Raw genomic sequence first — 72,089 nt, 5'->3', positions numbered from 1 at the left:
GGGACAAAGAGCTTCTGCTGTGGTTCCTCCTGTGGCTGCTGTACCAGGGCATGCCAACCCAACTCAAATCTGGAACCCTGTTCCGAGACAAAGGGTAAGGCCTGCTGTGCGCCTCCTGCCAAAATGCAGTTTCTGGTGGCTGGACCTTGGTTGTGGCCTACTAAGGAGCTGTCTGCATGGGTTATGCCTAGGCCACAGTTCTCGTGAGCTGCAGCCAATCATTGCTGTTCTGCCCTCAATGAGCTACCAAAGTGGCAACCGTCACACATAGTAGCACAGCTGTGTGCCAGTTATAGCCGCAGCAACCGTGCCACCCCTGCCCTCGCTAACCTCCATAACCACACCAAGCAACATCAAGGAAGATGAGAAGCCATTAGGCAAACTTTGATATGATGTTTTAGATGCGAAGTATCTTAAGGCGGAGCTCAATCCGGTGGTGGTGTGCGGCGTAACCACCCTTACTGCGCATGCGCATACCCTCTCCACACACCTCCTCTCCACTCCCCCTCACCATTCCCCCTGTCATCTACCCTCTCCCATCTCCCCTCTCCACTCACCCTCTCCCCTTCCTCTCTCCACTTTCCCTCTCCCCTCTCCCATACCCATCTCCACTTCCCCTCTCCCCTCCCCCTTTCCACTCTTCCTCTGAAACGCGTGCTAGACATGCCGAAATTCTCTCCTGCGCAACGCCGCGATGAGCTCGAGCGCATGCGCGTCCCCTCCCCTTCTCTGTCCTCTCCTACGCTGCCCCCTCTCGCCCGCCTGTCGACCGCGTTCCCCGCTCGCCCTGTGAGAATTAACGGCCAGGCTAGATGGAAGATACGACGCGCGTAGCGTCGCTCTTCGCGTTCCACGACGCGAGCTCGGTAGCATGCCCAACGAACGCCAACGGAACGCGATCGTGCAAGTACTCAGGCTTCGCATCTACTCATGGTCCCCTTTAGCGGGAGATGGTGTAATTTTTTAGTATTTCTGAACTCTAGGGACTCGGAACTTCAGTGTGCTATTGTAACCGGTATCTGTTTTCATTCTTTCTGTCGACTAAAGCATCACGTTTATATGCCGTGCAAAGCTTGTCACTTAGCTTAGTGTTTTCGTTTCTGCCTTGACTCAGTGGCAGCGTAAAAGATACACTAAGATTTTTTCCCTCCTTTTTCCTAGCATCTGTCACATCTTTTCTCAAGCTGCATTACACAACATCACGACAAATAGCTATTTACAATCACTTTTGGTGTGTCTTAGCGGAACACTGGCTTCAGCAACATCCCTTGTTCGTCAATTTCTCACTGCATTGACCCATCATCAAAAATTTGGCCTTGTTTGAAAAAAAACATCTAGTAGCGCCCTATAAAGTTGTGCATATTTGCGCTGAAACTCAAATGACAAAGGCTGGTTGCTTTTAATGGAGCTTGATATGTCGGTACCAAAGGCTACAAATTAGAAGTAATAACAACAATTGCAATAAATCTTTAACCCCCTTAGATAGATAGTCATAATTCTTTATGATAAGTGGGAAGCAGTACTTGTCATTCTATAGTTGCAAATCTGCAATGAAATGGCATTCACTGGACACTATAATTGATTACTTATATATTGTTTACATTATATGCACAATGCGCCATATGGGAAGAACTGCAAGCAGTGCAACGATGGGTTAGTCTTTGAAGTAGATAGCAGTGAGGTTGTGCGTGAGACCAATAGGCCAGTAGATTTTCTATGGGAATTATCGCTAGGTGCCAAATTAGGAAATAACCGATTGGGATACCTTTGCTCGGCGACGCAAACGTAGGGACGAAGCTCGAATGGTCAGAAGCATCGGTTTGTTCCGAGTAGGAGCGGCAAGAGTCCTGCGAGCGATATTAGACAAAGTGATACAGTTGAACACAAGTACGCGCGCCGCGTACAACGCGGCCAGTAATCGATACGAACCTCGGGATCTCTTCGCAAACGCTTCTTGATCGAGGCCTCCATGTCGTGCCGTTCCGCATCGCGACACGTTGCGGCAGAGACCTCCGCTGGAGCACGCACCTCGGGATCGCCAACACGCTTCAAGTTGTTGTCCCTGCAGTCCCTTTTACCACGGCCTTGGAAAGCATCGTGACGCGCAGTTACAGCAGGGTGACACAACGCTGGGACGGCATCACTTTTAAGGCGCACATTCCTCGTCGATAATCCGAAATCGGCCATCCACTGTATGCTGCACGTGTACGCGTCTGGAGTGAAGTGGCGTGAGCAAACTCCGCTTGGTGGGAGTCTAGTCTCCGCCTCTACCGCGGCGCAAGAAGTCGACCCACGTTTCTCTCAGCGCCGGATCGGACGGGAATCGGTGGAATTTGCACCCATTGTCCCCCGTTTCACTACTACACGACTTCACAGATCGAGATGACACAGATCGAGATGGCGACAGATCGAGATGACACTAATCTCTTGCCCTCTGATCAGTGTATATTGTGTATTCACGCGCACGCACAATACTCTAAGCTCCGCTCGCTCGCTTCACAGGTACGCTGGATGATAGTGACCGCACGACCGTACGCCGCGAGTAGACGATCGAGAAGGCGACGCGCAAGCTGCCATTGTTGTTTTTCCGGTGCCTGACGTCATCACAACCAGCCAGACTGCCGCGTGAAGTCACCGAAATTAGTACTGTAGCCTGACGTAAAGCTAGTGTTGATGTCAGTGGGTGCGCACTGAAAAAATTCACTTTAATATGAAAATAAAATATCATATCCGCATTTGCTGAGCTTCACGCTTCCTCAGAGCGATCTCTGTATACAGGAGATTTGTATGGCAGAGAAAACTCGTCTCCGAGAAAAGGTGTCAGTACCCCTTTAAGGCACTTCCCCAACTAGGGATACCAACTGAATTTAACGAGCCGCCGAGCTCCCGCTCGAGACATTGTTCCGTCGTCTTAAAACATGTAAATAGATTTTGGCAAAGTTTCTTCATCACGAGTCGCTCTCTGCCTCGGCTCTCTGCTGCGGACGTCCATGGGCCTGCTGTTCGACACCGCTCAGCACAACGCTACCCGCTGATTGGCTCTTGCAGCAGAGCAGGCCAGTCGCAAGGGGTGTGTTCGTATACGTGCGCCCGTGTAGAATGTCCGCGCGTAGTGGCAGCCGGCTGAATCTCAGTATCCGATATCCCTGAGAAAGAATGCCACCGTCCCTTGCTTTGCAAAGGCTGTACAACTGACTTCGGCGTCGTAAGGATGGTCCGTAGACCAGATGGACGAAATCTTTGGCATGGCTGTTGAACTCCGAGCCATGCATCGGCTGGCGTCCGCCTCGGGGCGAGGAAAAATGCTCGTCTGAGCTACAAGCTGCTGACGGAGTCAGGTCGACGTTGTAGCAGCATCGCTGACATAGAAGAGAACGGTGTCCACCTGAGAAACGAGGCGGGCGCGCGACGCAGGAAGTCTCGAGCGGGCAGTGCCGACCATTTTCGTGTCTACTCCGTTTCATACGTCAGGTGCTTGAACTGGTATAGCGCATTACGGGGAAAGTAGAAACGGCCGACTCGTAAAGCTCAGTTGGAAGTTAGCTTGTGTCGGTCTGCTCGGCTGTTTCTTCTTCAAGTACGACAAACCGACTCGCCCAATCTTCAACACTTGTGGACTGTATAGGCTAGCGAGACTTGGAGTAAACAAGTAGTTCAACTTTCTACGGCCCCGAATGCGATTTCTTTTTTTTTTTCATTTTTAGGCTGAGAATGCATGCAGGTAAGCCGGTCGCGACGCCTCAAGCGCAGGCTCGTGCTACACCCGCACGAGCATTCACAACCTCGAAATTCGACGAAAACTGACGCGTGGAGTTATACATTTTGCTGACCGAACTTCTCTCACAGCTTCAACAGCGTTGCACTTGACACGTGAAACGGAGTACATTCAGCTCCGCCGAGGCTTCACCACGACTGGGATGCCAGCCTCGTCCTTCTGTTCGGCAAAATATATTTGTTACAGTAGCTTGGCGCCATTACTGCTCTACCGCTTCATCAACATGTCCTTACACCGCCGACTGCAGCACATGTATTTGTGTGGATTGGCAATTTTCAAATGTCCGCGGCTTACTTTTTTGTTCTCGTCGCCGTAGCCTCGTTGGGGACACAACACATCTTTCGAATTATCTTTAGCAACACGTTTCAGGCATGATTCACAACACGCGAGCTGGCTGCCGCGCTAGCGAAACGTCACGTACCAGCATTTGGAATCTCGCAGAGTGTCGTCTGCTGCGGTGACCTAAACATAGCGGCTTGTGGTATTTCGCGTGAAGGGCGCTTGGGGCGCCCTTTTACGAAAAGGGTCGATTAACTTCGATAAAAGGCTTGGTCATGAGGTGGGCTGGCGACTGGAAGGACACGCAGTAGCTTTTCTGAGGGGGACCCAGGCCCTTTGGAGTGCGGGGTCGCTAGTAACAAAGAGAACAGCCAGGGGGACTCTTTGACTGCTAGTACTGCGAAAAAACAGAACAAAAAGGTAAAAGAAAAAGGGAGAAGGCACGTGTTGCAATTAGTTGCATACACATGCAGGGTGGCAGAAAAAAAGGCAAAATGGTTAGAAATTCAGGAGCAGTTAAACAAATAACAGGGAGGCGTTTATGCGGCTACGGAAACACACCTTAGAGACTTGGAAGAGCCACCACACATTGACAGTTATGTTCAGCAAGGGTGCAACAGGATCATATCAGAAAGGAAAGGTGGGGGTGTAGGAATGCTAATTCACCGCGGCGCCAAATGCGTAGAGTGAAACAGACGTGTTCAGTGCACCTCTGGGTTTTGGGCACAGTAGGTGGAAAGAAAACGTGTCTAGGGGTTGCCCACTTGTGGACGGGACATAACTGCGGAGAAAAAATTGAGGAGATAGTGGATTGCGTGAGTGCGGATAATATTTAAGGAATTTGGTAATGGGGCCGAAATCACCCTTCTAGGTGACATGAGTGCCCGTATACATGACCTTGACGGATATTCAGGCATCAATGGGAAGTTATTGCTAGATCTCTGCGAGCAACATAGTCTTGAGAGAGTTAACAGCGAGCCTAAATGTGGTGGGTAGATTACGTGGGAAGTCGGAAACAGGCAATCGAATATTGATTATTGTCTCATGACTGACGGAATTTACCGCACACTCAGTCACATGAGAATAGATGAGGAAGGGATTGACAGCTTAGGTAGCGATCAAAAACGAATAGCATTACAAATGAGATGTGAAACTAGAAACCCGAGCATATATAATCAAAGTTCGACAGCCCGTATTTAAATGACAAAAAAATGACAAATACATCCGCAAGAGTCGAGGAAGAAGTAGGCAAAATACCAGGAAAGGTCTGGGGGTGTATTGAGCTGTTGCATGTAATGACGAAGGAGATAGGCAAAGAGAAGAAAACAATTTGCTGGAAATGAAAGAGAAAGCCAAAAAGTGGGTGGGACAAGGAAATCCGGGAAGCGATCGAGAAGCAACGTGAAGCATCACGGGAGTATAGAAAGGCAAAAAAAGGAGAAGCGGCCGCAGGACAAAGTCAACAAAATATGGGAAATATACTGAAGCAAAACTGCAATTCGTCCTAGTGGAACAAATTCCCCTGTTCCTCGTAAGTCTCTTCTTGTCCCTGTGTGTTTTGCGCGAGTAAGTGAAGGATGGGAAATATATTTAGAGAAAAAATTCATTGTACAGAATTTGGTCGAGGCAAAAATTAAAGTTGAAAGTGAACACTGGGTGACAGAGATTCACGAAAAAAAAAGAAGGCCGCGCCTAGAATATTTTGAAGCCACATAAAGGCGCTAGGTAGGAAGTCTCTCACAACGCAACAACATATCGTAGATGAAGGGGGAAATCAATTGGAAGGGTACGAAGCGCTAGGTTGCATCCGAAAGGTAACAGCCGATTCGTTTAAAAAAGAGCGTCCAGGGGATTTCCCCGGTGAATAAAAGTATGAAGAGCGCAACCGAGGAAGAGCTAGTACTTGAGAATTTCAACTGGAAGAAGGCCGAAGGAAAAAACGCCAGGCCTGCGCTGAAACCGCAGCACAGTCACAGCGAAAGCTGGAAGAGCGGCGTTTCTAGAGCCCGTTAAGCTCTCTTGGGGCTACAATACAAGTACACTAGAAAGGTACCCACTACGCCATAAATCACAATTTTTGTGAAGTTGGGAAGCATCTACTAAGCCATTATTCGTCATTCTGCGGAGAAGCGAGGCACCAACTACACGCCTGTAAGGCATTATGTGCACTTTGTTGACGCGACGACTGATGACGATGAAGAATTATGCCTCAGCCCTTTGTAATGGGTTGGAATCTTTAAACGGCCCACCAGTTATATAATTTGCATTGGGTGACGCCAGCTCGCTATTTCCCTCTCCCGTCATGCTGTATAACATACGTTGACGTGGGAGAGAGACGGGGGGGGGGGGGGGGGGGCGAAGAATTTTACTGAGACCCCGAGGAAATGAATCATGCGCTTATGGGCTTCCTTGGCAACCAATACAAGTGCACTTCCGAGGAACCCACTACGCTATAAATCATTGTAATTTTTGAGAAGTAGGGCAGCAGGCACTGTGCCATTTTTCGTCATTCTACGGAGAGCGTTGGTACCTGCTAAACGCATGTAAGGCATTATGCGCACTTTGTTGATGTTGTGCCTCATGGCGATGAAGAATTATGGCAGAGCCCTTTGTAATGGGTTGGAAGCATTCAACAACCTACTCGTTGCGCAATTCGCATTGTGTGACGCCTGGTTACAGAATTCGCGTTGTGCGACGCTTGGTGCTTATTTTACTCTTCTACCACGCTTTATTGCATATGCTAATGTGGTTCCTTCCCGACATGAAGCCTGTACAGGACCTTTTTGCACAGCAGTTTCAAGCACCGGCATGGCTCAGAGGTTGAATACTGGGCTCCCACGCAGAGGGCCTAGGTTCGAACCTCGTTCCATCCTGGAATTTTTTTCTTATTTCGTTTTTTTTTTCTTATTTCGAGCGATACTGGTTACGGACACCGGCGGCGGCAGCGGACAACTACGGCGCCAAAAACGGCCGGTGAAATGATCTCATAACAGCTTTCGCTGTAAAATTCCAAAGCGCACTGCCCCAGATTTAGATGGGGTTCCCGCCAGCCTCACTGACGAACTAGGACGTAACACTACAGAAGCACTGTTGAATGCCGTAGAAAAATGCTTACAGGACGGGCAAATACCGGACAGTTGGCGCAAAAGTAGAATGAGCCTAATCTATAAAGGCAAGGGAGAAAAGGGTAAGGTTCGCTCGTATAGACCACTAAGACTACATCGGTACCATACAGGCCCAGGCAGTAAAGTTAGAAACGTGGGCAGAACTTAACGATATTTTGGGAGAACTTCAAAATGGATTTCGAATCGGCAGGCGGTTAGACGATAAGCTATTTGTTCTTACTCAGTGTACAGAAATATCTAAAATAGAGAACAGGCCCTTGTAAGTAGCTTAATTCTGGACATCACTGGGGCGTATGACAACGTTAATAAGGAACGTTTGTGGGATATATTGAAAGAAGTGGGTTTAAGCGACGTCTGTATGCAGCTTTTGAAAGAGATATACCGAGAAAGTACAGTTTGCGTAGAATGGGAAGGAATAGGTAGCAAAGAGAACGTTGATATTTGCAAGGGGCTGAGACAGGGATGTCCTCTTTCCCCGCTCGCCGCTGGGGCGTCTGCACGAGCAGACGTTTGGTGAGCGGCGTCACCCCGGACCCGAGCCAACGGAAGGGGTGGGGGGGAGGTTCGAGCCCCTCCCACGCCTAGCCGTGAGGAAAAGGGGATCATCGGGCGCTTGGACCTTTAATGCCCACCGGCAGAGGCAACACGCCCCTTTGTCCCCGGCTTCAGGTAGACGGCATCCCTGGGCTGACTCACTCAGGGGACATCGGCGGTCGCCTTTTACTATCTCTCTCTCCCCACATCTTCCTCTTTCTATCTCACCTTAAATCTTTCCCGTCTTCTCCCCTCTTAAATTTACTTCTGTTTTTCATGGCGACAAGGGATAATCTTGAGCAGGTACCCAACCTTGGATAGTTTATTGGCTTATAGTGGCAGCGTACGGCTGGCGTCGAGCAGGCCTGTTGACAAGTCCAGTCGGGTCCCCTTGTTGGGCTCCGTGGTGGGCGGTCGGCGCTGTTGCCGAACACATTCATCTTCTTTATGGCTTCTCAAGCTTCAGTCGTTTTTGTAGGTAGCATATGTAATACCCTGAAGAGGGCCTTTAAGGGCCAATAAATGATGGTCATGGTGATGATGACAGGTCTCGTAAGAGAGGCCGCACCGAGGCAACTTTCTATTTCTCCACGAAGAGCAAAGTTTTATTCCCCAAGTATTATGTGATCTACAGCGAAACCACACGAGCAAGAAAACTATTTCCATTTTTGGTGGCCCAGTGCCTTAAAGAAAAAATTTGACCGACGTTCAAATCCTCTAAAGGTGACCTACTCCTTGAACTAGCCGAAAAATACTGACAAAACTATCAGAACTCATCCGTATTGGTGACGCTACCGTCGTGATTTCTGCCCACTGATCTCTAAACACGAGCAGGGGAGTAATATCCGAGGAAGATTTCTTTGGTCCAAGCAACGAAGAGCTCCTCAGGGGCTTTCAGGACCAAAGTGTCATAAAATGTCATAGAAGTACAGAGAATAGTCACCTGCCGCAACGATCACGAAATCCAAAAAAAAAGCACGTCATATTAACCTCTTTTGAGGCAGGGTACATGAAAATTCCCAACCCCAGACGGCGCTTCAAATGCCAAAGATTCGGTCACGCATCCAACTCATCCAGAGTAAAGGAAACATGCGTCAAATGCAGCGCAAACGACCACACTTCCGAAAATTGCACCCCATCGCCATTTTGCGTCAACTGTAAAGGGGATCACCCAGCGTATTCCCGGTCATGCCCATTATGAAAGAAAGAAAAACAAGTTGTTGCTCTGACAATGAAAGAAAATATCTTGTTTTACGAAGCGCGAAACGGCTGTCGTACCTATTCCGCAGAAGTTACGCCGATGTGACGCAGTCGGGGCAGCGTCACATCTTCAATGCTTCCTCCGGGTCCACACAGAGTGGTCCCGTGGTGACTCCAAGCGCCCCCTTGATGGAAGCAGCGGCTGCTGCTCCATCCACCTCAAAGGGCCCGAAGACTCGGTCTCGCTGGGACAAAAATCAATCGAACACCAAGGCCCTGTACCCGTGTCTCAGCGCCAAATTCTCAATCCTCCAGTGCCTCCGAGAAGACAATGGAGGTCGAACCGAATACTTCGGTGCCATCGACACCGAAGGCCAAGCGCACCAAGCAGGGCAAAATCCCGATCACTATGTTCAGCAAGAAGCGATAACCTAGGTGGCTATCGTTCCTGTATGCAGCCAAAATGTTCAACATATGTCGCCATTATTTTTTAAGTAAGGAAACGCTTTATACCTGTACATTTGCCCAGTTTTACCCCATCGTGGCCCTTATTGCTCATTGGAATTGCAGAGAGCTACTACATTATCAACAAGTTTTCCCCAGTAGCATTCTGTCACCATTAAACTAGCTTAGGCGCAGAACACGACTCCTTAAAGGCTTTACAGTTGGACCGCGAATGTTGCAGCCGTCTGAAGGGAGGAGCAACCATAGTCGTGCAGTGTCGGGCACTCCGACCCGAGATGTCCAACTGAGTACACCTTCGGAGGCTGTATCCGGCACCATTCTATCATACCATTTGTTCCCTTGTTCACTGTATATTCGACCCCACACCCATTTTACTACTAAGCACCTAGAAAATGTAATAGAACAATTACCAAAACTATTTAGTTTAGTAGGGGATTTTAACGCTCATTCCACTCTTTGGGGTAGCGACAAACTGATCAAAGAGGGCAGATCGTTGAAGATTTTGTTTTTTCAAACGATATCTTCCTTTTAAACTCCGGAGGTTTTACTTACTGTCCACCAACTTCACGCACTTTTAGTTGTTTACATTGTAGCGGACGCTGACGCCGGTGATCGTGATAATTTTTATTTGTGTGCGCATACCAATTCTTACACAGAGGCACATGGCGCATACGCGGCCAACATGCCTCACGTTATCTCCGGCGTGCCGCGGGAGATACGCAGCCACGCTCCTTTTGTGTTGTCGCTTTCGAAGCCTGCTTTTCTTAGGAAAAAGTAGTTCTTGCCCAAACTTCAAGGAGTGTATGTTTGCTTTTCGCTCCTCCTTGAGGCGAGTACGCTACAAAGTGGTGACCCGCGACGTTTGGAAAAACAGCAGCCACGTCAGACGAGGAAGGCACTTCAAGCTCATCCACAACCAACGCCTCGGAGTTAAAGCTTCCTCATTTCTGGCCCAAAAACCCCAGGGTGTGGTTCAGCCAAGTCGAGGCCCGCTTCCAGCTTCGACGCATCACATCGCAGGAGTCGAAATACCTCCACGTCGTTGCAGCACTGCCACCTGACATCGCTCACGCCATAGACGATGTGCTCGCCTCCCCTCCATCGGAGAAGGCCTAAACGACGAACTAAAAAGCACCGTCCTGAAACGTCTTGAGGTGTCCGAACAGAGCAGGCTGCTACAACTCCTGTCTCATGAAGAGCTCGGTCACGAGCGTCCCTCGCAACTTCTCCACCGAATGCGTCAGCTGTTGGGCCAACAAGCGTCAGAGGAGGGTCAACAGCCATTGCTTCGCGAGTTGTTTTTGCAGAGACTGCCGCAGTCAACACGGATGATACTCGCTGGCTCGGACGACGTGACTCTCGAGCGTATGGCTCAACTCGCCGGCCGCATCACCGACTGCACCGAGCCATCAAAAATGCCTATTGCTGCAGCGGGAATGTCCGAACATGCAGGCCGGTTAGGTCGCTTAGAGGACAGAGTTGACCGACTGGCTGCACCAGTGGAAAACCTCGCCCTGTCCAACAAACACCGTCCTGCACGGCATCGTTCGTCGTCCCGTGCTCGAAGCCCGCAGCACCACGGCCTCTCAAGCGAGGCAGAGGGAGCGTCTGCTGGTACCACCGCCATTTCAGAGAGCAAGCCACTCGCTGCACCCAACCATGCTCGTGGACGGGAAACGCACCGGCCAGTCGCTAACGGCGGAATGCGACACGGGCCATCGCTCAAGCCGCCTCTTCTTCGTTGTCAACCGCATCACCGGCACACGCCTCCTCGTCGATACCGGAGCTGAGCTATCTATCCTACCAGCAACAGCTCAACATCGCCGACGCGGCAAGTCCATTTCCAGCCTAATTGCAGTCAATAATACTGCTATTGCATCATATGGAGTTCAGTCAATGACGATAGACATCGGACTCAGGCGCACATATCGATGGCTCTTCGTTGTGGCCGACGTCAGAATTGCCATCCTGGGAGCGGACTTTCTGAGCCACTTCAATCTTGACGTTAGCGTTCGCGATCGTCGTCTCAAGGACAACGTCACTTCGCTCGCTGTTGTCGGACTGAAGTCTGGCCTGTCCTCATGCGGCATTTGCACTTTCAACCCAGAGTCAAACTTTCAAAAGATTCTGGCTGAATTTCCTGAAATCACAAAACCTCGGAAGACCGAACTGCCAATCAAGCACAAGGTGACGCATCACATTGTCACCACCGCACCGCCCGTCACCGCTAGACCTAGGAGGCTCGCTGGACAAAAACACGAAGTCGCCCGTCGGGAGTTCGACCACATGCTCCAGCTTGGCATTATTCGACCTTCTTCCAGCAACTGGTCTTCTGCACTGCACGCCAAAACAAGAGCCTGGTGACTGGCGGCCTTGCGGTGATTATCGCGCACTCAATGCTGCGACAACGGCAGACCAATATCCTCTCCCTCACATCCATGATTTCAGCGCTCGCCTCGCAGGAACTACAATCTTCACTACGCTGGATCTGATGGCCGCTTATCACCAGATTCCAGTAGAACCAAGCGACATCCCAAAGACGGCCGTGACAACACCTTTCGGCCTCTTTGAATTTGTTCGTATGCCGTACAGACTGAAGAACACGGCACAAACGTTCCAGCGTTTCATGAATGGGGTCACTCGCGGACTGCTCTTTGTCTTCGTCTACTTAGACGACATTTTGGTCGCCAGCAAAACGCCGGAAGAGCACGAAAATCACCTGCGGCTCCTCATCATGCGTCTTGACGAGCATGGTCTGGTTTTCAAGCCCCAAAAGTGCATATTTGGTGTTGAAGCACTAGATTTCCTAGGTCATCGAATCATCCCGCAAGGCATCTTGCCACTCGAATCACGGGTGCAAGCGGTTAGGGAATTTCCCACGCCTACCTCTTTCCGCAAGTTGCGCGAGTTCCTCGGGCTGATCAACTTCCATAGGCGCTTCATCCCATCCTGTGCACACATTCTACAGCCGCTAACTGACTTGCTGCGCCAGGACACCAAAAAAACACCCGAGTTTCACTGGTCAGCGGAGCACGAAAAAGCCTTCCAGGACGCCAAAACTCAGCTTGCCTCCGCAACACTTCTTATGCACCCGCTTTCCGACTCGCGAACGCGGCTCATGGTTGACGCTTCAACGACGGCAGTGGGAGCGGTGTTGCAACAATACGACGGCAAGGACTGGAAACCGATAGGTTTCTTTTCGAAACGGCTGAAACAGGCGGAAGTGCGCTACAGCACCTTTGGAAGAGAGATGTTGGCCATGTATTGCTCCGTAAAGCATTTCCGTTTCTTCCTCGAAGGTCGCACTTTCCACATTTTAACTGACCACAAGCCGCTGACATATGCGTTCAAGAACAACAGTTCCTCATATTCGGAAAGAGAACTGCGCCAACTTTCTTTCATTTCCGAATTTTCGACGGACATCCGCTGCATAGCGGGGATCGAAAATCAAGCAGCCGACGCACTCTCCCGTATCGACACCGTTTCAGCGTCCGTCGACTTCGAGGCATTAGCCGCCGCCCAGCGGGAAGACCCAGAGCTAGCCGTGATGCGGCAGAATCCACTGTCACTGGTGTTCGCAGAGATCCAACTACCATACACAAGGACTACGGTCACATGCGACACATCGCAAAAAAATCACTGCATATCCACGGAGTGAATGATGATGAGTGGGCGAAGCTGCGGAGGTTCATCGGTAAACCGTGAATCTTCCGTGAATTCTGCCCAGTACATCATCACCGACGTGATATCTGGCGCGTTTATACTAAAGGTTTGATGATAGTTATGACGACTTGCAGCTCACTTTAATTTTACATGTACGCTGTGAATTTTCATTGTTTAGAAAACCATTGCTTTAGAAAATATCTGGCGTCTTTCGTTAAGCAGCTGGCGTCTTTTCGTTTTGCTTTAGAAACATCTGGCGTTCTTTCGTTTTGCTTTTAGAAAACATCTGGCGTCTTTCGTTGGTTTATTTCATCAATCAACGGCGTTTTGAACAAAATTTTTATTGTTTAATCACGCACAGAAGAAATCTCACCAGGCACTACCTTCGAGGTAAACAATGGCTGCTAATGGGAATGAGAGACAGAAGAAGTCGCCTTTTAGCTAACACTTACACTTCTACTAACGTTTCCTACTGGAACATGCCAATGGCTGCTAATGGGGAATGAGAGACAGAAGAATTCGGCTTTTAGTTAACGCGCACGCTGCGAATTTTTTATTGTTCAACAACGCACAGGAAAAATCTCCCACCGGCACCACCTTGGAGGTCAAGATCTGGTACTAGCGTTACGACTGGTTACGCACTACGACTACGAGGGACGAACGGGTGCCGCTTTAAGGAGCTTCACCCCTAAAATCTCCAAGACCCTTCGTCCCCGTCCAGTTTCGGCGTGCAGTCTTTGACAGCCTTCACGAACTCAGCCACCCAGGAATCCGCGCGACGCAGAGGCTCGTCACGGACCGCTTTGTGCGGCCAGGCATTAACGCCGACGTTCGACGCTGGGCCAGGGGGATGAAACTTCGCGGTTTTTCTGCCCCGTGACCGCAGCGATCCTAATGTTTGGGGGCTATACTACCTAGGAGCATTAATGAACGTTGTTGTTCCATTTTATGTTTATTACCAGGTTACTTATTAGCACCTGAGTTTTTAATACGCAAGTGAACCTAAAGGTTGCAGTTCGAGACTGCGAAAATACGAGCGCCACCCGGAGGGGAAAACGGGAACTGCGCCGTCCTATCTCTCACGGCGAAAAAGGGGCGTTTTTTGTCGCGCGCTCATGTATGCTACGGCCTACGGTGTCTCAAAAGCCGCTTTTACCGCCGTAAAGTTTGTTTCAGCGAAACCCTTGCAAGATTCAGCAAAACGGACGCATGAATGGATTCGCGCCATCATCGCAAATCGTACTGTGCTGAGTGGTGTTGAAATTGTTCACGCCACACCGGCTTAAAATTATTTCGGATCCCGGGGGACGAAAGGTACGATCTGCATGCTGCTCGTTTTGTTTTTATACGCTTGCACGGCATATCAGGATGCGGTTGCAGCAGTAGCGTAATATATTCAAGTTGTGTTTTTACTGTATGAATGATACGTTTAGGCAATAAAACATTCAAACAAACTCTGCTCTTCATTCTTGTCTAATTTATGTGTACACGTAAACAAAAACAAAGTCTTACTTAGAATAAGTGGTGCAAAAATAGGTGGATGGGGGGGAGTGGTTTTTAAGTAAGAAAGAACTGAAGAGAAAAGTGCACCCCGCAACTGTCTCCATCAAGGTAGTGTACAGGGGGAGGGGTATGGGGTAGTGCACAGGGGGAGGGGTATTGCACAGGGGGAGGTAGTGCACAGGGGGAGGGGTATGGGGAGGTAAAAGAAGGGAGTGGAGGTACGAAAGGGAGAGGAAGGAACGAGAGTAGAGAAAAAAAAAGAGCGGGGTGGGGCTTCACTAGGCTGTCTACCGATAAGAAAAACACAACGAGAACTAATTAGAGGCGCTCACGCAGTCCGCTGCCGTCAACAAAGTCAAGCAGGGCAGAGAGAGCACGCTTGACGTGCTCGCGGCGGCACGCCGGAAAGAGAAGGTGCTGTGCTGTTGCCCGAGGAAGTCCAAGCTGGCTGTACACGGCGAGCATCACTTGCCTGCTCGCGTCACCAGCAGGGCATTCGAGCAGCAGGTGATCGAGTGTCTCCAAGTCGCCACAGTCGATGCAGTATGTATGGACTGCCACGCCCGGAGTGCCGATGCTTGCGCTCGGCGGTGTAGTTGTCCCCAGTGCGGAGACGGAGAAGGAACCCGCGGTCCCTTCGCGAGAGTCCCTTGAGAGGGAGCCGCAGCGGCGGCGTGCCGGCTGCCACGCGAAGATCTGGATGTCGCTCGCGCACGTAGCAGGCTATTAGGAGACGACCGACGTCCGAGAAGCTCACGCAGTCGGTGACCGCGGTGCTGGGGTCGTGCGCGTCCTTTGCAGCTCGGTCGGCTGCCTCGTTCCCTGGTATACCCACATGTGAAGGGACCCAGTGCAGCGAGAGGTCGCATCCGCATTGCTTCACGGCGTGCAGTTGCCTGGCTACCCTCTGCGACAGAAGACTACCATCCTCCTCGCGAGAGATGGCAGCCAAGGCCGCGCGGGAGTCGCAGATAATGGCTGCCGCACTGATCGATGACTGCTCCAGCAGGAAATCGGCTGCCAGGTTGATGGTGGCGAGCTCCGCCGCGGTGGAGGAGGCCAGGCAGGGCAGGCGGCACTTGCGAACCGCGCCAACCGATGGCGCAACACAGGCAGCGGCGGCAGAGCCGTCGGGGAGCACCGAGCCGTCGACGTAAACAAGCAGCCTCCCGGCCAGCTGAGTGTGCAAGAGGGCGGAACACTCCTGCTGCATTGCTGCTAGGGGGGTGCGCGCCTTTGCCTTGATGCCCGCGAGGGTCTTGTGTATGACCAGGGGGGTGTGGCGGTACGAAGGGATGGCCGGCCAGCTGCGGTAGGGCGTGTCCGGTACGATCGACATGTACTCCCTCACCCGCTGCCCCAGAGATGAGTGAGGGAGAGAGTGGAGCCGGTCGACCAGGCGAACCCCTTGCGCCGTGTTGTTCAGGCGCCACACGTGGTTGAGAGCTGTTTTGGTGATCCGCAGAGAGATGGGCGTTTCCCCTGCCTCAGCGAGGGTAGGGCCCACTTGGGAGTTGTGAGGGAGTGCGTAGTACTCCCGTACGGCGTTCCGATGATCGGTGTCCAAGGCAGCCAGCTGGCAGGCACTCAGCGAAGCCACCGGTACGCGGTATAGAACCCGGGCTGAAGCAACGGCGTTGTAGACGCGTAGGGCAAGAGCCGGGGTGCAGCCGCGGCCGCGCGCAAGGAGACTACGAGCTGCGATGAGTACCTTGCGGTTTCCCTTCCTCAGGTCGTCGACAGCGGGCCGCCAGCTGAGACGGTTGTTGATTGTCACTCCGAGGTAGCGCACCGTCTTGCTCCATTCGATAGGAAGTCCCCGGAGCGAGAGCCGTGGTGTGCTGAAGCGTGTCGACGCTCGCGGGTGTACGAGCAGAGCCTCCGTCTTGGAGGCGGCGAGCGTCAGTCCAATTCCACTGATAAATGCGTCGACCGCGTCGATGGCGACCTGGAGTGACCTGAGCAGAGCAGAACGATGGTAGCCGGGGCCGCAGGCAAACAGCGCAATGTCATCAGCGTAAATCGCCGAACGCACTTCACAGGGCGTGTCGCACGGGATAAAATCCGGCAGCTTGGCCAGCACCAGGTTAAACAGGAAGGGACTGAGTATGCTTCCCTGAGGGACGCCAGCAGTGACGGGACGAGGGCCGCTAAACACGGAACCCACACGAACACGAAGGGAACGGTCGCCCAAAAATCCCTCAACGTAGGATAGCATCTGCCCACCCACACCGAGGTCGCGAAGAGCGTCCAAAATCGATGCGTGGGGCAGGCTGTCGAAAGCGCTCTTCACATCGAGGAGCACTAGAATGCCGTATTCCCCGCGGAATTTGGCCTCCTCAAGGGTGGAAACCACGTCGGCGAGCGAGTCAAAAGTGCAGCGACTTGGGCGGAATCCACTCTGCTCGGGTGGAAAGGCGTTGGTCGTGGTGGTTATCCAACGAAGGCGCCGTAGTGCCATGGCCTCCATGGCTTTTCCTGCAGCCGAAGTGAGTGAAACCGGTCGGTAGGAAGAGAGTTCCGTCGCCGGCTTCCGCGGCTTCTGGATCGGCACCACGAGTGCTTCTTTCCAACCAGGAGGAATAGGTGGATGGGCAAACCTTCATCAATCAGAACGCAACGATTGCCCTTTTTATCATGTGGCGGGTTGCGCAACAGGAAGAAGGTCGTGCGCTCGCCATCTGAATACCTTCCACTAGCTCAATTTGGCTTGATGGTGCATCCCAATTGAATTTGGCGCTAAATCGCCCCCCCCCCCCGCCACTCGGAACCTCAGTCCTCATCAAGATGGCGTCCCCCAATGCGTGTCTGCAATGCGCCGCCATGTTTTAATACCGCCCCCAAACACCAGGTGTTCGTCCGGCGCTGCGGGCGAATATCGCGTTCCATGGATGGTATAGGAAGTTTCACTCCCCTGGCTGGGCGAAGACGTGCCGAACATGTCAAGCAGTCAAGGTGACTCGTCACACGCGCACAGCACTTCAAGCATTTCGGCCACCAGAGTGTCGTTTCGACCACGTCCACATGGGCTTGGTAGGGCCTCTTCCTCCTTCCCAGGGTTACAGATACCTGCTCACATGTGTCGACCGCTACTCACAGTGGCCTGAGGCGACGCCGATTCTGGACATCGCAGCCGGGACCGTCGCACAGGCCTTTGTGGCCACATGGGTTTCACGCTATAGCTGCCCACTGCGCATAACGACCGACCGTGGACGACAATTCCAGAGCAACCTATTCTCTGCGCTGGCAAGGCTTCTGGGAACACGGCTCCAACCACGGCTTACCACACAGCGAGCAATGGAATGGTGGAGCGTCTACACCGTCAACTGAAGGCATCTTTAACGGCCAAATTGGATAGAGAGCACTGGGTGGAGAAGCTCCCTCTCGTTCTTCTGGGTTAAAGTGGTTGCTTGGGCGAGTTGGTACGACATACTTCACATAAAAAACAGCGCTAAAAAACGGCGGACAAGAGCTTCTGGGCCTGCGTACCGCCATAAAAGAAGACCTCGGATTCAGTGCAGCAGAAATGCTGTACGGTTCTACCATCCGACTACCGGGAGAATTCTTTGGTGAGAAACCAAGCCCTACGCCGACACCTTCAGAACATATGGAAAGGTTACATTCCTGGTTGGAGCACCTGCAACCCAACACGCCACGCGCCAGCCGCAACCAAAGAGTGTTTTCGTTCCCAGACATGAATGCGGCAACCCATGTGTTCGTGCGACGGGACACAGTGAAAGCGCCGTTGACTCCTGCGTACGACGGGCCCTTCCGGGTGCTGTCGCGGTCGCACAAAACTGTGACCATTCGTGTTCGCGACAGAGAGGACGTCGTTTCTCTCGACCGCGTGAAACCGGCTCACCTCATGAACTAACTCGCACTTTTACTTGTTTTTTTTTTCCTTGCTCCGCGGTCTAGGGGGGGGGGGGGAGGCCTTGTAGCGGACGCTGACGCCGGTGATCGTGATAACTTTTATTTGTGTGCGCATACCAATTCTTACACAGAGGCGCACGGCGCATACGCGGCCAACATGCCTCACGTTATCTCCGGCGTGCCGCGGGAGATACGCAGCCACGCCGCTTTTGTGTTCTCGCTTTCGAAGCCTGTTTTTCTTAGGAAAAAGTACTTCTTTCCCAAACTTCAAGGAGTGTAGGTGTTTGCTTTTCGCTGCTCCTTGGGGCGAGTACGCTACAACATCTAGCCCATCTATTTTTAGCGATCTTAATTGGGAAGTCATCGAGACGGCATATGGTAGTACCATCATACCTACCATCATACCAAACTTAAGTTACTAAGCCATGTCGTTGGAAATTGCAGCTCGCTGACTGGCCGGTTTTCACAGAGAATGCAAAGCTCGAAGTAGTTTATTCGCCGGAACTTTCCGTTAACGAACTAAACGATACGTTCATTGAGGCTGTAATTTCAGCAGCAGAAAAGGCGCTACTACAGTCATCCGGCATTGTGCGCAAGGAAACGAAATCCTCGGTGGACAAATTTATTCTTTATTCAACGATTACCCCGCTTAGCCCGAAGGCGCTGCAGCAGGGGCTTACAATGTCGAGAAAAACACATGTAGTGGCAACCCACAAAGCTAGCAAGGAAGACGCGGCAGTCCACCTCTCTATAACCGGTTCTCCCCTCGCCCACTCAATTCCCTCACCACGTGGGGAAAGGAAAGGCGAAGGGAGCGAAGAGACGAGAATAAAGTAGGTGAGAGTAGGGATTCACGCCGTTCGGATGTCTTTCTCTACCCGGACGAGCCCAAGCAATCACACCGGATATCCGCTCAGTATCCATGCAAGAGTCCAATGTCCAGTGCCAGTATAGGACATTCAGTGGATGTACATTAGAGATACCATGGTGGATATCCATTTTTGGAGTTGTGACGTACATACGAGTTATAATCGATTATGGATCTTCACAGGATATTCATATATCTTTATAGAGGAGTCCACAAATGAACATGTATTTGCTACATAAGCTGAAACAGCAGCATTCTTACACATGGTAATGCTCATCGTCACAGGTCACAACCACAAAATTATTTACTAGGTTTAGAACCCAGAAACATCATTGAGGTACCACGTACAATAAAATATTTTCATGTATACCCTATACTGATCGAAATATAATGTTGACTTGTTCGCTTGACCGATACTTAAGCGCGCACAGACAAGGACAAAGGGAGGTGACGACAACACAAGCGCTTTGTCCTTGTCTGTGCGCGCTTAAGTATCGGTGATGGAAAACCAACTAGCCCAAAAATCAGTGCTCCTTGATCGCTTGATTGTTCTATTATATGAACTAATTGCCAGTAAACAGTTTAGTTGTGTAACTGATGCAGCAGCCCAAATGACTGAAATAAGATCTAGTATATGCATCTTCTGCTGGCCTTCTACTTCATTTAAAAGCGCTGCGCAACATTACTCAAGACCTATGAAAATGTTACTGCCTTGCATTTACACACAATGCCCGTGCTTTTCTGGTCTATAATTAGGATACAAAATTTAGTTTGTATAGTTTAATTTAGATCTCTAGAGTACTCAGTGTTATCTGGAAGAACGTACTTTATCAGCTGTCTTAACACCGTGCTGCGCAGGGTTCCCCTACAAGGAGGGAGGGGGGGGGGGGGGGGGGCGTGGGTTTATCGTAGCACCCTGCGCCCTATTACGTCAAAGTGTGAATGTACGGCACAAACTTCGCTCCTCCCCTCTTAGGCTTAGGTGAATCGGGTGAGGGGCGGCCGCCCTCCTTGTGCACACGCGTGTACATGCACCTAGCGTTCCTTCTTTTCACAACCTTTGAATGTTAAGAGGCTTTCGTTTTCACTGAAGCAAAACGAAAATCTTCAGTTCGTGTCGTATTGGTGTAAATTCAACTTTAACCCTCATATCAAAGGCAATATTCTCTAGTGCACATGTGTAACTGGTATCTATATGGTATGCAACTGGTTCCAGTTCAAATGGCTTAAGGAACACACTTCCGGTAGCTAACTGGTTCCAGTTGCCAAATGGTACCAGTTGCTTACTGGTCCCACTTGCCTTCTGGTTCCATTTGCCTTCTGGTTCCAGTAGCCTTCTGGTTCCAGTTGCCATTTGCAACCTGTTTCCACCTGTGCCAGGATGTCATAATACTCCAGCCAGCTCAAGTACACTTGAACTGGCGGATTATTGTGACATCAGCACTTGAGACATTTGAGAGAATTCTGTGAGGTTATAAAACACATTGAATACAATAAATCAAACGAAAAAAATAAGCTTGTGCAAAATCACAAAAAAAAAAGTTTACGAAGCAGGACTGCGCACAGGCTCCCTTGACCCCTTTCGGCGCTCAGCCTTATGCAATCCTGAATCTTCTCGGAAAGGACATGCGGCACGCTCTCCGCCATCTTGTCTAACGCTTAAGCGTTGTGTAAATATATTGTAAATACGCACTGCTTCCCTGTATGCCTTCACGTAATAATATATTGCACTGATAAAATGTCCTAAAAGATTAATTATATACACCAGTGTAAATTAATGATATAATTTTGGTATCGTGTTCGTGTTTGTTAAAAAATAAAATGCTCGTTATTTTTTGTTTTCGCAATTAAGCCAGTTATACAATCAGTGGAATCCACTCTGTGGCGAAAAAAAGAATGATCGGCGAGAGCGCATGCCGCTTGACGTTACTTGATTTTTGGTTTTAATTAATACAGTTTGGAATGTTCATCTTGCGCAGCCCTTCGCGCGTGATGTCTAAGCGGCACAAGCTCTATTTAGAGCCATCATTTGGTGGACATGAACTGCCGTGAACAACTCAGTACAGGGCATCTCGCGCCAACACGAGAGAAGTTCGCAGCGCTACATCGGACAGGGAACTTCTTGAGCCTTCAGACGAACACGCCGAGAATTCAACAATTCACGACGTGTCTGGTCGAATCAAGCAGTCGACGAGTGCGATGAGGCGAGCGCTGACGGGGAACTCCATGTACTGGACACGTCAGACGAAGAACTTGAAGGCGAAGATGATACCTCCGATTTCTCAGCAGAAGATATCATGACGCTAGTTATGGACTACGCGGTCAACTTTGGATTGTCGTGGACTCAGGTAGAGCACCTAATGAAATTGGTGGGCTTTATTCTGAAGAGGAGCGACCTCCCCGACATGAAATTCCTCTTTAAGAAGTTCGCGGGTATGTCGACGGAGAGCATGATGTTTTATATTTACTGCCCTGACTACATGTGTCTTCTTGCAGAATGCGACGGAGGACTCAAGAAAAGAAAGGAGCTTCAAGTGACGTGTACAGTGCAAGCAGCGCTATACCGGAGACACGCTTACCGCGCGCGGGAGCTTCTTTGTCAGCCTTCCTCTAGGACAGCAGCTTGCCTCAATCCTGTCGTCTCAGAAAATCTCCAGGTCGCTAAAAACAGCCTTGGACAAGCTGTCTCATCGTTCAGAAGCTGCTTCCATGCGCGATGTGACGGATGGTAGTCTGTACCGTCAGCAAAGGAAGGACCTCAACCTCGATGACATGGACTTAACCATAACAATAAGCGCGGACCAGTTTTCAACTCATCCAAGTTTTCGATATGGCCTCTTCAGGTAATAATAATGAGTTGCCTCCTGAACTGCGTTCCAAAAATGTTGCACTTTCTATGCTCTGGTATGGGCAGTGTCATCCAGAAATGTCACTGGTATTGGAGGCATTTGCCAAGCAAATTGAAACCCTTGCCGAGACCGGTGTGGATTGGACGTGCAATGGAGGGACATGTAACTCAAAAGTAAGTGACGTTCGTGTCTATTCGTGTGTGTACATGTGTAGCAATTTTATATTTTGCTTAAGTCATTCTTAATTGAGAGCATGTCGAACAAGGAATGCAAGGAAAGGTGTAAATAATAGCTGCTTGTTGTAACACAGCTTGCTCTTGTTCTTTTTTTCTTGTTTCAAGTGTGTTGTACCACCTGTGACAGCTGTATAACGCATCAAAAACTGCCCAAGTTGTGGGTCTCTCAAAAGGTTTTTTTCCTCTAAGGTTCATATCCAGATTGAATTGAAATTGGCATTTTGTCAGCTTTTCCTAATTGATAATGTTGTATTCGAAAGCTTGTTTGTCATCACACACGCTGAGCCATGCGTGACATGTTGTGCCCTTTTAAATGCGAAGCATTTCTTAGCGAACCTCTGGCACTTTGAGCGTTTCTATCTACGTATCTATCTATCTATCTAGCCGCCTACGTCTGGGTGCTCTCATGATCGCCTCCTTAACTTGGTGTAGACCAAAATTTGCATGGGAGGGTAAGGGGATTTAACGAATATGACTGCCGGGTCATGACATACATAACGTTAAAATCCTGTCGCGTGCGTCGCAAACCCTTTCCACTAGACACGTGCGGCACATACCCGTTTACCACGGGCCGCGTCGTACGGGTATGCGCCACAGGTGATTGACAGTTTATGTCTGCCTAGGAACAGCGAGAACAGACATTAGTAACTTAAATGCTAGAGAGTTAAGTAAGAACAACATCGGCAGCGGTGACTCAACGAATGGAAATAATGAATGTTAGGAACTCAGCAGGAATCAAACCCAAGCATTCTGCGTGGCAATCAGGTATTCTACCACTGAGCCATGCCAGGTCTATAAATGGGTTTGGAAAAACGGCCTACGCAGGCGTAATATCGGTGCAACGTCAATTGTGGTTGTGGTGCTGGCTATCTAATTTTACAAGAAAGCAATAAACACTTCATATGCACTCCTACAATATAGGCGTCATATGAGATTGACGTCTGTCGTTTCACTGTTTGCTCCGCTTTTACAGCAGTCTAGTATGTCCTCTAACATGAATCCTCCCGTTACGTCACACAATCAGTTACCCTTTAAACACCAGTGTTTTCGATGTGCCTGGTAAGCCTACGATGTGCACACAGCTACTGACGTCTGTAGTAGCTGTTGTAGTAGCGATGTGCAAACAGTTGACGTCTGTAGTTCCAGTGTTGGCTCAGATTTTATAGCAGTCTAAAAAACATTACGTTTGTATTCCTATGATTCCGCAAGCTATATTGAAGCATTGCTCGACCCCGGAGGAATATAAAAATTCGGCAGATCCCACGTACCGTGGGAGTCGATGTTATGCGAAGCATGCGGCGGGCAGGTGACTGTGGCGTAACTTTTTTTATTGAGCGACACGTTACAAAATGACGCTAAAGATTTGTATAAATTTTATACGCACACATTTATATGTTGAAGAGCCGCATATGTGTTATATAACCAGTTGTTTACGGTTGAGTAACGCTGCCAATGGCAACGTGGGTATTACCTACACCAGAAGCGGTAAGCTGATATGTAGTGCTTATACGTGTCCCGAGAACGCACACACGTTTCACGAACCCTTGTGCATGTGTGCAGGAAGTTCTTGACAGTCCTTGAACAAGGGCGTCATCACCGTGATCAGTGAGCACCAGCAGCTGGTCATGACTTGTTATAGGATCCGGTCGTGATCGTGATGACGAGGAGTCCATGTGTAGTGAAGTATGTGGTATAGTAGAGCTGTTGGAATTCGTGGATTCCTTGGTCATTTTGTCGACAAATTATCTGTCGACAGAGCCGGCGACATGTCGGAACCTGAAGCCACCCTTCGCGTTGGTGAGGTATAGGCCGTCGAGGCTGGTAGGCCTGGATAGTGCTACGTAGACCAACATCAGTGGATGGTGTTTGTCGTATTCGTAGACTACCTGAGCGCATATGGCCTAAGTAGCCTAGTCTACAAAGCGGCTGCCAATCAATCTGGCATCATCCTCGGTCAGCATGAGGCCACAGCCCAGCCTCGTAAGAAATGAAGAGGACACCGCGTCGTTCGGGTGGACGAAGTGCACTTTACGGTGCGATTATGTGGATATCATATGTAACTTTCGTTAATGTATTCCTCTGGGGTCGAACAATGCTTCAATATAGCTTGCTGAATCATAGGAATATAAACGTAATGTTTATTAGACTGCTATAAAAGCGGAGCCAACACTGGAACTACAGACACTAATCTGATATGACGCCTGTATCGTAGGAGTACACATGGTAGGAGTATCATGTAGTGTTTATTGCATTTCTTGTAAAATTAGATAGCCGGCACCACAACCACATTTGACGTTGCACCGATATTACGCCTGCGTAGGCTGTTTTTCCAAACCTGTTTATAGACCTGGCGTGGCTCAGTGGTAGAATACCTGATTGCCACGCAGAATGCTTGGGTTCGATTCTTGCTGGGATCCTAATTTTCATTCTTTCCATTCGTTGAGTCAATGCTGTCGATGTTGGTTTTCCTTAACGCTCTAGCATTTAAGTTCAGAATGTCTGTTCTTGCCGTTGCTGGGTAGATATAAACTGTCAATCACCTGTGGCGCATACCCGTACACCGCGGCCCGTGGTAAACGGGTATGTGCCACACGTGTCTAGTGGAAAGGGTTTGACGACGTTGTCCACTAGTCGACGATGTCGACGATGTCATGACCCGGCAGTCATATTCGTCAAATCCTCTTACCTTCCCATGCAAATTTTGGTTTACACCAAGTTAAGGAGGCGATCATGAGAGCACCCAGACGTAGGCGGCTAGATAGATAGATAGATAGATAGATAGATAGATAGATACGTAGATAGAAACGCTCAAAGGGCCAGAGGTTCGCTAAGAAATGCTTCGCATTTAATAACGAAAGTTACATATGATATCCACATCACCGCATCGTAAAGTGCACTTCGTCCACCAGAACGATGAAGTGTCCTCTTCACTTCCTAAGAGGCTGGGCGATGGCCTCATGCTGACCGAGGATGATGTCAGATTGATTGACAGCCATTTGTAGACTAGGCTACGTAGGCCACATACGCCCAGGTAGTCTACGAATAGGACAAACACCATCCACTGATGTTGGTCTACCTAGCACTATCCAGGCCTACCAGCCTCGACGGCCTATGCCTCACCAACGCGAAAGGTGGCTTCAGGTTCTGACATGTCGCCGGCTCTGTCGACAGACAATTTGCCGACGAAATGACCGAGGCATCCACGAATTCCAACAGCTGTACTATACCACATACTTCAATACACATGGACCCCTCTTCACCACGATCACGACCGGATCCTATAACAAGTCATGACCAGCTGCTGGTGCTCACTGATCACGGTAATAATGCCCTTGTTCAAGAACTGTCAAGAACTTCTTGCACATATGCACACGGCTTCGTGAAACGCGCTTGCGTTCTCGGGACACGTATAAGCACTATATATCAGCTTACCTCTTCTGGTGTTGGTAATACCCACGTTGTCATTGGCAGCGTTACCCAACCGTAAACAACTGCTTATATAACACATATGCAGCTCTTCAACATATATATGTGTGCGTATATAATATATAGAAATCTTTAGCGCCATTTTGTAACCTGTCGTCAGTAAAAAAAAATTACGCCACAGTCACCTACCCGCCGCATGCTTCGCAAAACATCGACTCCCACGGTACGTGGGATCTGCCGAATTTTTTACATCTGAAATCTTAGTTTTATTTTTGTCTCTTCACAGGTATATTGTTTCAATGGCACGGCTGATTCCCCAGCCAGGGCCATGATGCAGAATGTCGTCCAGTAAAATGGATACTTTGGGTGTGGCTGGTGTTTGCACCCTGGAAAGTGTATTGAAGGTAGGTAATGTCAGTACACAACTAAATTTTAAAAGGTTCTAGCTAAATACCTTCTATTTGGAGCTAATCTGTCAGTTTCACACAAATTTTGGTGTCTGCATTCTGAAAGGGACTGTTTCTTGCTCGCAAAATTTATAGTGAAAATGAGAAGATTGATTGTCAAATTGGTGGCAACAAGCATGCTTTTGTGAAATAAAAAAATATATTTTTAATATAGTTATAAAAATTATGAAAGTATGACTGGTAGCGTCGCCCAACAGTGACGTGGCTCAGCCTATCAGTAGAAGGGAAAAAACTCTCGCAGGTAGATTTATTTTGGTTGAAAATAAATATCCATAATTTTAAATTGTATTTGTATTTTATGCACGTTTGGCAGCTCTCTTTGGCATCGGAGAGTAATTTATGCTTTTTTTTCCTCACATGTTCAAGGTGCCCAGTGGCGCTGCTGATATTTCATTACCCTGCTTGTTTATGACACAAAATCGCGAGCCTAGCGTCTGGTGCTACTCAAACAAAAAAACATGTTTTGGATGAACAGCGACGTGACTCACGTCAGAGTATTTTCATACCACGCCCATCAGTTCTCTTTATTCACTGAAGCTGAAGCCACTTTGCCACACAGTCAACCCCATGGTTTAATTGTATTGAAAATTTTGCCTCCAGGTTCCGCTTCACCAAGGCATTCTGTCATGCTGCAAATGCAACGCAGAACGCCTAAACATAACTGAAAACCAGCAAGGACCAGCAGGGAAGTTGTATGTTGAAAATCAGAAAAAGTAAACACTCCTAAATGCATCATTATTACTTGTATGTGACAATTACTACCACTTCACTAAAATTTCTCATTGATTCCAACATGAGCATTGTCTGCACATTATTAGGTACTAAATGTGCAACTTCTGTTGTCAGATGACACTTCATTTGCCTCTGAAACCTTTTTCGCAGGTACAGTTAAGTATCCTGTCTCTGGCACATCTTCACCTGACAAGACAAAAGAAGGAGCACTACAATACATCAAAGGAGCACACAGGACTGGAGTTCATGTTCGAGGAGTGAAGGGTCCTTCTCCATTAATCAGTTTGCCGGGGTTCGATATTGTGTGGAGTTTCAGCCCCGACTACATGCACTGTGTGCTTCTTGGTGTGACACGTCAGTTTACGGAGCTGTGGATGTCCAAGGTCGGGGCTCCATACTACATAGGGTCGCCACAGCTTATAAAGATTGACGACAGGCTGTGTGCCACCAAGCCACCACAATGCATTACCCGCATGCCTCGGTCGGTGCAGTTACGAAAGTTCTGGAAGGCAAGCGAGTGGCAACAGTGGCTTTCATACTACAGTCTCGTGTGTGTGGATGGAGTCTTGCCGTGCAAGTACATAGAGCACTTCAGTCTGCTTGCGAGAGGAGTGTTCCTTTTACTTGCAGATGTTTCAACTGAAGACGTACATCAGAGCACTGAACTCCTTGCGAAATTTGTTGTTGGTGTTCAGTTTTTTTGTATTCTGAAAGGGAGATCACATCTAATGTTCATTTGTTGATGCACCTAGCAAAAAGTGTTCTAATGCAAGGGCCTCTTTGGGCACATTCTTGTTTTGTGTTTGAAGGAGGCATTGGCAAGATTAAGAAGCTTATAACATCTGCAAAGGGAGTGCCCCATCAAATCATGGGCAGGGTACTAACGGCCAGCAAAGTTGGTGCATGCAACGCCACTGCAAGTCATCACATAAAAGATTTTTTGGGTGTTGGTTTTCACAAAATGGAACCAATAGCCCTTTTGGGCAAACCAAGGCCTGCCAGTGCATCCCTTGTTGGATTAGTTGAGGCACAAATCCCCCATCAAATAACTGGCCCTGTTGAGGAACATGACAGAATCCGCATGTCTGGATATGTGTTCCACAGCGAACAATACCAGAGGCCTGACAGAATTGACTGCACAGCTGTATGGCTGCCAGACAATACGCATGCAAAGATACAGCGTATTGTCTCAGTGAGTTGCAGTGACAGTAAGAGAACTTACTTTGTGTCAAAGGGCTACAGGAGCATGTGCTGTTATGGCACTGGGCACATTTCAAGGGTTGAGAAGTGCATGCCCCTGAAACTTGTAGAGGTTTACAGTAAAGTAGCTGCATGCTTTTGGATTGAGTGTGAGGGCAGGCAACTGTTTTGCAATCTCGTCAACCGTTTCCAATTATAAGGATGGAGTATAACAAGGCTTAAAGCAGGGTGAGGTGAGGAAAAACGCATGCTAACACCCATTGTTTAGTGCAATTGAACTGCACTGCAGTACATAAGGAGCAGTATCTGTGCTTCAGTATGTGGTATTTCAGTTGCATTGAAGAGTGGTCTGTTAATACTTTGTATGTCATCCTAACTTGCCCTGTCCCATACGCTGTTTGGTATTGTTCTAACAATGTACACTTGGCAACACAAGTTTACAGCCCCCCCCCCCCCCCGAGGGCTCGAAAGAAAAACTAAAACTTCAGCTTGGCTATTGCGTGATGCTTCTCATTTAATTCATTGGTATGCAAGTCACAAAATCTAGTACAGGCTAAAACATAAAATTACAGGTTTTATTTGTTCTCTGGCTAAATGAGAATTTAAATTTCTTGTAAGTCGTGCTGTAAGCTTTTGTCGTCAAGTGTACCAAGCAGCCCAGTCTAGCAGACATGTCGAGTTGCAGATTTTGTGCTTGTACAGCCGCCCATTTTTTTAACCTGAACGCGCGAGCATCGACCGCCAAGTTGATAAGCGCCGTAAAACGGAGCGCAGTGGCGAAATGAACGAGAATACGCGCATGCGCGCTATGAGCAGTCGTGGGCAACTGCCGTCGGCTAGGCTTTTCCGCGGACGGTAGCTGTCCAAGACTGCTCATTGCGCGCATGCGCGTATTCTCGTTCATTTCGCCGCTGCACTCCGTTGTACGGCGCTTATCAACTTGGCGGTCGATGCTCGCGCGTTTAGGTTAAAAAAATGGGCCACTGTACACTAAAGTAATTTCCTACATTTTACTTTTGTGTGTGTGTGTGTGTGTGTGTGTGTGTGTGTGTGTTAACTTTTTGCCTATTAATCGATAAGTTTCTTGTTGTTTGCCATCTGTATTATTTTGGTGATGAATTGCTCTGTTTAAATATCGCATGCAAATGCTCCTTAGCGGTTATGCAGTTTTTGCCTTTTACATTACTTTTGGGTGTCACCTTGCATAAGTTAAACAGGTGCTGCTTGCATGTGCTTTTTGTTCTATTTATCATGTATAATCTGAATTTTTTATTGCAGTGATGCACGCTTGCTAAAGCTGAGCTTGATTTTGTGCTTGTTCTCTTGTTTTCTTTATCAGCATTTATTCTTTGATATATTGTATTGCAGTGAAAAAATAGTGTATTTTGATTGTCTGTTTAATATGTCTGGATAGCATTTTATGTTGCTTTTTCACCCTTGCCTGTGGGTGAATCTGGTAAAAAAAAGCATTTTGGACTGTTCACCTGACTGATAATGCTTTCATTTTCTAAACATGAAATGGAGGGCCTGAAGCACCCTTTTATAACTCTAGATCAACATCTTTTTACTGACCCTCATGCAAATATGACATTTTTCCAATACCAGTAGATGAGTTGCTATTAAAGCATCTTATAGTCAGACTTGTTGGCATATGTGCGAAAAATACATTTGATCTAGTAGGATCATTATTGAACTCAGGCTGACCCAGCTGCAATTTGTATCACGTTGTGCTTCGATGTAAAAATGCTTTAGTTAGTGCACCAGGACTACTTTTCCACGTGTCACTTGCCATACTCAGAGAAAGAAAACTAACATGTATGCACGCCTTGACAATGGCAGCTGTCGAAAAAAGAAAAACCTTCTCAAGATACAATATCTTAAAAAAATCTTGTTCTGCTGCCAAACAATTATGCAGGGACTACTCTAAGAGTTCCAAAGCTGTGCAAAGCATCCTGTCCATAAATGCTTGCATATGTTATTGCTTCCCTCAGTCTTGCTTGGGTGTTCTTTTATTCTTTTACTGAGTAAACCATTTTCACATGCGTTAAACGCTCAGTGTTCTTGTCTATGTACACTTTATAGAGATAGGGATATGATATCCTGCATACTTGGAAGGTTCAGAGGTTTTAGTCTCTTTGCACTTTGGAGGTCAATGGTTCGGTACTCCACTGACTTCGAAGATTCAGGGTTCGTGTTTCTGTATGCCTTGGAAGTCCGAGGGTTTCATACCCCACACATACTCAGAAGGTTCAATGTTAAGAATGTCAAGGGCTTGAACCTTGGCACGGTTCATGGTCTTTTGCACCATATGTTTACCATGCATTTCCTAAGCCCTCTGTGATACTATGGGACTGGTATTATCATGCAGACTAATCTGCTAAAGAGGTAACCTTGCAAATGCTTCAGAATAGTGGTATAGGAAATATTTTAGAAGTCTGGGAGTCCATCATGGAAAAACAAATGAATATGCATGGAAAAGTGCACTAGTACTTCTGTTTTTCACCACTGTCTTTCCAATTTAATGAATGAATCAACTTGCCTGAGCCAGTTTTATTGAAACTACTTTTTCTCAATCTGGAATAGAGCACTGCACGGGCCGGATTTTACTGCCCGGGCCCGGCCCGGGCCCACTTTATGAAGCCTGAGCCCAGCCCGGGCCCGTGGTTCCAAGCGCGGGCCCGGCCCGGGCCCGGGCGTACATGACCTAACCCAGCCCGAGCCCGGCCCGGGCCCGGGCGTACTTGACCGTAGCCAGCCCGAGCCCGGGCGTTCATTACTAAACTAATCCAGGACGCGCTTGTTCGTGACCAGGCCCGACCCGGGGCCGCTAGAGGATATTAGTTGTTGATGACTATTAATGATGCCGTGTGCTTTGTAGCGGGTGATCGGACGGAGAATCCGGTGTGTACATGCATCGAAATGTTGCTTTGTCCAGGGTGGTAGCTCAGCGGTTAAGCTGTTCCGCTGTTTAAGTCCTAGGACGCGGGTGCGATTCCCGCGGCCACGGCGGCCGCAATTTGGTGGGGGCGAAATGCAAGAACACCCGTGTATATACTTATCTTTAGGTGCACGTTAGAGAAATCGACGTGGTCGAAATTGATCCGGTGCCACTACGGCGTGCTTTGTAATCATATCGTGGTCTTGGCACGTAATACCAAGGAATATAAATGAAATATACCGTATGTGCCAACCTCGAATAAAAGACCGAAATCTTTATGCCTCCCATGGGAACAACCGTGATCTGGCCCATTGTTAGTGCTGTTAATATATATATATATATATATATATATATATATATATATATATATATATATATATATATATATATATATATATATATATATATATATATAATATATATAATATATATATATATATATATATATATATATATATATATATATATATATATATAATTCAAAAGAAAGTTCTGAAGGTCCGGTGCACATGTAGTTGAAGAAATGAAGGAGCACACTTACGAAAATTGCATATTTTTACTCATTTACGTTTCGGCCGTGGCACGGCCTTCGTCAGAATGCCACGGCCGAATGCCACGGCCGAAACGTAAATGAGTAAAAATATGCAATTTTCGTAAGTGTGCTCCTTCATTTCTTCAACTATATATATATATATATATATATATATATATATATATATATATATATATATATATATATATATATATATATATATATATATATATATATATATATATATATATATATATATATATATATATATACACACACACGTGTCACTTCAGCTTGGCACAGTATACCTTAGACCATGCAATGCATAACGTTCGCGTGTGCTCGAAGGCCCGACTTACGCCTTTTAATGAGCGGGTCCGAGTCCGGCCCGGCCCGCAGCCTCAAGCCCGAGCCCAGCCCGGGCCCGCCGGAAAACGTTTCGGACGGCCCGGCCCGGGCCCGTGCAGTGCTCTACTCTGGCATACCGCTTTGATGACAGCGCGGGTGATGCAATGTGCCGGGTATGTGGTGCGGACGAGGAGACAGTCGAACACTTGCACTTTAAGAAAAGATCGAGTAAAAAGGGCGTCTTTTTGTCCCACAACAATAATCGTCATCTGGCTTGCTTGCGTTTCCTTTCTTGAAAACTCGGCGCTGGCCACTTTCCTGCCAAGAATGCTATGTCACGCTGACAGCGCGCACGTCGTTCGTGACCAGAAAGTGCCGGGCGCGCGGCGATGCCTTCCTTTCCTTGCACTATCGCCAGCGGCGATAGTGCAAGGAAAGGAAGGTAAAATAAATGACGATTATTGTTGTGGGACAAAAAGACGCCCTTTTTACTCGATATTTTCTTAGAGTGTGGTCATGAACTGCAAGAGCCTCACAACAGCACCTACAGATGGCACCACCTTACAGCAGGCGCTTGGCTTTTCGCCCACCGACGCTCCTGATGGTGCGGAGTGGTGTGCAAAGGTGCGCGCAGATTGACATGTCGAAGCTCTCCTCGTTGAACATGTACATATACAGTGGTGCATGGTTAGTTAATGTGTGTGTAGTCACTTCTGTGTACGCGCTTTCTTTTTTCTTTCTTTTTTATGTCCTTAGGCCAGGGCGTCGGTTGATGCCCGCCCGTTACAAAGGGTGAGGCCATAAATCCAATCCAATCCAATCCAGGTGCGCCACTAGATCGCCACCAGTGGCCCGCCCGCACACACGCGGCCTCGCCGTTTGTCTCCGGAGAAGTTAGACCTTATGCAAAATTGCTGCCATCTGTAGGAGGTTTGACGAAGCTACCGATTCGACGCCGTGTTGGAGGCTTGGGTCAGAATCGTATTGCTGTCGCTGCTATTGGCCGCGAGATCGAGCGGAGTCGCCACCTGGCGGCTACTGGCTGAAGTGCACCTAGTGTGGATTGCTCCCTGCGTCGTCTGCTAGCCACGTCGTGTCTACATGCGCGCGTATGTCCTGCACGTTCTCAAAGGGCGGTTTATTCTTTTATGTTAGGGCGAGTTTAACTGCTCGTACGTATACCTAAAATGGTGTACAGAAGCAAGTGGGCTTGGTCGGCCGCATGCGCAGTGAGTGCGACTTTCGAGAGGGCTGTGTATTGGTGTCGTACCCTTCGTTCGCCAGCATGATTTCAGTGTTGGTGCCGCTTTCTGGTTCAAGCACATTCTAAAGGGCTCTTGGCATAGCCCCAAACATGAGGAGCATTAAATAGTGTGAAAGCACCGTTTTAGCGACTCGTTGGTAAACAAAACGATGCTCTAGACCATGCACGTTCGCGTTGTTGTTAGGTGTATAACTGCGGCACTGTAGTTCATCGGTTATGCGATGACCTTTAGTTGTGCTTGAGACGTCCTTTCAACGTAGTGGTCCCGCTACAGCGAAATATTTATATCACGTGAAGGGTGACACTTTGGTACTCAAACTATCCCCTAAAAAACAGACAATGGAATGAAACGGCAGTGATAAAACGGAGTAGCCGCGCGCAATTTTAACTTGGGGCGAAATTTCTGAAGCACCGCCCGTGTGCTTAGATTTAGGTACGCTTTGAAGAACCCAAATGTTCAAAATTAATCCCGACGACGTGCCTTACACTTCTGTCGTATAATTTCACGCAAAACCTCAGCCTTTTTTTACATTATCTTGAGCGTTTGTGTGGAGTTGTTAGAAATTTATGGAAGACAGCGGACATTGTTAGTTTGAAAAAAAAGGCACTTATTCCCATAAAATAACCGGACCTTTGTTGCATCACTGTTGTGCACGTAAGCAATCTATCAAAGCTCTGTGCTAAACTCTAACCTTTTTATTCTGTTACTGGAGCAAGAACAAGTGCGTACGCGTTGAACGTCTCCGTGGCGCTAAAGCGCTGTCAATCACGTAGCTTTCCTGCCTAAACTTATCAACTGTCCTACATTCCATGAAGAACTGAACAATAAAAAAAGTGCGTATGCGTATTCGCGCGAACAGCGCTATTGAACTCACTGCACATGAATATGGGCTGGTATACAAATGAACTAGAAGTAAACACTTAAGTAGTTCAGTCGTGCTACAGCAATGCGTAGTGCAGAGAACATAAGCTAAACACGTATAGAGAAGACAACCAAAAACGTCATGATGTCACGTGGTCGTGACGTCGACGAAGACAGCAGTCAGCACGTCCGAGATGAAACTGTTTATTTGGCCGAACTTGTGGCCGGGAAACTCAAGGTCAAACTACAGCAATACACTGATAGCGTCGAACAGAGCGTCGACCGTCAATCAAGTGACAAGCGGTCAAGCGTGTCGGCTTTTATACAGGCGCTATCGAACTTTCCAGCAATATCGCTGGTGGCGGCGTTATCTCCAGACAAAGCTGGAACATTCGCGTATGGGGCGCAATCTTAACAAAACGATCTACTACAATCGCGACGCTTCTAGAACACTACTTCGCGGACAGCGTCGTGCGTTGATAACCGTCCCTGCCGGTCAAACCCGAATACATCAAAAACAAGACAAGAAGTGGGCGTGGCAATATAGTGTGTAAGCGCAGCTGTCATCCAGGGCGAGCATCCCTTTCATCGGCAGATTGCGCTTTTCTTACTAGTAATAGTAACGTTGGATGATCTTTGTGCATATGAAGAGCGTATACATTACCATTAAGCTGCAATGAACGCATTTTATTCGCCGACAATCGGCTCAAACCGTTCGCAGCGAAGCGCCGCTGTGTGCATTGGTATACGCGCCGTCGAAGGCCTCTCCACACTAACGCGGCGACGGTGCTGCCACCTATAGGTCGATCTGGCTGCCAATAACTTCTTGCTTGTATCTGCTTTGATAGTGGGCAACCGGGGCATAAAAACGTCAGACGAGTGTGTAAGGGCATGTACACGTTACCGGCAATAACTGTCACTACGTTGACAGTTATTACGTGTGAATAACTGCCTCACAGCGAAAACAAAGTACAAGTTTGTCACCGAGTCACATGTAGGTCTGCCGTCGTTGAGTGTGAAGCTATGCCCTGTGTTATAAATTTTTCTGTCTATTTTCAGTGTGGTGAATAAAGCGTTGTTAGTTATTTGAATATACTGTGTGTAGTGTAGGATGGTTGGGAAGAGGCTCTAGCCTGCGGCGGGACTAATTAATTAATTTATGGGGTTTAACGTCTCAAAACCATGATATGATCATGAGGGACGCCGTAGGGGAGGGCTCCGGAAATTTCGACCACTTGGGGTTCTTCAACGTGCACCTAAATCTAAGTACACGGGCCTCAGGCATTTTCGCCTCCATCCATGAGACTGTTTGGCGTAGCGCACACCCACAAGGACAAAGAAGGACACACACACACACAGCGCTAACTTTCAACTAATGGTTTTATTTTTGATCACACGTGTCCTTTTTATACAGCAAACAGGCGATCGATAAAACCAAGAAAACATGTAATAGTACAGCATTGACCGCGTGCACGTCATCACTGATCACGTCTGCACCCACCTTCTTCAAAGCGACATTTCAAGATACCTCTTTTCTTTATCGGACAAACCTAAAGAAGGCGCACTCACGCATTTTTCTTTCACTTTTCAATTTCAAATGCCTCGATTATTTCCCGGGTTGTTTTGTCTCGAGCCCTATATAGAATACGAGTGCTCGCAAACTCTGGAACGCAACCACACCTTTGGCAGTGAGTGCCCAGGTGGCCAGACACAGCTTTGTTGACATTATACGAGTGTTCTCTGAGTCTCTGGTTTACACACCTTCCGGTTTGGCCAATATAGACGCGTTCACACGTGAGAGGAATAGAATACACTACTCTTTCACTGCAATTTACAAACTTTTCGCGGTGCTTGATTGTGCACTCGCGCTTCTCTTTGCTGTCCGCATTAACCTTTTTGCACATCCTTTGCAGACGTTCGGGAGCGGAAAAAACTACGTCCGCACCGGACTTTCTCGCTATCCTGCGCAAATTATGCGATATGGCGTGCATGTAGGGCACCACCGCAACCTTGGTTGCCTTAGTGGCGGCTGTCTGATTACTGGTGTTCGCTCTTTCTTTTTTTCTGATATTTTCGGCGACGGCGGTTAACAGGCGCAGGGGATAGCCAGAATCAATTAAACGTTTAGCCTGGGCCCACAAGCTCGCTTCAAGCTTGTGCCGGCACGATTTCATCAGTGAACTCTGAAAACATGAACTTATAACAGCACGCTTTACCAACTTTGAATGCGCAGATGTAAACGAAAGTACAGGCTTATTTCCTCGCGGTACATAACCCCAACACACACCTGTTGACGAAAAATACAACCCGAGGTCTAAAAATCTTATGAAGTTGTCTTTTGGTACTTCATGCGTCAAGGCCAGAGGAGATAACTCAGTCGTGAACATGTTAAGCGTTCCTGAAACGACCGCGTCAAAACTGTTAGGTTCATTATTACAAACGATTAGGTAGTCATCTACATATCTAAAAACAGCAACAACATCCGTGTGCTTTACACGTGCGTCGAGAACTTGGTTACGCTTTGCTAAAAACAGATCACTCAAATATGGAGCGATGCAGGAACCTATACAAATGCCATTTCTTTGTTTCACAATGTTTCCATCCCACGTCGCATATGTCGAGTTTAGATAAAAGGAAAGAAGATCTAAAAACTGTTCACACGACACCCCGGCAGCATTTTGGAATTGAATAGCTCCTAGTCTGTCGATACCCTCGGACACACACGCCACCAAATCGGTCTGAGGAAGGCTGTAATAAAGATCCTTAACGTCGATGGAAAATGCCAAAAGGTTTGCGCTTTGCTTGTCAAGGCGCTTTGTTGGGCTAGTTGCATAACCAACTAGCCCAACAAAGCGCCTTGAGCAATTTCATTTCTTGTACATCGGGCATTCCGTTGTGGTACAGCACCGACCCATGCCGCATCGTCCCGCTGATCGCGATAGCGGCCTGCAGAGCCCGGACGCTTGGTTTCTGCATACGGCGCAAAGTGTTACCCCCTGAAGTGATGGCACTATTCGGCTACTGCTTACCCTCTCTCAACCACGGTGTTCGGATTTGCAAAGTTATGCGATCCGAGTGGCAAAGGCAAACTCGCTTGTACAGAGATCAGCTGAGACTACTGCTGGGGCCACGAGCAACTTGCAAGGACGGGCGAGAATATTCAAGACTGGCTGACCGAACGACAGAATTCCTTTGGCAGCAAGTCCTACCGGGGCTAAGGCTACAAGTACAGAAGAAGTCAGCTGTTCCATCGAACCCTCTTCACCTTGTGGGTGACGTGACCTTACCAGAGAAGGTGCAGCAGGTGCTGAAGTGTGGACCGAAGTTCGCCGTCGAGCCACGCAAGTCCGGCCCGGAACTTTTGGGGATGGTTCGGCAGGTGTCGAAACAGGTCCCTGAAGACGACGTTGACAGGTGTGTATCCGAAGGTGTCGACGTACTGATGCGTGGCCGCCCTCCGCGCGGGAAGTTTTCCGTATCGGGGACAGTGAAGTACTTGAAGGACAACTCGCTTGCATTGTTACCGGCCGATAAAGACGGCGGTTTTGCGGTGATGCCTAAATCTATGTATCAGGAGAAAGCGTCGGATGCCATTGGTTCTGTTTTTGATATTCACAGTGATGTTTCTTTGGAAAAAGTGCGGTCGGCCGCTAAAAAGCTATGCAAGAGTTTTAGTCTTGATGGCATTGCCAAGTTGATGGAGAAGAAGAAAAAAACGGAACTAGAAATCTTCTTCAGTGCCAAAACGCATAAACTTGCTTGCCCATTCCGAGTGATCATCTCCGAGAATGAATCCTGGCAGAAGTGCTTAGCAGTGTTTTTACAAAAGTACTTGAAGTTGATACCCCTTAACGACCCATTTTTGGTAAACAAATCGGAACAAGTGTTAGATTTTTTCAAAGACAAGCAAAGCGCAAACCTTTTGGCATTTTCCATCGACGTTAAGGATCTTTATTACAGCCTTCCTCAGACCGATTTGGTGGCGTGTGTGTCCGAGGGTATCGACAGACTAGGAGCCATTCAATTCCAAAATGCTGCCGGGGTGTCGTGTGAACAGTTTTTAGATCTTCTTTCCTTTTATCTAAACTCGACATATGCGACGTGGGATGGAAACATTGTGAAACAAAGAAATGGCATTTGTATAGGTTCCTGCATCGCTCCATATTTGAGTGATCTGTTTTTAGCAAAGCGTAACCAAGTTCTCGACGCACGTGTAAAGCACACGGATGTTGTTGCTGTTTTTAGATATGTAGATGACTACCTAATCGTTTGTAATAATGAACCTAACAGTTTTGACGCGGTCGTTTCAGGAACGCTTAACATGTTCACGACTGAGTTATCTCCTCTGGCCTTGACGCATGAAGTACCAAAAGACAACTTCATAAGATTTTTAGACCTCGGGTTGTATTTTTCGTCAACAGGTGTGTGTTGGGGTTATGTACCGCGAGGAAATAAGCCTGTACTTTCGTTTACATCTGCGCATTCAAAGTTGGTAAAGCGTGCTGTTATAAGTTCATGTTTTCAGAGTTCACTGATGAAATCGTGCCGGCACAAGCTTGAAGCGAGCTTGTGGGCCCAGGCTAAACGTTTAATTGATTCTGGCTATCCCCTGCGCCTGTTAACCGCCGTCGCCGAAAATATCAGAAAAAAAGAAAGAGCGAACACCAGTAATGAGACAGCCGCCACTAAGGCAACCAAGGTTGCGGTGGTGCCCTACATGCACGCCATATCGCATAATTTGCGCAGGATAGCGAGAAAGTCCGGTGCGGACGTAGTTTTTTCCGCTCCCGAACGTCTGCAAAGGATGTGCAAAAAGGTTAATGCGGACAGCAAAGAGAAGCGCGAGTGCACAATCAAGCACCGCGAAAAGTTTGTAAATTGCAGTGAAAGAGTAGTGTATTCTATTCCTCTCACGTGTGAACGCGTCTATATTGGCCAAACCGGAAGGTGTGTAAACCAGAGACTCAGAGAACACTCGTATAATGTCAACAAAGCTGTGTCTGGCCACCTGGGCATTCACTGCCAAAGGTGTGGTTGCGTTCCAGAGTTTGCGAGCACTCGTATTCTATATAGGGCTCGAGACAAAACAACCCGGGAAATAATCGAGGCATTTGAAATTGAAAAAGTGAAAGAAAAATGCGTGAGTGCGCCTTCTTTAGGTTTGTCCGATAAAGAAAAGAGGTATCTTGAAATGTCGCTTTGAAGAAGGTGGGTGCAGACGTGATCAGTGATGACGTGCACGCGGTCAATGCTGTACTATTACATGTTTTCTTGGTTTTATCGATCGCCTGTTTGCTGTATAAAAAGGACACGTGTGATCAAAAATAAAACCATCAGTTGAAAGTTAGCGCTGTGTGTGTGTGTGTCCTTCTTTGTCCTTGTGGGTGTGCGCTACGCCAAACAGTCTCATGGATCATAACCAACTAGCCCAACAAAGCGCCTTGAGCCTCCATCGAAAATGCGGCCGCCGCGGCCGGGATTCGATCCCGCAACCTTTCGAGATTCGATCCCGCGACAAGGCGCATCGATGACGGTAAATATGAAAGTGTTGCTGGCCCATTTCAAAACGTATTTCAAGAGGGGAATCCTACGTTCTGATGTGTCGTGCATCTAATTCCAAATAAAATGTTGTCCCCTTTTCGTATTTTTTTAATAAAAAAAATTCACTGCTCTAGTCACCGACTTAAGTATGTATAGAATTACTGTACTATCAAAATGCAAAATATTTACGCATCTCCCGCACGTGAAAATTGAACATGCAAAGTCTTAGTTGCTCCAAAAAGTAGGCGCCGATTAGCTGGTACTTTATGCAGTATCCTTCCGACGCGTGCGCGTAGATAACACGATACGCCAGTAATATTTGCGTTCACATCGTCGCTTTCAGGTCCTACCGGTGCCTTAAAATTTCAACCCGTTGCAGCAAGACAGTTTTGCATCGCCGACTGAACGCTTGCGAAACCACCTCAGCTCGTAACCAACGAAAGCGCACCCAGGGTCGAATGTAATACATTGCCCGGAAGAGCATTCTTTTTTTCACTTCCATACGAAAAGTACGTGCCACAAGCTTGAATCGTCTGTTAATATTTCATAGCACACAGGGATGGATACAGGATTTTTCAGAACGGGGATCAGCTTTTGGGAGAACGATAGCACACGGGGGGGGGGGGGGGGGGGGGGGGGTCAGGACATCCGGGTCGCAGCTCTCAATTTGGCGATGATAGCACATCAAATGCTTGACAAATACGCATAGTGAAGCAATACGCGCGCAAAGCATCCCGCCAAACGCTACCTTCTGAAACTCCGCAACCGAAAACAAACTACAAACAACACGTTCCAGAACAATCGGTCCATTCGCTGCGAATCGATGACGCGTATGAACTACTATTTATTATCGAAAAAATTCTGCAGATTCCCTGTACCGTGGGAGTCGATGTTATGCGAAGCATGCGGCGGGTAGGTGACTGTGGCGTAATTTTTTTCACTGGGCGACACGTTACAAGATGACACTAAAAATTTGTATAAATTTATACGCACACATATATATATGTTGAAGAGCCGCATATGTGTTATATAACCTGTTGTTTACGGTTGGGTAACGCTGCCAATGGCAACGTGGGTATTACCAACACCAGAAGCGGTAAGCTGATATGTAGTGCTTATAGGTGTCCCGAGAACGCACGCACGTTTCACGAACCCGTGTGCATGTGTGCAAGAAGTTCTTGACAGTTCTTGAACAAGGGCATCATCACCGTGATCAGTGAGCACCAGCAGCTGGTCATGACTTGTTATAGGATCCGGTCGTGATCGTGGTGACGAGGGGCCCATGTGGTATAGGAGAGCTGTTGGAATTCGTAGATGCCTCGGTCATTTCTTCGACAAATTGTCTGTAGACAGAGCCGGCGACATGTCGGAACCTGAAGCCACCCTTCGCGTTGGTCAGGTATAGGCCGTCGAGGCTGGTAGGCCTGGATTGTGCTACGTAGACCAACATCAGTGGATGGTGTTTCTCGTATTCGTAGACTACTGGGCGTTGTGGCCTACGTAGCCTAGTCTACAAAGTGGCTGTCAATCAATCTGGTATCATCCTTGGTCAGCAAAGGCCATCGCCCAGCCTCGTAAGAAATGAAGAGGACACTGCGTAGTTCTGGCGGACGAAGTGCACTTTACGGTGCGGTGATGTGGATATCATATGTAACTTTCGTTAATGTATTCCTCTGGGATCGAGCAATGCTTCAATATAGCTTGCTGAATCATAGGAATACAAATGTGTTTATTAGACTGCTATAAAAGAGGAGCCAACACCGGAACTACTGACGTTAATCTGATATGACGCCTGTATCGTAGGAGTACACATCGTAGGAGTATCATGTAGTGTTTATTGCTTTTTTGTAAAATTAGATAGCCAGCACCACAACCACAATTGACGTTGCACCGATATTACGGCTGCGTAGGCAGTTTTTCCAAACCAGCTTATAGACCTGGCGTGGCTCAGTGGTAGAATAACTGATTGCCACGCAGAATTCCTGGGTTCGATTCCTGCTGGGATCGTAATTTTCATCTTTCCATTCGTTGAGTCAACGCTGCCGATGTTGGTTTTCTTTAACGCTCTAACGTTTGTGTTACCAATGTCTGTTCTCGCCGTTCCCGGGTAGATATAAACTGTCAATCACCTGTGGCACATACCCTTTTACCACCGGCCGCGGTGTACGGGTATGCGCCACAGGTGATTGACAGTTTATATCTACCCGGGAACGGCGAGAACAGACATTGGTAACACAAACGTTAGAGCGTTAAAGAAAACCAACATCGGCAGCGTTGACTCAACGAATGGAAAGAATGAAAATTACGATCCCAGCAGAAATCGTGGCGCATACCCGTACACCGCGGCCCGTGGTAAAAGGGTATGTGCCACACGTGTCTAGTGGAAAGGGTTTGACGACGTACGCGACAGGATTTTAAGGTTATTCATGTCATGACCCGGCAATCATATTCGTCAGATCCTCTTACACTCCCATGCAAATTTCGATCTACACCAAGTTAAGGAGGCGATCATGAGAGCACCTAGACGTAGGCGGCTAGATAGATAGATAGATAGATAGATACGTAGATAGAAACGCTCAAAGTGCCAGAGGTTCGCTAAGAAATGCTTCGCATTTAAAAGCAACAGGAAGGGGAAGATGGAAGCTTGCGATGAACAAATCCGTAAACAGGGTGCGGGTGCTCGAGCCGACGTTTCGACAAGTGGACTTGTCGAAGCTTGTCGGACTTGGCGGACTTGTAGAAGTAGACTTGTCGAGCCGATGTTTCGACAAGTCCACTTGTCGAAACGTCGGCTCGAGCACCCGCACCACCCTGTTTACGGATTTTTTAATCTGTTTATTACCGGTGTCACATGGCCACTTTCGATCGCGATCAGGGCTGATCCGGATGAGGTGTTATCACACGGTCACTCTTTATCGTTACTAGGTCCTATCGGGATCAAGACGATCGCGATCAGCGCGTCGCGATATGGCTCCCAGATCGCGATTTGACAGACGTCTGCGCCAAGTGCGATACGGATCAGTTTGGACTAAAGCCCTTCCATCGCGTCTGCTGCCGCACCTAGCTGACAGTAAACGCATGGAGGGGCTTTAGTTTGGACCATGTAGCAGAGGCCATTGTTGATCGTCAACAATAAATCCGATCCGGATTGGCGCTGATCGCAATCAAAAGTGCCCGTGTGACACCGGTATAACATGTAATTGTTATCTCGATGTAATGAACAGAGTAGTGACGTCAGCAGCAGTGCAGGCATGCGCAAGTAGCCACGATGCAGCTTTGAAGCTCCTACACGATGCCGGTTTATCTGTGCCTGCAAGCGCACGGCGCGGAAACTGTCTCGTTCTGGCATGACACGAAACAGTGTTCTCTGATCAGCGCCGATGCTGTCACGCACCGCATATATTAAGAACGGCGAACCTAATCACGGCGTTAGTCGTAAGCTAGCACCCGGCGCAAGGGAACGGCCAGCTGCCTCTCGTCGGCAGCGAGGAAATCTAATAACATAGAGATTAGTTTCTTGCAAACCTTTTTTCATCAGCCCTATTTCCTCAATCTGATCAACACGGTACACGAAAATATGTCGTCATTGCCGTTCATATCAGCCGCCACACGTTGATACGCATGCTCCGCGTGTGCACATGCTGAGCGCGCTTAACCTTCAACATGGCGGAAATGCACACGGTGGCCGCTAGATGGCAGCAGATTTTGCATAAGGTCTATAGTCGCCCGACAAGAATTTGAGCACATGCTGGAAATCATCAGGCACTCGTCAAGCGCCTGGGCATCTCTACTCCATATGGTGACAAAGTCAACACCGGGAGATTGGCGACAATGCGGGGACTACAAGGTGCTGAACCGGGTTACTACACCAGGCAGGTACCCGGTAGCGCACATACACGACATCACGACGAGCCTTCACGGTGCCACTACCTTTTCGAAGATCGACCTAGTGCGGGCATACCATCAGATTCCCGTTGCCCCGGAGGATGTCCCGAAGACTGCAATCGGGATGCCCTTCGGACATTTCGAATTTCTTCGAATGCCGTTCGGCCTCCGAAACGCGGGTCGGAAATTCCAGCGGTTCATGGACTGTGCTATACACAGCCTCCGCTTCTGCCATGCCTATCTAAAGCACGCGAATGATCTGCGCGTCGTCTTCCAGCGCTTGGTGGAGCACGAGATGTTCGTGAACATGGCGAAATGCGAGCTTGGCGTCCCCCGCTATCGTTCCTAGGACACGTCATCCCTGCCTAAGGAGCTCTGCTTCAGCCCAACAAGGTCGAAGCCGTGCAAGGATTTCCGCACCGACTGCAAAGCGACAGCTTCGAGAATTTCTGGGTTTGGTAAACTTCTACCGTCGTTTCAGCCCTGCTGCCACCAAATTCTTGAACCTCTCCACGACCTCCTGGCCACTTCAAGAAACGGCTCAGGCACCCTCTTCTGGTCTCAAGAGGCAATGGAGGCCTTCCGCAAGGTCAAGGAAGTTTGAAGTTGATTTCACCCCAGTGTTACATTTTTTCTTCTTTTTTTACAGGACGCCTTAGCAAACGCCGCACTCCTTGAATACCCCAGGCCCGGCGTCCCGCAGTGTGTAACGGTGGATGCCTCCGACACAACCGTTGGGGCTGTATTACAGTAGCTCGTTGGTGGAGTAACCGTTGGGGCTGTATTACAGTAGCTCGTTGGTGGAGTCTGGCGCCCGATTTTGTTCTTCTCGAGGAAGCTAACCCCGCTACAGTATACCTTCGGAAGAGAACTGCTGGCCGTGTATGCTGCTATCCGACATGTTCGCCATTGCCTGGAAGGTGGGTTTTTCGTCCTCACCGACCACAAGCCGCTTGCGATTGCTAAGCTCCGATGATGGAGCGCACACAGCGCGAGAACTGCGCCAGATGTTATATATATCAGAGTTCACGACTGGCATCCGCCAAGCACGTCAGAGGCGGCGACAACGAGGTAGGGGACGCCTTCTCCCGGAATCCTATCAACGCCATCGTGCCTACACCACAGGTTGATTTTCCGCTTTGGCAGCAAACGCGAAGGCGACGAGCTAAAACACCTCTTGACCGCGATCACTGCCCTTAATCTCAAGTGGTTCCCCATCCCCGGATCCCAGGACAATGTTTGCTGTGACACAAGCGTTAGCAGAACTCGCCCGTTCGTGTCTGCGAGTCTCCGTCGCAACGTGTTCGAATCCTTGCACAAACTGTCTCATCCAGGTATTAGAGCCACCCAAAGACTTGTGACGGCAAGATTTGCCTGGCCATGCGTGAACCTGGACGTCCGACGCTGGGCACGTGAATGTGTAGCTTGCCAGCGCTCCAAGATACAACGTCAAACCTCGACAGCACTGGGAACACTTCCAACGCCGGATTCTCGCTTTCATCATGCCCACCTGGACATCGTCGGCCTACCGCCATCCTGCCACGCAGAGGCCTACCTGCTGACTTGCGTGGACAGATTCACCCGCTGGGCGGAGGTCATCCCTATCGCAGACATCATCGCCGAGACGGTTGCGAGTGCTTTTTAACACGAAAGTGTTTTATGCCGGGGTCCACCAACACTTCAGTGGCGTATTTCCGTCACGGAAATGACGTGGAAAAAATATACACAATCAGATGGCAAAGAAAAAAAGGTACCGTCAACGGGTATCGAACCCACGACCGCTCGGTCCGCAACAACAGATGCCTGGCACGCCATCCACTGCGCCACGGTCACAGACTCTGGAGAATTTACGAACGTGCCTTTTATATCTACCACTCTCCCGGTCGGCTGGGTGGTGTTGACCTCTGGGAGTGGTAAGGTAAAGTAATTCGTCATTGCTGTGGCCTACGCGACTAGCACCTGCAACGCGTTACGCGTCCGTCCCATTCGGCGCGTTTTCAATAGAAGTTTAATTTTGTCAATGCCTTAACACACCGCGAGGTGGCGACCTTTGCCCAAGCGTCGTAAAAGCGTCGGCCTCGCTCAGCATCACGCTAATACAAACAAAAAAAATCACAGCATATCCACGGAGTGAATGATGATGAGTGGGCGAAGCTGCGGAGGTTCATCGGTAAACCGTGAATCTTCCGTGAATTCCGCCCAGTACATCATCACCGACGTGAGATCGGGAGCGTTTATACTAAAGGTTCGATGATTTATGACCAGGGTGTCGGAACGGAACGAAAACCGAAAACGAAAAACGAAAAAAACGATATTATGTACCGGAACGAAAACGTAACCGAAACTTTATCTATTATTTCGTTCCGGAGTGAAAACGAAATTTTTTCAATCGTTTTTCGGTTCACGAGAACACTTCGCGATCCGGAGCAACTGAGCTCGTGCAATGTGAGCATATCTCAGGGTACGGTATTAGCGCGTACCTCAGGCAGGAATTCCAAAGCAAAGATATGTTGAAATTGTGCGAAAAACAAAAACAGTGGCAACCAGAGATGTTTATATTAACGCAAGTGGATTTTTGCGCGCCTGTCACGCAGGCCAGCGTAGAGAGGGCATTGTCGGCGCTGAAGTTTGTTACAGCGAAAGCTGTTATGAGATCACAAAAGCTGATTTTGGCGCCATAGTTGTCCACCGCCGCCGGTGTCCATGACCGCTATCGCGTGATGTAAAAAAAAATAAATGAGAAACAAATTTCCAGGATCGGATGGCATTTCAACCCGCGCCCTCTGCGTGGCAGTCGGGTCTTCCACCACAGTGCCACGCTAGTGCTTCTATGCTTGCGAGGAACGCTTGACAAGCGTGAGTGCTGACGAGCAGTGCGGCTCAGTGTTCCGTATTCGATACAAAGGCACAAGGTGCCGGAGCGGTGCACTGTTCCAACTAATACCAGCAGATCTAGAGGGTCTTATTCCTCATTAACCAAATCTTATTTTTCTCCATATTCACAATCGCTCCAGACGCGTGGCAAAACTGCTTAGTCTTCTTGAATACTACTTTTGTCAGCATAAAAATACGCTACGTCGTCATTTTAGCATTAACACATTTAAGCATAAACAATATTAAAACACCACCATTCCTTCAAACATGCTGACCATGCAAATAGGTAGCGGGAGAACTGCCCCTATGGGAATTAGTAGGGCGGTTGTACTGCACGAGATATGTAACCAAGCTACTATCCCTCGACCTTGGTAACCTGTTTTGCGTACTCTTGCAGTTCTTAATGCATCTGATAACATCAGCTTTATGGAGCGTTCATTCGTAACTCAATAAAACTATCAAAATGCCTTTTTTACGTGGAGGAATTACATTGGTGGAATTGAACTGCCTGGCCATTCCAGGAGTGCGAATGGGCTAAGTTTTTTTCATTCCGAGGAATTGAAAGGAATGGGATTGTGGCAAGTTCTAATTCCCCGCAATGCAATTAAAATGGAATGGAGGCACCCATTCCGTCACACTGCTTCCCACCCACTGCAAAGTGCTACGCCATAATTCTTTATCATCATCAGCCACAGCGCAAAGTGCACATAATGCCTTACAGAGCGTGTACCACGAGACTCCGAAGACTGACGAAAAATGGCATAGTGGGAACTTCTCTACTTCAGAATAATTGGGATGATTTATGGCGTAGTGGGTACCTTGCATGTGTACTTGTATTATTGCCCTAAGAGACTCTCCAGCGGGCTCTACAAAGTCCGCTCTTCCAGCTTTTGTTGTGATTGTGCTGCGTGTGTCGCGCAGGCCTGGCGATCTCTTTATCAGAACAGCGGTCTCGCACATAAGAGAGCCCACTCAATGACGTGCTGCTTCTGAGATCGTGCTCACTCCCTTGACACAAAGCATTGTGCCCACTAAAAAATTCCTATTTTTCTTTTGAGAAAATAAATACGATGACTTTGAAATTAATACTGGTTTGTATAGTTGGTCGAAATACGTGGTACAGTTACTTCCGCTCCTCTGAAGAACGTATTTTACCTTTGTCCCACTTCCCTAAGAGGAGGGCAAGTATCTACATCACAAATCCAATGTTCGTTATGGTTACCTTAACTTCAAATTTTTCCATAAAAAAAAACCGTTACGAACCGTTACGGAACATTTTTTTTTCGTTCCGGAACAGAAACGGAATGGAACTTTTTGCGGTGGAACGAAACTAAAACCGAAACGAAAAACATTTCGTTCCGACACCCTGGTTATGACGACTTGCAGCTCACTTTAATTTTACATGTACGCTGTGAATTTTCATTGTTTAGAAAACCATTGCTTTAGAAAACATCTGGCGTCTTTTCGTTAAGCAGCTGGCGTCTTTTCGTTTTGCTTTAGAAACATCTGGCGTTCTTTCGTTTTGCTTTTAGAAAACATCTGGCGTCTTTCGTTGGTTTATTTTATCAATCAACGGCGTTTTGAACAAAATTTTTATTGTTTAGTCACGCACAGGAGAAATCTCACCAGGCACTACCTTGGAGGTAAACAATGGCTGCTAATGGGAATGAGAGACAGAAGTCGGCTTTTAGCTAACACTTACACTTCTACTTCTACTAACGTTTCCTACTGGAACATGCCAATGGCTGCTAATGGGGAATGAGAGACAGAAGAAGTCGGCTTTTAGTTAACGCGCACGCTGCGAATTTTTTATTGTTCAACAACGCACTGGAAAAATCTCCCACCGGCACCACCTTGGAGGTCAAGATCTGGTACTAGCGTTACGACTGGTTACGCACTACGACTACGACAACTACGAGGGACGAACGGGTGCCGCTTTAAAGAGCTTCGCCCCTAAAATAGCTCTGCGACGCGCGCCTGCCTCACCTGGCTGTAACAGCGCGTTCCATGCTCACGCGCTCGCCCCGAGAAAAATCGCGGCCGGGCTACCGGGGCGGCAGGACGCGCTTTGCGTTTCCCTCTAGTCCGGCCGTGGTGTTCAATCACATTTTAACATGCCGCGGGATGGCGACCAAGTTCTGCGTCCAATAGGCGACGCTCTTCTGGCTATCACACCTCGTTGTCTGATTACGCTTTCACCGTTAACAACTACAGCTACCACAAGGGTTTGTTTAATTATTTAACATGGACGTTAGTCGTCGGGATGGAGATGTACCCCCAATCATCAAAGTGGGGGCATACACGCTAAACGGCGCCATTAGCTGCCAGACATCAATATACATTGTGCAAACTCTCTTATATTAATGTACAGTAAGCATTCAGTTATTTCTGTAAGGGCATGCTTTACTTTCGTGTTATTCCGATTCCTATGACGGAGGAATCAACCGTGTTTTTTTACTGTACCACTGGGTAGCCCGCTTCGGCGTGCTCCCCCCCCCCCCCCCCCCGATAACAACGGACCATGGCCGACATTTCGAATCCGCCCTTTTCACTGCTATCAGTCAGCTCATGGGAACCTCACGCATACGTACGACGGCGTGCCACCCCATGAGCAAAGGCATAGTCGAGCGCTTTCACCGTCAGCTGAAGGCCGCGCTCGTGGCAACCGAGGAACACATGGGTGGATGCCCTCCCGCTCGTCCTGTTGAGCATAGGGTCCACCAAAAGGACATTGGCTGCAGCGCCGCTGAATTGGTCTACAGCACGACACTAAGGCTGCCGGAAGAGCTCTTTTCTTTACACACGGCCATAGGCGGAGAGTGCGGGGGGCTGGGGGGCTTGGGCCCCCTCCCCCCCCAACTGCCTCATGGAGGGTAGAGCACCCCTCCCCCTTGGCGCCAACCGAGGATATTTTTTAAGAGCCTGTCTTAGGTCCCCGTCCATGGACAACATACTGTTGGCCGTCCTGTCTGGCAACTATTTCAGAGGAGACTGTTCATGCCCGCTTCTTTTTCATTTCAGGCATTTAAAGTTCGGCTCATGTGGCAGTGACAAGTCAAACATTCAGTGGAAAATGCCCCTCAAACGAATTTGTACGTGCAGAATATGTTGTGTTGATGAACAACTGAAGCGACGACTTAAGCTTTGACAAATTAAAAAATTCACCGACGATTACGTACGGTACTACCTAATTCGCTGAGCGCAGCTCCTTGTTCGGGCAACGCCAGCTGTGTTTGAAGTTTTGACTATCCGCAGTTGTAGCAATGTAACATTCATTACATATTGCCACAGAAACTGCAAGCGCTCGAGTGCTACGCACACCACTCTGTGCATTGCAGGTGTCGCGAACCAAGTGAAACGCCGACAGCCCCTTTACGACAAGCGAAGCCAGCCGCAGTGCACGTGCCAACCCTGCATGCGCACAAGCTCCGACTGAGGGGCCAGGGCGCGCGACGGAGGAAGAAAGCGAGGTTAGAGGCCAGTATCGCGTGATATCAACAGACTCCGCGTTCGCTCTCTTTCGTCCTCGTTCGCGCTATCGGTTACGCCGCCGACGCCAACGGCGATGCCGCTCATCGCAGGAACGGACGCCTAAGAGCTGCGCTCTAATTGTCTTGAACCCCGTAACGAATGGTTTTGAGAACACAAAAATGCTACTGAGAATACAAAGCAATCCTGACACAGTCAGTCAGTGAATGCTTTCGAACAAACATACTCTCCAATAAAAAACGGGTATTTTCTTTGTTGCCTACAAATTGGTACCCTTCGACATGCCTGCTTATAAAGGTGCCGAGAAAATATGGTACGCATTTTTTATTTATCAGTGAAGGGTTTTACTAAAAGTTCGGTCACCAATGAGCAACTCCATTACTCGTCCAGAAAACAACCTTTCGCAGAAAGATTCGTAACCGTAGCTTCGCACAAGGTGTAGTGGTAGCAAATGGTATTTGCTACCAAATGGTATTTGCTACCACCTGAGGATTACTTTCGGCCACCTTGAATTGAATTCACTGGCATATTTAAAGCTTCCCGTGCCAGCGTTAGCCTACTCTTTCCTGTCATGTGCATGTTTTAACAAAGTAAAACCTATTAATGAAAAGAAATTCGTCAGATCCCACACATTGCAGGAATCGATTTTACGCGGTGCAGTCAACAAGTAGGAGCGCACGCGACCTTCTTCGCTTTGAGCCAAGAGTTACGAGGTGGATCGATGTGTTTTTGTAAATTGAAAAATAAATATGTAGACTCCCACTTACAGATCTTCATTCTAAAGTTACATTAAAGGAGCACTGACATCAAATTTCAAAGTCGAGATGTGCCCTTCATTCGACTGCTCGGTATGCATAGGTCTTCTTGGCCAAATTTCAATGGCGTTCGTCGCGTGCAAGTAGTATTATTTCGAGGGCAAACAGCGTACAAAAGCTCAACGGGAGATTGATCACGCTGCGACATCGACACTAGTGCTACCCGTTCGGTGTGATACATTCCGACCATACCATCCTGAGTGACGATACGCTAGTAACAATGAAGTCGACGATCTGAGTCTATTTATTGCGGCGCCGACGCCAGGCGACGCTCTCACTCCCAGCCAGTGGCTCTCCTTGCGGTCCCGATCCGTGCCTTCATCGTGTCGCATCGTCTGATTTTTCGTGTGATCCTCAGCGCGAGTGCGATCAATCGGAGCGGCTACGCGCCAGCATGTCGGGGAGCCGCTGCGTAGTGCGGACCTGCTCGTCGAGGCGCGGAAAAATTGGAAAGTGCGTGGCGTTTCATGCATTTCCAAGCCGCGAACCTCAACGCAGCCACACTTCGTACGCGCCGTTGGACCAAGGGATGGGACACCCGTGATCAACAGCCGCATTTGCTCGCTGCAATTGCGGCGGGCTGCTACAGGGTGAATCCTGTGTTGGCGAAGCATTTGGGTCTGCCTGGCAATACGAGGCCCCTTCTCGAGGCGGGGGCTAGCCTTATTCCAGTTGAAAGCAGCGATTCACTCGCCAAACGTCCGCGATATGAGGTGCATAGTTAGTGTTCTTGTGCTCCGACAGTACGGCCGGGGCTCATAAATACAGTGCATTTAACGCAGAGCTGGGCAGGCGAGGATCGCGAGCTTGCCGCTTCTTCCAGATCGTTGTTATCATCACTTGTCGATGTTGACCGCGACGACGGCGACGACGACGATGTTGGCGACAGGATGGATGGATGGATGGATGGATGCTATGAGCGTCCCATTTATAACGGGACGGTGACAAGTGTGCCACCATGCTCGAAAAAAAAAACCTTTACTCTCTTTTTTTAGCGTTGGCTTAGTTTCTTTACTTCAATGAAAACTATTTTACTCCAGAAGAAAAAAAAAACCTTAAGTTTTCAGCTCCGTTCTGTGCCCTTTACGGCAGAATGTCCTTATTTTTTTTCCCAATATTTATTTTTGTCCTTTCTCTCTAGTTTTCTGCCACCAATACTCTAACCGTCTATTACTTATTTCAATCGCGGGTGTGTTCAGCTTTCCATTGTCTCTAAAACCCGAGGCGTCATGTAGGCTCGTGCCCAAACGTACACCTGGGTGGATGTCTCCACATTCAATCAGAACATGCTCCACCGTTTCCTGATCTTCCCCGCAGCACGTGCATTGTTCTTCTTCTTTACTGAATCTCGCTTTATAACTACCCGTTCTAAGGCAACCCGATCTCGCTTCAAACAGTAAAGCGCTTCCCATTGAATTGTCGTAAGATTCCTCCCTCCTTATTTCATTTTTGCCCTTTCGGTAGTTACTCAAAGCCGGTTTTTTCTCCATAGCTGCCATCCAGTAAATCCTCTCCGCCTCTCTGACTTTTCGCTTAACGCTCTTTGTTGACATACTGCTTACACTACCAGCCGTATATTTACTAGTGAGCCTCCTAGTTCTTTTTCTCCACTGTGTGTCCACGCTCTTCCTATACAAGTAACGGAACACCTTCTCTGCCCATCTACTCTCCTTCATATTCCTTAGCCTTTCTTCGAACCTTATTTTGCTCTGAGCCTCCCTCGCCTCAAAACCTGCCCATCCCATATCGCCCTTTACGGCCTCATTTGTCGTCTTCCCGTGAGCACCCAACGCGAGGCGTCCCACAGTCCTTTGATTTATATCCATTCCCGATTGCACCTCTGCCCTCATGCACACCACTGAGTTCCCAAAAGTAAGCCCCGGAACCATTACACCTTTCCACAGACCTCGAAGCACCTCATACCTATTGTATCCCCACAATGCTCTGTGCTTCATTATTGCAGCATTCGTCTTTCCTTTTGCTGCTGAGGCTTTTTCCTGTACCTCCATGTACCTGTCACACTCATTTATCCATACTCCGAGGTACTTGTATTCGCTCACCCTCGGTATTTCTTGGCCCTGTATTGACACCGCCTGATCACAAGGGTCATTGAATACCATCAATCCACATTTTGTTACACTAAATCCTAGTCCTAGAGCTTCCCCTTCCCTTCCGCATATATCCGCCAGCTGCTGTATATCCTCTCGACTGTCAGCAAATAAGACAATATCGTCAGCATAAAATAATCCTGGAAGCTTCTGCTCAATCATCACGCCGCCCTGTTTGTGTGACAGATTAAAACCAAAGTTGCTACCTTCTAGCGCTTTTTCCATATTCACCATGTACAGCATGAATAACAGAGGGGACAAAGGACATCCCTGTCTCAGCCCCTTGCTAATCTCAACGTTCTCTTTGCTACTCATTCCTTCCCATTCTATGCAAACTGTATTTTCTCGGTATATATCGCTCAAAAGCTGTATACAGTCATCGCCTATGCCCATTCCTTTCAATATATCCCACAAAATTTCCTGATTAACGTTGTCGTACACCCCAGTGATGTCTGAAAAGCCATGTACAAGGGCCTATTTTCTATTTTAGATATTTCTATACACTGAGTGAGAACAAACAGGTTATCGTCTAACCGCCTGTCGACTCGAAGTCCATTCCGGAGTTGTCCCAAAATATCGTTGTGTTCTGCCCACTTTTCTATTTTCATTTTTACTGCTTGCATCGCCAACCTGTATAGTACCGATGTAATGGTTAGTGGTCTATACGAGCGAATGTTATCCTTTTCTCCCTTGCCTTTATAGATCAAGTTCATTCTACCTTTTCGCCAACTATCCGGTATTTGCCTGTCCTTTAAGCATTTTTCTACGGCTTTCAGCAGTGCTTCTTTAGTGCTATTTCCTAGTTCGTTAATGAGGCTAACGGGAATCCCATCTAAACCCGCGGCAGTGCGCTTTGGAATTTTTCCTTCAGCCTTTTTCCAATTGAAATTCTCCAGCACTAGCTCTTCCTCGGTTGCTTTCTCCGCCACACTTTTACTCACCGGGGAAATCCCCAGGACGCCCTTTTTAAACGAATCGGCTGTTACCTTTCGAATGTAACCTAGCGCGTCGTACCCTTCCAATTGATTTCCTCCTTCATCGAGAATATGTTGTTGCGTTGTGACAGACTTCCTACCTAGCGCCTTTATGTGGCTCCAAAATATCCGAGGTGCGGCCTCCTTTTTTTCGTGAATCTCTGTCACCCAGCGTTCACTTTCGCCTTTAATTTTTGCCTCGACCAATTTCTGTACAATGGATTTTTTCTCTAGATATATTTCCCATATTTCGTTGACTTCGTCCCGCGGTCGCTTGTCCTTTTTTGCCCTTCTATAATTCCGTGATGCTTCACGCCGCTTCTCGATCGCTTCCCGGATTTCCTTGTTCCACCAACTTTTTGGCTTCCTCTTTCCTTTCCAGCAAATAGTTTTCTTCTCTCTCCCTATCTCTTTCGTCATTAGATCTAATAGCTCACTGTACTCCCAGTCCTTGCCTGGTATTTTGCCTACTTCTTCCTCGACTCTTGTGGCTATATTTATTATTTGTTTGTCATTTAAATACGAGGTGCCAGACTTTGATTCTATGCTCTCATTTCCAGTTTTATATCGCATTTGTAATGTTATTCGTTTATGATCACTACCCAAGCTTTTAATCCCTTCCTCGGCTATTCTCATTTCTCTCAGTTTGCGTTAAATTCCTTCAGACATGAGACAATAATCAATACTTGACTGTTTGTTTCCGACTTCCCACGTGATCTGGCCGTCACATTTAGGCCCCGTGTTAACTATCTCCAGACTATGTTGCTCGCAGAGATCTAGTAATAACTTCCCATTGGTGTCTGAATATCCGTCAAGGTCGTGTATGTGGGCATTCATGTCCCCTAGAAGGATGATTTCGGCCCCATTACTAAATTCCTTAATATCCTCACTCATGCAATCCACTATCTCCTGATTCTTTTCTCTGCAGTTATTTCCCGTCGGCAACCCCTAGCCACGTTTTCTTTCCACCTAATGTGCCCAAATCCCAGAGGTGCTCTGAACACGTCCGTTTCACTCTAACCCATTTGGCGCCGCGGTGAATTAGCATTCCTACACCCCCACCTTTCCTTTCTGATATGATCCTGTTGCACACTTCCCAAACATAATTTTCAATATGTGGTGGCTCTTCCAAGTCTCTAAGGTGTGTTTCTGTAACCGCATAAACGCCTATCTGTTATTTGTTTAACTGCTCCTCAATCTCTAACCATTTTGCCTTTTTTCTGCCATCCTGCATGTTTATGCAACTAATTGCAACACGCGCCTTATCCCTTTTTCTTTTACCTTTTTTCTGGTTTTTCCCAATACTACCTGTCAAAGAGTCCTGGTTGTTTTCCCTGTTACAAGCTATCCCGGACTCCGAAGGGCCCGCGTGCCCCCCAAAAAAGCTACTGCGCGTCCTGCCAGTCGCCAGCCCACCTCATGACCAAGCCTCTTATCGAAATGAATTCTGTCTCTTTGGAAACCGCCCCACCTGTGCACCTCCCTGTTTATATCCACTACCTCGAAACCCTTCTCTCGACTATTTCGCCATACCTCTTTGTTTGCGTCGACAACCGCTCTTTGCAAGTTGATATTGCGCACTGGTACTTCCGGTATTGTGCATACTACAATTTGCACCTGGGGGGGACACGGTGCGCATGTTATCGACCCCTTTCGCCAAGGTCGTCGCTAGTCCTGACGGTTCTTCATTCAACACGTCATTTAGCCCTGCCGCAATTACCACGAGGTTACGTCTGTGAGCTTTAGCTGCGAGTTTTTCACTCGCTTGCCTCATGACTGTCCCCAGCGTATGTCCTGGGAATGTCCCTATCGAGACTCTCTTATCTCCTTTCACCCTTTCTTTGATTGCCTCTGCGCATCGGGCTAAATTTGAGTCACCGGCAATAATGACCCGCTCAGACATTCCTTCTGTATCCTGCATCTGGCTGCTGTCTGGGTGACTAGCGTGAGTCACGGCTGCGGCTTTGTTCCCTCCCTCCCTCAAAACTACTTCTCGGAAGGTGGGCCCTGTGACCACTGCACGTGCATTTGCCATGCCTGCTGTTCCCTTCGCCTCTCCCGCACGGGGGGTTGTCGCCCTAATCCTTCCACCGTCACCTGCGTCTTCTTTGTTCCCTTTGACGACCTTCGATAGGCCCTCCTCGGCTGACCGGAGCCTTTCTCCCATGGCCTTCGTCTTTTCTCGCTCTGTCGCCAACGCATTCTCCAGCTCCGAGATTCTCGTCATGAGCCCACTCTGGACAGCCATCATGTTCTCCATTTTCTCGAATTCGCATTGTCTGCACTTGGCGTCAGCTTCCTCTGCCTTCTCGTCCGCACAAACTTCCATCTTCCAACCTACCCCGCACCCTGAACATTTTACGGTCTTTTTGACCATCGCTAGATCTGTTCACAGACACGGCAACACATGTGCTCCTAGCGGACGAAATCCGAAATGTCAGCTGGACGTGACGTCACTTTTTTTTGCGGCCGCGGGATCAGCTGAGGTGCGGCCTCGACGTAGCCGCAAGGTAGCGCTGCCAGCACTACAAAGCGGCGGGCTTTCCACCCGTTTTGAATCGCGTTCGATACCGGATATATCAATCAATATTACAGATACTTATTCGTCTCTCCGCTGCATTTTGAGAAGCGAATCGTTACAAGGGAGGCGATAGCTACTCGCGGATGCAAAAAGATCCACATGCGTAAATTTGATGTCAGTGCTCCTTTAAATTCTTTCATTTGGAAGTTGGACTCCCATCTGTCTCTCTCTCGCTCTCTGTCGTTATATATATATATATATATATATATATATATATATATATATATATATATTGTGAGGAACGAGACAGAGACAGCACCCGTTCCTGGGCCAGCTGTTCTATATTCTCAACCTCCTCTTCCTCTCCTTCGCATGCTGCCCGCGCGCCCGGAGCCCAGCGTCGTTCTTGGTCATCACACTCGGCCATGACTGCGAGCGCGGTGGGCTGCCGACAATGTATTTGGTGGGCGGCACTGACTGTTTCGGAGTGGCCGGACTCGGCCACGCTGGAACTTCACCAGGAAATTTGTCAAAGATAATTTCGGTGGCCGACACTGGCTATGTCGCTGTGGTCGTTCACTATGCCGCTGTAGACGCTGGGGCTTGGCTTGAACCTTTGCGGAACGACATGGACTGTGTCGCGGTTGTCTACGACCTCGGCCACGCTGCGATCTTGCAGGGAAATCTGTCTCATTCTTCCCTGGTGGACCTAGTTGGCAGTTTCGCGGTGGTTGAAGTTTTCTGACATGATGCGGCTTGGCGAGGAGTTTTCTCGGCGACGGTTCTGGCGGGCGGTTCTGATTGTATCGGCATGGTCGCACGTCCATCGCGCAACGCTACCCTTTGCGCCACATTTTGGACAACAGGGTAGGAAATAGCGTATGTGGTGAGGCGATATGCTGCACCGAACGCGGACGTCTGCGCATTTTGCAGCTGGTCGAGGGACGTTTGGGTGTCCTACTAGACGTCTGCATCAACGTGGGGTCAGGTTTCTGCGGTGAACGGCGACGTGGCTTGTGCTTTTGCAGCGTTGTCACTTTGGAGCTCCCTGACGTTCTCAGGCTTGCACTTGTTGAAGCCACGTTCGGTGCAGTCGGGACGTCCTCGTCAGCAGCCGTTCCAGGAGCCTTGTGCTGCGTGGGCAGGTCCTCGATGAGAATGATCTGAGACGTGTCATAGAGCTTGGTGTCGTCTGGAGAAACGTCTCTTGGCAAGTTGGCAACGCTCTCACGTTCGGCCAATGACTGTGTCGCACGGAGATCCGCTTCCGTCTGGTCAGAGAGGATGTTGGTAGAATCCGCAGACAGGTATGTCTTATTAGGTGGTGGTACGTCCAGAACGACGCGGGCCGATGCCTCCAAGTACTCAGGTGATGGCGAACATGAGGGCAGCTTTTCGGATTGAGAGGGATGCGAAATGCTCTCGGCCATTGGCAGATGTTCTGGTGTCGGATACCAAGGCAGAGTCCTTGACCTGCAGAGGAGAAGCAGGACTGCTCCGGTAAGCGTCAAAATCTACGACGCACACCTTAGATGGACTGCAAGGCAACATTTCAGCCTCAAGGTTGTGGCCCTCCAGAACTCCGTCCTCGGTGGAGGTCTTGGACGCACTGAAGGTACCGGGCATCAGGCCGAAAGCGGTAATCAGGGCTGCACTCCATCCTGCCCAGGATGCTGCGTCACGCCTTCGTACCTGTGCCACGCCGCGGCACCTTCTCGAAGGTGGTCTATCGCCATGGACCATTTCTGCGCCTGCGTCCAGGCTTCGCGAGCTCCTAGGGCGTTGACGGTCGCCACCCATTTTTCGGCGTCGTCCTGGAAGCCGCAGAACTCCGGTAGTACGAAGGTAGCCTGGGATGGTAATACGTTTGCAATAGAGCGAATTTGGGCATGTTGATGTAGCATAGTGAAACACACTTGCACAGGATGGTTTACTGCGTAGCGTTGACGCGGGTGTGTAAGTTGACGAGTACGGGTGTGTAAGTTTTCAAAATGACACTGGGATTCATGTTAGTGGATTTTTAGAGCTTTTATCCTTATATTTAAAATCTACCTACATAATTTGGGATGGACAAGCGCACTTGCAAAAGCAAGGCATGTGTATCGGGTCGGCTATAGCACCTGTGCTAAGTAATCTTTTCTTAGCCGATGTTGACAATGACCTGTCTAAAAGGATTGAACAGAGTTCTACTAAAAAGGTTTTTAGGTTTGTTGACGATTACCTGATTTTCTTTCAGTCTAACTGTGCCTCACTGGAATCGAATGTTGATGGCATCCTTAACATGACTCGGGATTGTTTCGATCCTTTAACGGTAACTCACGAAGTTCCAGTTGATGGTAAATTACGTTTTTTTTGACTTGCTGCTAAATTTTAGTGCTGAGCACGTGTGCTGGAGGTATGATCCTAGGTCTGCTAAACCGGTGCTGCCTTTTCAGTCTGCACATTCGCAATTGGTGAAAAGAAGTGTTGCTTGCTTTTGTTTTATAAATACCTTGTCTAAGTCATGTCCTCATCTAATGATGGAGGCAGTGCAGCTTCAGTCACAACGCTTATCTCAGGCGGGCTATCCCATGCATGTGCAGGTTTCAGTAGCTGAAGGACTACTCAAAAAACTGGTGCGACCGCTGCAGCCACAACCAAGCAATAAAAATAAGAGAGTGGTCATTCCATATATTCACAAACTGGCACATAATCTTAAACGAATCGCTGACAAATCGCAGGTGTCAACTGCATTTTCGGCCCCGCTAAAGCTAGCCTCGTTGTGTAGGCTAACGCAGCCCAACAGAAGTGGTGAAGTGGGAAATTCTTGCACAAAGACGCACCGTGCTCCTTTTCAAGATTGCGCAGTTGGTATAGTTTATTCTATTCCGCTAAGTTGTGGGAAGCAGTACATCGGCCAAACTGGTCGATGTATAAATGAGAGATTCAGAGAGCATGCTAGCAATGTAACGAAAGGTCAGGGGGGTCTTCTTGCTTTGCACTGTAAGGACTGCACGTGTGCGCCAATTTTTAATGAAGCTGATGTCGTAAGCAAACATAGTAAGAAGCTTGTGCGCGAGATTATCGAAGCTGAGATGATTCATAGGTTGGGTGATGAATGTGTCAGTTCACCGTCAGTCATGTTATCAAATAAAGAGTTAACACTTCTTCGATCGGATTTTCCAAGATGATAGGGAGCGTATCTGTTTTGACATGCGCACTGGTGTGCCTGTTTTCTGTATATATGCTAAGAAAATTCTTCTAATAAACTGTTGTAAGTCAGCGCTGTGTGTGTTTCCTTCCTGTGTCCCCGTCGTAGTTTTGCGCTCTGTGTTCTATATTCAGCTGGGCCAGCTGTTCTATATTCTCAACCTCCTCTTCCTCTCCTTCGCATGCTGCGCGCGCCCTGAGCCCAGCGTCGTTCTTGGTCATCACAATGTATATGTATATGTATATATATATATATATATCGGCTCAGCGGAGGCATCCAGAGCTTGCAGTGACTACGCACTCCGCCCACGCGACGTCATGAGCACGCTGCGCGCGGTACCTCCACAGCCTCCAGGGTCGCGTGCGGTACAGCTCACATCATGCCCATATGTGTTCGTACGACACGACGCGTTCGGCGACCTCTTCGGCCACCCCACGATGGGCCGTTTGAAGTCCTCCGCCACGGTATCAAACATTTCACCATCAGTAGACGCGGTCGTGAGGAGGTTGCTTCGCTGGACCGCATCAAGCCAACACACATGGACAGCGAAGACGCAGTGGTGTCTCCACCAAGGGAATACTCGCCAGGACCCCCAAATTCAACGCCAGCCCAAGCTAACGATCGAGGTGCCCACTCAGTAGGGATTCAATGGGGGCTAGTTGGTACTGCATCGTTCTGCATGCCTTACAAGCGTTAAGCTGCCCACTCAGTAGGGATTCAATGGGGGCTACTCAGTAGGGATTCAATGAGGTGCCCACTCAGTAGGGATTCAATGGGGGCTAGTTGGTACTGCATGCCTTACAAGCGTTAAGCAGGTACCACAGCTCTCCGTAGAATGACGAAAAATGGCACAGTGCCTGCTGCCCTACTTCTCAAAAATTACAATCATTCACAGCGTAGTGGGTTCCTCTCAAGTGCACATGTATTGGTTGCCAAGGAAGCCCATAAGCGCATGATCCGTTTACTCGGGGTCTCAGTAAAATTACAATGATTTAGAGCGTAGTGGGTTCCTCGCAAGTGCACTTGTATTGGTTACCAAGGAAGCTCATAAGCGCATCATCCATTTCCTCGGGGTCTCAGTAAATTTACGATGATTTAGAGCGTAGTGGGTTCCTCGCAAGTGCGCTTGTATTGGATGCCAAGGAAGCCCATAAGCGCATCATCCATTTCCTCGGGGTCTCAGTCAATTTACGATGATTTATAGCGTAGTGGGTTCCTCGCAAGTGCACTTGTATTGGTTGCCAAGGAAGCCCATAAGCGCATGATCCATTTCCTCGGGGTCTCAGTAAAGTTCTTCGCCCCCTCTCCCCGTCTCTCTCCCACGTCAACGTGTGTTATACAGCATCACGGGAGATGGAAATAGCAACCGGGCGTCACCCAATGCAAATTACATAACTGGCGGGCCGTTTAAAACTTCCAACCCATTACAAAGAGCTGAGCCATAATTCTTCATCGTAATCAGTCGTCGCGTCAAAAAAGTGCACATAATGCCTTACAGACGTGTAGCTGGTGCCTCGCTTCTCCGCAGAATGACGAATAATGGCTTAGTAGGTGCTTCCCAACTTCACAAAAATTGTGATTTATGGCGTAGTGGGTACCTTTCTAGCGTACTTGTATTGTAGCCCCAAGAGAGCTTACAACGGGCTCTAGAAACGCCGCTCTTCCAGCTTTCGCTGTGACTGTGCTGCGATTTCAGCGCAGGCCTGGCGTTTTTTTTTTTTTTTTTTAAACGCTTTTGTGGTGTTGGAGTTCCTTCACCAGCAAAAGCACAACGAGCGGGAAAGGAGGAGCGCTACCGCACTGTCTTACCGCTTGCGTACCGTGTATCCGTTACTTCCTAAAAGACTACTAAGGGGGAAGGAAAGAATACGACTTTTAAGCGCGCGCGCGGCCGCTTTCAAATAAAGCCCCTTGATCTAGAAAGTAGCGACACTCTCCTCCGCGCGCGCCTTTTCCTCCTCAATTCTCCTCGGATTTCTCCCCTCCCCTAGCCGGGCACGCTGAATTCTCCACTAGCTCGCCGCAGCCGCATTAGAATCACTGCGCGCGCTTGTTTAATCGGCCCTTTGAAGCAATAAATGAGAATATGCCCCTTAAAAGCCGTTGTAATGAAATTGGGCTTCCGATAGGACATATTGACAAATAAATATTTTTAAGACGCTTCGATAAATACACGCGGATGTGTTTCGAAAAAAAAAATGAGTATACCAACTGCCGGCAGAACGGTTTACTTCCCCGTCGCCGCTTCGGCTGTCCGTAACGCGGAGTTGTATTAAGCGCATGTAATGGATGCAGTATGAAGTATAGTCGAGAATTTCGTTCCTAATTGTTGTCTTGATGAGCTCAAAGAAGGTAGCCAAGAAGAAATGTGGTGGTTTACTTGAATTGCTCGAAATGAGTGGGCCGGAAGCCTTTTTGTGCCAATGCCGCTGTCAGAGACGTACGCACGGACATATATACACATGCGCGTACACACGCAATACAGGCACGCACGCACGCGCATACACACACGATACACACCCACATGCACATACACACGCGCACACACGCGATACAGACACGCAGGCACATACATACCCACGCACGTACACACGCGATACAGGCATGCGCGCACATACACACGAGCATACACGCGCGATACAGACATGAACGAACGCACATAGACACACACGCGCGTACACACGCGCTACAGACACGCACGCACATACATACACACGCGCATATACATGTGATAGACACGCACGCATATACATGCACACGCGATACAGACACGCACGCACATACATACATACGCTCGCGATACAGGCACGCACGCACGCCCGTACATACATGCACACGCGATACACGCACCCATATACGTCCACACGCGGGCACAGTCACGATAGACACGCACGCACATACACACGCGCGAATATATACAAGCGCGCGCACGCACAGGCGCACACATACGCGCATACACGCACATACACACGCCCCAATACAGACATGCACACACACACGTACGTGCGCGCACGCACAGGCGCGAAGACACATACACAAGAGCATGCACACCATGGCGCACACATACACAAGCATACGCACACGCAGGCGCGCACATGCACTCGCACACATGCAAAAACACGTGCGCACACGCACTACACACGCAAGCGCACACATGCACACATACAAACACGCATGCACCCGCACACACACGCCTGGAGGGTTCATGGCGTGCACGAGCAACTAAAAGCGCGCGAAGTTTCCTTGTAAAAAGACAGGGCGTGCAAACACGGACACAAGAAGGAAGTCAGGACACCACAAACGCCGACTAACAACTGAAGAGACGCACAACGGCTGAAAAGAAAGAAGGCACGAAAACTTATCTGCGCATGCTCATCCAACAGGCGAACCTATCAATCCGGCACGCGTAGCGGTCTACGTGGAAGATAACTGTTAAGGCATTTGATTTCATCTTTATGCAAGTTAATCGACGGTTGGCTCACGCATGCGCTACCACTATTCTCGGTATGCCATGCTTCAATCATCAGGCGCGTTTCTTCATTTCTATGCCGGTACAACACTGCGCATTCATCAAATTTTGGCGTGCACTTACAATCTCGACAATGTAAGGATAGATTAGAAGGTGAGCCTCCTGTTAGCGATCTCTTATGTTCTAATAATCTCTGGTTGATGCATCGGCCCGTCTGTCCTACGTAGAAGCGGCCGCAGCTGAAAGGGATCTTATACACCACACTCGTACGGCAATCAATGAATTTGTTGGTGTGTTTCACGAAACAAATATCGGTCCGCTTCTTGTCTTTTACTCCCTCATTCTTCCTCTGCACAGCGGCACATATCTTACCTAGCTTATTGGCAGCCGTGAAAACAACATTAACGCCGTATCTAGTTCCTACTTTCTTTAGCCTGTGAGATATGCGATGAATGTACGGTATACCTACGACACGTTTCTTCCTATCGCTTTCTGCAACCATGCTCGGACTTAACACAATAGACTTCTTTAAACGTTCAGCGACCGTGGCCACTGCATCACGAGGATACCCTACATCTAAAAGACGCGTAACCTGTGCGTTAAAGCTATCACTCATTTTGTGCTCACACGACTTGGTGAGGGCTGACTTAAGGCAAGACATGGCGATGCCGTTTTTTACAACCTTCGAGTGCTTCGACGAAAAATTTAACAACGGTTTCGAAGATCTAGGAGAATACTGCCAGCACACGTGGTTCTTCTGGAACGTTAAGGAAATGTCTAGAAATTGTATTCCATTATTCTGAGGCACCTCTTTAGTGAAGCTCAGCCCTCCTCCATTTAATTCAAATTTTTCGCTCACGGAAGTTACCACCTTTTCAAAGTCCTCACCACTACAAAAAATCAAGTAATCGTCCACATAACGAAAAACCTTAATAACCGAATTACCTAAGACGCCTTCCAAAAGATTGTCAATCTTGCTAAGGTATAAATCACTAAGAACCGGAGCAACTTTAGACCCAATACATATCCCTGATTTCTGCACATAAACGCCTTCCTTCCAACCTACCAGCGTCGACTTTAAATACATGGAAAGGATTTCTAGAAATGCCCCGGTAGAAACACCACATTTATCGGTGAAAACCGTCTCGTGCCCTTGTTCGTTAATACATTTCATATGCTCAATAAAATGCCAAGTTACCGGAAAACGATGTTTTGGTTTCGCAGCGAACCTTCAAAAAACCGAGCCGGGCCGGGCCGGGCCCGGGATTGTGTTTTCTTACGTCGGGCCGGGCCGGGCGGGCTCGCAGCCCTTTGCCGTCGGGCTCGGGCGGGCCTTCGACAAAGTCAGCGGGCCCGGGCCGGGCTCGGGCTCGGAAATAAGGCCCGTGCACAGCTCTAATTAGAACATAAGAGATCGCTAACAGGAGGCTCACCTTCTAATCTATCCTTACATTGTCGAGATTGTAAGTGCACGCCAAAATTTGATGAATGCGCAGTGTTGTACCGGCATAGAAATGAAGAAACGCGCCTGATGATTGAAGCATGGCATATCGAGAATAGTGGTAGCGCATGCGTGAGCCAACCGTCGATTAACTTGCATAAAGATGAAATCAAATACCTTAACAGTTATCTTCCACGTAGACCGCCACGCGTGCCGGATTGATAGGTTCGCCTGTTGGATGAGCAGGCGCAGATAAGTTTTCGTGCCTTCTTTCTTTTCAGCCGTTGTACGTCTCTTCAGTTGTTAGTCGGCGTTTGTGGTGTCCTGACTTCCTTCTTGTGTCCGTGTTTGCACGCCCTGTCTTTTTACAATGAATACTTACCAACTAGCTCAGCTCTCTGTTATTCGAAGTTTCCTTGTGCGCGCTTTTCGTGACGTCAGGGTCACCTGACTGGGAGGTATCGCGCGTCGCAGCCACTCAGCGTTGCGGATGCGCCGGCGGAAAGAGAGGGTGAAAAAAGAGGAGGTTGACGGCGCGACGATGGTGCGGCGGCGTTAATAAAACAGCGCCGCTACTTTCCAACATCTAGGGGCTTTACTTTCAAACGGCTGCGAGACAGAACGGCGCGAGCCGCTCGCCCAAGAAACACGAACGACGAAAAAAAACAAGTATCAAAAGACGCCGACGCGCCGCACACTCCTCACCCACTCGAGCCAGACGCAGGCAGCGCGATCAAACCATCAAACGCCCGGAAAAGCCTGGAAACATCTGGAAGAGAAGCGTGATGCAATGCCAAGTGACGCCGCCGCGATTCGAACCTACGAGAAAGCTCTCGCCCTTTCCCTAGCCTTGGCTGTACTACACGATGAATAATTACCCTAGCAAAAATACCAATAGGATTTTCTATTGGTCCAATAGAAAATCGCTATTGGTTCTATAGGACATCTATTGGAGCTGTATTGGTTGTATAAGACTTCTATTGGTACCAATAGATACCAATAGCCATCACGTATTGGTGTCTTATTGGACCAATAGGAGTTGTATTGGTCAAATAGGTGCTGCCTATTGGTGTCTTATTGGACCAATAGAAGTTGTATTGGTCAAATAGGGGCTGCCTTTTGCTGTCTTATTGGACCAATAGAAGTTGTATTGGTCAAATAAGTACTTCTGTTGGTTTCTTAATGTACTAAAAACAGACGATGTATAAGGCCAACAGGAGTTTTATTGTTCAAACAGCTACCGCCTATTGGTAGCTGTTCATAATATCTTATGACTGATTGAGCGCGTCGGACCCGGTCCCGATCGAATTTCTTGATCATGATTGGCTATTATACGCAAGCTGCAGACGGGATCAATTCACTTTTGATAAGCCTGATCCCGATTGAGCTTAATCGTACACCGTGAGACACCGTGTGCAGTTAGCAATTCGCGTGACTAAAAGAGTTATAAAAAGGCTGCGTGTCGACCACGGCGGTACGGTGTCTCCGTACCTGCCGTGCGTACGACCTAGCTCCTCTATAAGAGGAGGTCGTGAGTAAAACACGCTAAAGAAGAACTTGCGAAGGAATCGACAACACAGACACCACAGAATAATAATAAAGAAACCGCCATGAGATCACAACCGGCATAGAACCAGCCAGGTGACAAAAAAAAAAAAAGTGAGACGGTGCGCGGCGTGGCGACGCTGCATGTGTTGAACATTTTTTTTACACGTTCCTTGGTTAAGCAGGCTAAGCCATGTGCTAAGCTTTAAGAGAAGCTTTGGATAATATGTAAAGTTTATAACTATTTATGCTAAGCAATATAAGTAGTGCTGTAAAGATACAGGAGAAAGAATTGTGGATCTGCAAACGCGACCGACCGTGCGTTTGGCGCGCCATCCGCGCTCGGCCGATACGAAGACAAGCCCAGCCTGCGGCCAAGCTAAGCCAAAACTATGCCACCATCACTGTACCACCATACCAAAACGTTCTGTGGCTGTCGCCTGCCTTAGCGCGCGCTTTGTGTGACCTCGATGCTTCACGTAAGCCTGCTTACACGGTGTTTGCTTTAGTGTGCTTCCGCGACGATAATGTGAAGACTGTGTTCAGCGTGCACCAGATGGAGACGTTCTGAGCCATAAATGTCTTGGATTTCGACCGATTTCGACTCTACAAAGTGGCACCAAGAATAATGGCAAGACGAACAACAAGGTTATTTCAAGGCCCATATGTGCTCCGATTGTTTGGTGAGTTGAGTGGGCATGGTATTTCCTCCTATTTAGTATTTATTTGATATCACCTTTCTTTTTGTATCCAAACTTGGGACGAAGCCGAAAGGTCGGGATAACAAGTCCCTCGTCCTTTGTCTCCGGTATTTGATGACAGCGAGACCAGCGATGCCTCGATTGCAAGTGCACACGCTCTAATAGAAGTTGAATGATTGAGCGCATATATTATTGCAGTTTGTTTTTGTGTTTGTCAGTATGCACAAAAAACGTAGCATAGATTAGAGGTAAAGGGCAGGCGCTCGTGAGTGTAGTTGGAGTCTCGAAAGCCCTTTGTAAGTATTTACAACGTGCATGTTGAGCCGACAAGGCATTTATCGCCTCATAGTAAAACGCTCTAGTCGATGCGGTTTGTGTGTTGTAGTGCGCGCCAATCGGCTTATCATACTTGCTCGACATAATGTCACAAGAACCACATGAAGGCCACATGATAATTCATTATACAAAATGTCCATAGCATATGTACTACACTGGTGCGATTTATTAATGTTGTTGGCTTAATTGCATAAGCACGTAACATGCAGCACGTGTGTTATATCCAACTCATTGTAGCCTGACTGCTGTGTTGGGCTTGCAATGATATGGAATCTAGGCTGCCTTTACTACAGTCTTACATATTACTGTTGCCTCATCGTGAATCTACCCTAGCTTAATTTATTTCATGCCATCTTTAAGTTGAGATTTAGTGGCATGCTCTAGGTATGATAGTCGCACCACCATCGTGAAAAAGAGCACGTCACAGATAGTAAGTGATTATTGAGTTTGCTGTAATTTAAGGACGAGTTTGCAGTTCATTCTTGGGTACAGCTCAAAAAACACAGGACGCAAGCGTGTAAACGGGATAAGGCGCTGCTTAAATTAAAAAGAAAAATTTGCCCCTTTCTTTTCCTTCCTTTTTTGCCGCAAAATTTTGCCGATATACTGTTTTCTTTCACGCAATAAGCCACAGTTGGGTGTGTAATATTTCACTCAGTTTTTTGCTATAGTTCAGCTCCTGCAACATTGTGAACATGTGCAGCGAATGAAGGTCTAGATAATTTCTCACTGCGCCGCCTACTTTCTATACATTGCTTCAAAGGTATAAACTTTAATTAAATATGTGTTACTGTTTTCTGATTTCATGGCTCTGTTTATTTACAGAATCTTTCAGGCACTTCCTCGAGTGCGGATAAGGCAGTCCAGAAGAAATTGACACAAGACATAGTTGCCTTGGCAAAATAGTCGCCTGCAAGATTGCCAACATCATCAAGGGCCAGAAGAAGCACTTGTAGTTTTGATTATGAGAATATATTTGAACATATGCCTCATTTATCCACTGTGATTATCATTGCAAGGGCGCTGCCACATTGTGGGCCTTCTGCATGAAAACTGACACCGACGCATTTATGCAAGACCATTTGTGATGGGCTAATGAATGGCAAATGGACAGATACAAAACTAATACATTACCAATAGGCTAATATCGTTCAAATATGCAAATACAAAACAAATAGACCTATACAGAACCAATAGACCTATAAGAACCAATAGACCAATAGGTGTTTCATAAACCAATAGGCTATTGGTTTTTCTATTGGGTAATTTTTGCTAGGGAACGCACCCGACGCTTCTAGAAACCGGGAGAGAGGGGATAAATGTGTGCAAACGACGACCAGACAGACAGTCAGACAGGAGTGAGTGAGTCAGTCGGCCCGGAGATGGTGAAGTTTGGTCACTGGAACGGGAAAAGTACCGCGTTCTTTTTCTCTTCGCCGCCGCGCCCGTTCGGCGGCTTCACCACATAAATAGGCCAGCTCGCTCGACTCGCCAGTGTCTCTCGGCCGCCGACGCACGGCGCGTTGAAGGGACATTGTTTTTATAGCTTCAGAAAAGCGTGCACGAACATTACGACATCCCGTATCGTTTTGACACTTCATCGCAAGCTCGTTGATGCATCGAAGAAGGCCTAGGTGTTGCGCTTTTGGGTGCAGCAACCGGCGGGAAACGGGCAAAGCCGTCTTTGCTATTCCGAGTGCGAAAAAGGTTACCATGCGACGGGATGTGTGGCTGCACAGAATATGGCTCGAAAAATTTGTTCCCATGACAGATACCCGCCTTTCTGAGGCAAGCGTTTCATTGAGAATCCGCAAATGTTGATTCGGGTAATGTTGGCGCCTCTGCTGCACTAGTGCAGCTTGTTTCGCGTGGTTGCCGCAGAAGGTTCATGCACAATAACGTTGCCGGGCAGCTTTTAATTATGTTTGGCGTAAAATTCACGCCTTTGAGCTCACATATGTCAGTGCGCCATGAAACCTGACTGCTACAGATTGGTATTGCGTGGCGTGACTGTATGACGATCCCAACATATCCCAACATATGTTGGGATTGTGGGCGTCTAAGTGGTTAGATATGTGGACTTTGGGACTGGAATGCATGATGACAGACTGCATGTATATCCAGTGGCGTAACTAGGGTGGGGCAAGGGGTACAAGTGCCCCGGGCGCCACTTGGAAGGGGGCGCCGAGCTGAGTCCGCCCAACATGTGCCCGACGACACAAACATGTTCCTGGGCACATGTTTCTGTAACGTAAAGCCAAGAATCCGTAAAGAATTCGTGAAGCCAATTATTATGGCATTATGTACGACACGACTTCCGACCAAGCACACAGTGAGCACATGTTACAGGTTATGCGATACGGGGAAGGTGACTTCGATAAGAAATCGTGGAGGTGATCCTAAGCAAGCTACAAGAGGACAAAATGGACCTATGCAGGACTGTCGGTCACAGTGCTACGGCAACGTTGCCTTGATGGCTGGACAAAAAAGTGGTGTCAGTCAAAGAATAGCGGGAAAAACGTGGTAGTCTTCGTAAACTACGAAAATCACTTGACCAAATTCGTTGGAGTACATGCTGCAAAAGAAGACACCATGGGCCATCGAAGCACTTTATGTGTTTTTTCTCGCTCAACGCACCGTTATGAGAAACTAAAAGATGCGGTGCCTGTTGCTGTCATGTCAGAGTCGGAGACCAGATGGAGTGCAAATTCGAAGCGATGTTGCCAGTCGGGAGACACCTTAAGGAGATACTTGAAGTTTTCCAAGGAATGACAAATAACGACAAAGAAACGAGCGAAACGAGAAGTGATGCCACACCATTGCACAAGCGCATGTTTTGATTTTTTTTATTCTGCTCGGCTTTTGGAACAAGACACTGGTTCGCATAGATGATGTTCAAAAAACGTTGCAACATCCAAAAATGAACTTCCACGATGCTGCCTTAGACATGAAAGCTCTCAGAGATCACATTCATGACGGAATGAAAACTCTGGTGAGTGAGTCACTCGAGGAAGGGCTTGGTCTCTGTGAGGCGTGAGGTGTCGGTGTTGAAGGGCGTTCACGACGAAGAAAACAGCTGCCTAGTGAAAAGTCGAAAGGAGAAGAGTTAACGGTTCAGCAGGGAATAGAAGAGGTCATGAAATCCACACTCGAGCCGTCTTCATTCTGAAATCGACGATAGGTTTATCGCCTGCAGGACACCGATGTCAAGTTTGGCTTTCTCCTGGACATCAACAGGCTGTGCTATACAGCGACGACAAAAACGAACTAAAAACAAATTGCTGCAGCTTTGGCGAGTTTTACAGGACATCTATGAAGAGATTTTAGATGCCAACTGCTGCTTTCACGGCGGGTTGACAAGAAAGTGTCAAGACCTGAAGAACTTCTGAAATTTATTGTAGAGTATGGATAATAGTAATAATTGTTGGGGTTTAGCGTTCTAAAGCCACGATATGATTATGAGAGACGCCGTAGCCGGGGGCTCCGGAAATTTCGACCGCCTGGGGTTCTTTAACGTGCACCTAAATCTAAGTACACGGGCCTCCAGCATTTTCGCCTCCATCGAAAATTCGGCCGCCGCGGCCGGGATTCGATCCCGCGACCTGCGGGTCAGCAGCCGAGCACCATAACCACTGCTCCACTGCGGCAGACGGAGCGACAAAAAAAAAATGGAGATGACAGTGTATTCCCCAATCTTCGCGTCGCCATTCCGACAATGTTAAACCATAGCAGTTTCCATCGCTGGCTGTGAGAGGTCATTCAGCAAGCTGAAATTGATACTTTTCTGTTTGCGGGCCACTATGGGCCAGGACATACTTTCTGATCTTGCTCTACTGAGTGCAGAAAGAAAAGAATCTAAAAAAAAACGACCTTTGTTGACATTAAAGAACAGTTTGCTTCTTCGAAAGGAAGAAGGGTGTTGCTCTAGTTTTTTCGGAGCGTCCTAATGTGTAGTCTTTTTCATGTTTGGGTTATTTATAACCAAAAGATGTAAATAAAGCGTTTAAACATAAAGAACGCGTTTTTCTTGACAAAATTTGTTCACGATTAACATCAGCACTGGTGTCACAAAAGGCAATAATATTCGACAAGGAGGAAACAACACTTTTTGAACGCATCATTAGCACTGATAAAAAAAAAATGTAGGCATAGTATGCGGATTTGACGCACGCAATAAATAATTTTGAACGATACATTTCATGGTAATGCAGCGAAAAACGATAAGAACTGCTTACATGCCTACTTCGTCGTTCACTTTTGTGTTGTTGTATGTAACTTACGAACATCGCATATTTCGTATAAAGCGAGACGACAACAGGACACGGGCAAGGTCCATTTCTTCTTTCTTTTTTTTTTACCCATGTGGACTTCTGGTGTATCGTACGCTGCGTGGATGTGCAAAGTGGCTATAGTCCACTGGCAGTGAATAATCAATCAAGAAATCGCTCATTCGCTTGCCCAAAACAGCGACATGGTCTTTTTTGCACATAAAATAATAATAATAATAATAATAATAATTATTATTATTATTATTATTATTATTATTATTATTATTATTATTATTATTATTATTATTATTATTATTATTATTATTATTATTATTATTATTATTAATATTATTATTATTATTAAAACTATCATTATCATCATGAGAGGCGCGAAAATATATTTGCCATGGGCGCCGTCCTACCTAGTTACGCCACTGTGTATATCTGCTCGCTGGCTTAAGCTTACGACAAAGGATGCCACTTGGGCGTTTTTAATTGATTCATTGGCAGGATAAGAGAGAGCCGATCCAACGAAGTAGTATCGTTGTATATATAGTATATATCTATTGAAATAGTGTCGACTGCAAGCTGAATGCCCATATTTGAAGCACGCCCATGCAAAGCCAAAACTATTGGTTTTGGAGGTTATGAGCTTGTCTTGAGAAAAGAAATGGCTTTCAAGCCTTGATGAACATATCCTTCTCGATGAGCATATATCCTCGAGTGTGGAGCTTTGGACACGCACACTTATATTCCGCTCAAAAAAAGTGGCCGAACTCCACATATGCGTAAG

General features: G+C 48.1%; 3 protein-coding genes across 3 annotated transcripts; 2 read left to right on the top strand and 1 right to left on the bottom strand.

The window, feature by feature from the left end:
- Positions 1–11,274: 11,274 nt before the first annotated feature.
- LOC119397126 (uncharacterized) lies at positions 11,275–11,742 on the top strand. The gene has a single exon (XM_037664566.1). It carries the CDS (start codon positions 11,275–11,277, stop codon positions 11,740–11,742), a length of 468 nt encoding a protein of 155 aa, XP_037520494.1.
- A 3,283-nt stretch (positions 11,743–15,025) lies between these two features.
- LOC119397125 (uncharacterized) lies at positions 15,026–17,014 on the bottom strand. The gene has a single exon (XM_037664565.1). It carries the CDS (start codon positions 17,012–17,014, stop codon positions 15,026–15,028), a length of 1,989 nt encoding a protein of 662 aa, XP_037520493.1.
- A 4,568-nt stretch (positions 17,015–21,582) lies between these two features.
- LOC119397124 (uncharacterized) lies at positions 21,583–44,169 on the top strand. Its single transcript, XM_049416460.1, is given in 5 exon segments — positions 21,583–21,718; positions 27,146–27,690; positions 27,693–28,319; positions 32,521–32,637; positions 44,047–44,169. Coding segments are annotated over 5 exon segments (1,548 nt in total).
- Positions 44,170–72,089: the final 27,920 nt, after the last annotated feature.

The sequence above is a fragment of the Rhipicephalus sanguineus genome, chromosome 6 (genome assembly GCF_013339695.2).
Source record: "Rhipicephalus sanguineus isolate Rsan-2018 chromosome 6, BIME_Rsan_1.4, whole genome shotgun sequence".
Taxonomy (NCBI): Eukaryota; Metazoa; Arthropoda; class Arachnida; order Ixodida; family Ixodidae; genus Rhipicephalus; species Rhipicephalus sanguineus.
Note: the sequence above shows the minus strand (reverse complement) of the source record. Positions and strands in the feature narration are given on the sequence as shown.

Coding starts and splice junctions, on each gene's coding strand:
- LOC119397126 (XM_037664566.1), top strand. CDS start 11,275: ATGACGATAGACATCGGACTCAGGCGCACATATCGATGGCTCTTCGTT.
- LOC119397125 (XM_037664565.1), bottom strand. CDS start 17,014: ATGGAGGCCATGGCACTACGGCGCCTTCGTTGGATAACCACCACGACC.